The sequence below is a fragment of the Montipora foliosa genome, chromosome 9, assembly GCF_036669935.1.
Source record: "Montipora foliosa isolate CH-2021 chromosome 9, ASM3666993v2, whole genome shotgun sequence".
NCBI classification, from domain to species: domain Eukaryota; kingdom Metazoa; phylum Cnidaria; class Anthozoa; order Scleractinia; family Acroporidae; genus Montipora; species Montipora foliosa.
In genome coordinates, this window is record NC_090877.1 from 14,963,734 (window position 1) to 15,035,673 (window position 71,940).

Genomic DNA, 71,940 nt, shown 5'->3' on the forward strand with positions numbered 1-71,940 from the left:
AAGAACCAGTTTTGTTACCTTTGAACTGAATTTGTTACCGAAGCTTAAAAAAGAAAAAGACCTCAATACGGGACAGGACATTACAAAATACGTCAACGTGTAAACGTGTGGACCAAAGGGCCACTGCCGGCACGACGTCTGGGTGACCCCTCAAATAGTCTACATGACCCTCCACTTGAAAAAAATTAACTGGAACGCCGCAGTTCAATACTACCAAACTCAGTACCTTTTGTTTTTGTGTAACACGTACCACAGGTAACCCAGTTTACGCTCATGGAGCGTCTAGTTGAAAGTCATAGTCAAACTGCACGTAACTTTATAAGGCGTATATTCTTCCCCATTTCGATTATTGTTGTCCACTCCTCATTATACTCTTTTTAAGTTACCAAGTCTATCACTTACGAGGACTGGGAACGAGGTTGCCAAACACCATATTCTGCATCAACTTTCCAAGTAAATTCTAGCCTGTGTGCCAAGCTGATGAGATAAATTGGGAGTTTCTGAGCCAAGGATGGAAACCGGAAGTAAACATTTTGCACCAAAGGAAAGTAGTCTCTTCTAATCGTCTTTAGTATCACCAAACTAGTGGACTAATGCAAATCCTGCATTTTAATTGCCTACCCTACTAGAGGACTATTAGTAATAGTCCTCGAGTAGCGAAAGCGTGATGCTTTCTTTCGTTTTATTCCCAAATAAATATTTCTTTAACTTGCATTTGCTAACTTTATTATTGCCTTTTCTGTCCGACTAGTTGGGCGATACTAAGACAATTAGACCCTTCGCCCTCAAGGGCCAATAGCCCATTCGGCTTCGCCTCATCGGCTTCGGCTTCGGCCTCACCTGATTGGCTTCGCAGCCAAATACAACAAATCTCGTGCGTTGAAATCCTAGCTGCATTAACCAGCGATCAGCCTCTATTTTAGTTTCGCGTGGTACATACTGTGGAGTTGGCGAAACGTTTGGCGGGCTACCACATAAGAGAACATATAAGCGATGCTGAAAATGGGCGTGATCGCAGGTTATATCTGCATAGGCTACGCACACACCAAAAAGTAATCACAGCCTTTGAAAGTAGTAGTAACTGGATTTTTATGTTTTCTTTAGGACAAATTTTGATGACATCGTGATATTCTTACATGTGTTTCATTTTAACAATAAGAGGTATCTAGAGACACTAAAACGAAGCAAACAATCGGGATTAAATTGAATAAGATCACTATCTAATAGTAGTAGAATAGGCCATTTCCGAGTTCATGTCTGTCTCCTCTTCAAAGCGAGTCTAAGTGCGAAGTTTTTGTGATGGTAATTATGCACTAGTCAGTGGAAAGCCCCGCACCCCCATACCCGGGGAATAGCGGGGCATTAGACCAGGCCTGCCTTCTAAATGAAGCAAATTCCCCGCTATGCGGGGCAATTTCGTACGTCAAAACCAAACTTTTCTCCCCCGCACCCATGTTGACCAAAATTAATGTACTTTAAGAATTTTTACCTCAAATTAAACTTTGACAAACATAAAAATCAACAATGCAGTCCATTTCTCATAAAGCCCGAATAAATCTACCTTGAGTTACAGATTTGGCGTTCGAAACTTTACAATCACTGGGTTTAGCACAGCCATGAAAATGGGAATAAAAATACCAGTTTCCTTGGTGTCAAAACCATTAAGATAACAACGACATAAGTCCAAACATGCATTTGACGAGCAGCTTAATCTGACAATATTCCAGTTATTTGCCCTCTATGCGTAAGCATACCCAATCTAAAGTACACTCAACTGACTACAACGGTTCACTATCACAACAATTCTCAAAGAGCTATACAAATTTCACTAAGAAAATGGCTAATTACCAAAATTTTATGGGCTCATGATCGAGCTACATTTTGCAAATAACCAAGAAATTACCAAGGTAAGAGAGTAAATCCCCTATATGGAACGTTTTCACTCACTCTTACATGGTGCCCAGTTCTTCCGAGGATGTTACTCGCGCGATGCGTGGACTGTCCAAGCGATTTTCTCGAAAACTACCTGAGAGAAATTTTTTCTGCACTCTCAGCTGTCTTTTTGTTCGGCTGGGCCTTCGTTTACTTTGGGCTCTTAGGCTGTTCGTTATTTTGCCCTTTATTCGGTTTTAGGGAATTTAATACGCAAACCTCAACGGCAACGGCAACGAGTACAACGGCTGTGTAGGCGAGGGTTATAATTCTGTTCATTTCATTGCCGTTCTTTACAAAACAACAACGCGAAATGACCACATTTTGCATATTCGAGAACTATAACCAACTTTAAGAATTTCTTTTCGAATTTTGATGCTCACATATTCTGTTTGGGATATTTCTGACAGTGCTAGATAAACTGAATGCATCTAGATTCGTAGCTTGAATATACATGTAAAGTCGTTTTTTAATCGACGTTGCCTCTGGCGTTGTTGCCATTTTTCCTTTAACTGCTTTTTGCCGCCTTAGCGGCGAGCGTCTATCTGCACTTTCGACCATCTGGTTGCGTTGTGTTTCGGCGAATGTTCGCTTAGCACTCGTGTTTCTACTCATTTCTCTGCCGTTCATTCAGTTGTTATTGTTTGTGCAGGGCAAATGTGTCTCTTAATTAAACTCCTATTAAATTTTCGAAATGTATTAAAACATAGCGAGAGCCGAAGCTACTTTGCTTGTAATTAAAATATCAAAGAAGAAATCCTCACAGCGTTGAAGGTTTTCCTTCGATTTGAAACTAAAAGAAACAAAACATAAACAAATCCTCCTCGAAAACATCCACGCAACGCGCGAGTAACATCCGTGGAAAAAATGGGGACCATGTCTAAAAATAACTTAAGAGGGATTACCTTTAGTAGAAAGCCTATACGGGGTATTCTCTCTCTTACCTTGATAATCTCTTGAAATAACCCTTCATCGGTAACAAATTTTGAAACTACTCTGAAAACTATAGCAAAGAAAATAAAAAAAAATCTAGTGAACTACAGTAGACCTTTCAAAGAGTCCTTGGTAGGAACTTGCATGTTCCACCATTACGCAGACTGTGGTAATGTAGAAACTCAAAAAGACGAAACCCATCGGAAATAACATTTTCAAGGTTCATCTCACAAAATCATAAAGTAGTGTCACTGTCACCCTCTATGCGTACGTTCGCGTTGCATTCCAATGGAAATACTGAGACAAAAGGTCAACGCTATAAATAAATCGCTAATCAAGCATAACTATAATTTTTGTCTAATTCTACTACAAGAAATGATAATATTTACAGATTGAACCCAGAATTTAACTGAGAGCCCATTACGAACATGAAAAGAATGGATTTTAACTTGACTCAGCCGCCATTTTGAGACCCAGTGATCTCTGCGTGCCTATTCAAGTTGGCGTGAAAATGCAAAACCCCGTCTAAGCCCCGCTCAAGGTCCCCGTTCGCCGATACTTGCGCCAAATGCTGTCGAAAACCCTGCGTACCGTGGCAAAAGTGTCAGTCCAAAACCGCTGAAATCCCCCGCTATTGCCCCGTATTCCCCGAGTATGGGGGTGCGGGGCTTTCCACTGACTAGTGCATTAGTTCTACTTTACATATGAATGAAAACTAATTTTCACAACAAAAACTTCGCACTCAGACTCGCTTTGAGACGGAGGCAGACATGAACTCGGAAATGGCCTATTGGATATACATTTCAATAAGGAAATTAACGATAAAAGCGAAGTTACATAACGTTTCGACGTCTTCATGTCATCATTACCAAATTTCAGCCTCGTTTCCAGGGTCTCTCTTCTCTTCTTCCAACGACCAAGGGAGGAAGAGAAGGGAGACCCTGGGAACGAGGTTGATCAAATATGAACTGTGGAGAAATTAAAATAAGTATTTATACAGAAATAGAAGTGTGAAAAATACATAATGTAATGGAGCATGATGGGCGTGAATTTAAACAAAAAGTTTCGCGCGAATGGAGTTCCCTTGAGTGTTCAGTTTCGGTCCTTTCTTTTGGATGAAAAACATTTCAAAGATTAAACACTCAAGCTTGCTTCGGCATTTCTTAAAATCATGTTCGTCCTTAAGACATTTTCCGATTGCGGAAAAGAAACGCCTATCATAACATTATGTATTTTTCACACTTCTATTTCTTTATATACCTCTTACTAACCTCGTTTTCTCGGTCCGTACTGTAAGTTACGGACCGAGTTTTTTCCCGTCGGTTCGCGCTTGGGCCATAAATCGACGGGAAAAAACTCGGTCCGTAACTTACAGTACGGACCGAGTAAACGAGGTTAGTAAGATATTTATTATACCTCTGAGGTTAACCGGCGCGCGGGCAAGGAAACTAGTCAAAGTGAAGCGGAAGGTTCAACTGCCACAAAGAATGCCGTGCCAAAATCCCAAAAACTAAATCTTCCTGGCTGTTAAGTTTGAAATAGTTGCTTGCAAGATTCAAACAGTTTTCAGTACAAGTTTATGCAACAGAAATGACATGAAAAACTCGCTAGATGATGTTTTGTCGAAATTCTAAATTTAGCGGGCTGTACAGCGGGCCGTACTGTAGAATACGGCCCGCTAATTTAGCCAATTACAGCGCGCGTACTATCTGAGAGATATAATAAAAATAATTATGTTAATTTCTTCACATTTCACATTTGATAATGATGACCTGAAGTCGTCGAAACCTCATGAAACTTCGCTTTTATCGTTTATTTTCTTAAGTCACTATCCAGAGCATAAAGTAAATCTCACGTCGAACGTTGGCTAAGGATTTCGCACACTCCCTTACCTCGACTGCTTAAAGTACCCCTGCGACCAAAGACTCAATTCTTATTTTTCTATGGATTTCAAAACTGCGTTAACTAAACACTAAGCGACCATAGTTTTCAGCCTTGATTTCAAATACACCTGTTTATTTTAACCGGAATTTACCTATTTAATGCCGGTCCGCCATTACTAACTTAACGATCTTGAGAGGGCTGGATCGAGGAGAAAATGACGTCAAAGACTCACAAGCTTAAGAATGCAATGCGTGTGTACGCCGCAGAATTGATATGCATCACGGGAGTTTTGCATTTTCAGACTTAAAAACTCGTGTTTTGCATATATAGTAAGTTGTATTCACACGCTGAAATTTTAAGTTGGTGAGTCGGTTTTGAACGTGAGTAATGGCAAACCGTGAAATCCAAAACTTACACTCAAAATAAACGGCCTTCGGACTTTCAAAATCTGAAGAAAAAAAGGAACTGATTTTTTTATTTTATTTTATCACCGGGGCACTTTAACAATCGCTGTGCTCAGATAAGAGTATGCATATTCATCGTTACATGAACAATTACTGACATCTTTGCACAGACTGAAACTATCGGATGGTGACTTCTCCACTGGATAAAGTTATCCGGCCATTGAGCAACTGGGACAAGATGTCTGCCGTGACCTAGTTACAAAACAGGAATCTGGGTAGAGTTATTAAGAGGCGTTTACATTCTGTCATTTAAACCTTTAAGACAAGACCCTCCCTTTAAATGACAAAGTTTGCTGGACTAATTCTGGTTTTTATCTAGTAATTGCCGGTTGTGTATTTTGACCGACACAAACTACGAACAGCGTTCAATTTAACTTCGTCAGTTAAGTCTACTCTCCCTCGAGGACAAGAGAGAGAAAGCCTGGATACGAGAGTGAGTTCCGTTTTTTTTTTTTAAATCACCGCACCCCTCCTTAGAAGTGGTTTGCGGGTCCTTAGTGGTAGGGGGCTGAAAGAACCTAGCAACGTGGTTGGTTTGGGAAAGCAACATGGCTGCACTTCTTTCTTTAGCCATGACGTGATGTAAAAACGACGGATTCTTCAGTACGGCCCACAGAGTTTCATGGTTTTTTCCTCTCTCAATTCCGCAATATCAAAGATAATGTAAAGACTTGATACTTAGTTTATCCACTTATGCAGTTTCACTTATGATTTGAGGGTAAAGTTCGACGCGGGTTGTAACTTACTGTTAGGCCCTCCAACCATTAATAAAGTGAAGTGCAAAATTTTTGTGACGGTAATTACTTATAATACTGTCCTATTTTGAAAATGACGCTAAATAGGAAAAGTCCCTGGCTTTGGAGTAATCATTGCTTTTTCCGGCTCAAGACACCCGCAACGGCGGAAAGCGTAAAAGAAGGGACTGTACTTTCAGTTCATCATGCCATTTCCTAGTCCACCTAACCTCAGCCTTCCTAAAAACTAAAAGGCCCCTCGACAGCAAGAGATATAAAAAGCGGTACAGTCTGTCCTATTTTTTATCCATTCTCTTACTGCCGTGTTACTACAATTAGAAAAAAGGGCTAAAAAAGGCAAGGAGGTTAGCATTTCAGCCAGCCATTTGAAAAGCACCCTGTGTCACGCATCAAGTTGTTTCGCTTGTGTTTCAAAACCTCGTCGTATCTCCAAAGTACGCTCGATGCACTTCCTCGATCTTTTTCACCCATTCCATGGCATACCCTGTATGATCCTCCAAGTAATAAACACGTTTTGGCTGAGGAAAAAATTGAGAACAGAAAAGTTACTTTTGACGGGGAATGCGTATTTACACCTTAAGGACGTTCGCCCCCATTGCTACTGCGCATTTTTTTCGCGCATGTCACGCACACGTCATGCATCGCAGACCACGAAGGTAAACGCGATGCTAAAGGCGCAAACATTTTCCACAAGAATGGAGCGTGAAAGCGTGTGGTATCATGGGATAGCTGTGGACCCAGGTCTTCTCGGAAATGTCACGAAATGACGTGACAGTGCGAATATACCATCGTTTTGAGAACTTCGCTGCGAGTTTACTCTCTTGAATGCTCGGTGACCCCTATTTTTCTTTCCGTAGATCACTTCCTTTTCTGATGTTGTCCATTTTAACAAAAAAAAAATCTGTGGGTGAGAAGTTACAAATATTTCGCATTTTATGTTCTCACGCGACCGAAGTTTTCTTTCTCAGACTAATATGCATCGTTTTTCAAGGTCTATTTCACCTTACAAAAAGACATCAGCTGCAAAGGTTAATTTAGTTGTATTAGTCATGTTGAATTGAGTACGTTTACTTGATCTAAATTCCACTAATGTAGGTTTTTTATTGCTAACAGTTGTAAACTAAGATCGCCTTAAAATAATGCAATCTTCTAAAAGTGCACCTCATGATCTCGAAAACGAGCACGGTGACCCCCATTTTTTTCGCCTTTTTGGCAAAAGTAGATCATTAACTTTCTGCGTGGTAAGTTTTAAAAGATCTGTACATGGGAACGTTTTGGGCGCGAACGTCCTTAATTGGAAGCTTACTGAAGCACGCGACATGCGCGAAGTGCTGAAAAAATCTCTCACGAGTGAGCGAAGCGAACGAGTGAGAGATACTTTCAGCACTCGAAGATAAAATTCGCATCCCCGCGCGGCCATGTAATATCCTCTTTATGTCATGATGACATAAAGATGATACACATGATTATAGTTACCTTAGGACCCACTAAAAATTGTTTTCTAAAAAACTGTCTGTTAGTGGAACTCGAGACTCCTTGCAAAGTGGTACGAACCTTATGCTGCGGTCAAACGAAAAATGTTTGGTAACCAAACTTTCCCCGTGTTTGATGACGTGGCCAAACGCTATCAAACACGCTCCCAACAGCTGAATTGGAAGAAGATTTCGGGCATCTTGGATGCCCTGCCTCGTAATACCCTTGCGCGCGTCAAACATGTTTGGTGATGCCGGCCAAACGAACCAAACACCACACATCAAACACGAGAACAACAGCGATGTTTGATGGTGTTTGATTGGATGTTTGATGGATTTCAAACTGTATCAAACAAGATCAAACAGCATCACACAAAGTAGCCAAACGACAACATGTTTGGTCATTAAACATTTTATGTTTGACTGGAGCTTCAGCACTAAGCCAGTCGGGCAATGAATGTACATGTAACTAACCGTGTGAACGAAGAAAACTTCAAAGTTCTTAGCTTCTGGTCTAAGATCTTTGGTCCTAAAGCAAAAGAAAGAAGTTAAAACCACTAAGTAGGGAAGCCTGCATATCTGCTTGGACAATGTTCACTAAAAGGAACTGATTTGACCATGCGTGAGGAGTGTATGTACGCATGCAGGGACAGGAGATCATATACGACGCCATGAAATGTCCTCGGCACATGAAAAATCGCCAATGATGATGACATGTACTCAGGACATTTTATGGTTTCATACATGAATGAGGAGAGTCATGTGCTCGGGACGCAATGGGGTCACTCTTTTGATCAGGACAATGGGCCCTTTGCAGGTTTCGTGATTGCATGGTACAAAAACCGCCATACTGGGACGCAAATTGCTCACTGGGACATCTAAAACAAAGAAAATTTTGATTAGCTTGCGTTGTTTCCGATGCCCCAGTGCGCAATTTGCGTTCCAGTATGGTGGTTTTTGTACCACGTGATCACTAACCTGCAAAGGGTCCATTTATGGGGTCATACACAAACTCTGTAAGTCGACCTTCCACGTGCAATAGGGCAGTCTCAATTTTATCGCACAGTCAAAACAGAACTCATTACTTTGGCAGGCCACGAAAAGCGCGGCGTAGGTCATTTCAGTCCAATAGGCCATTTCCGAGTTCATGTCTGCCTCCTCTTCAAAGCGAGTCTAAGTGCGAGGTTTTTGTGATGGTAATTAGTTCTACTTTACATATGAATGAAAACTAATTTTCATAACAAAACCTTCGCACTTAGACTAGCTTTGAAGAGGAGGCAGACATGAAACTCGGAAATGGCCTATTGGATAAGGGAAGTAGCGAAATACGTTTTGACCAATTGCAATCTAGTGCAGAACCAAAGCGATCATCCAATAGCACGAATATTGGAACACTTACGAGCTTCATGTATATTGCTACGACGATTTTGGAGAAAAAAGAACCAAACATATCGTATTATGAGGGTCAGATCCCACACGTATCCCAATTAAAGTGAAAACAGAGGTTGGTTTTACATGCACCCAAATTCAAATATTCAATGTTGTTAAGGCAAATCCCTTCTCCAGTTTCCGGTAAACCTATTTTTATTCATTTTCTCCTCGAATATTTAACAGACAAGCGAGTAGATGCGCTTGTGCGGTTCATTAAAATCTCGAGGACGACGGTGTTATGCTTTAGAATAAAAATTTTCGCTAAAGCAAAAAGGTACGCTAAAGGATTTTCATCCCATGATGAATGTAAGTCTATTTTCCTGATAGGGCGATTAAGCATTTTTGAGACGCGGACCACAACCGGAAGAGAGCTGTTTGCCTTTTTAACTTGTCTTCACACAACCACATTTGCATTGCTAAGCATCTTTTCTCTATTAAAGATGATAAATATAAAAATAAGCACGCATTGCGTACGTGTGGTAGTGCAGTAATACAGCGCTGTATTCCAAAATTGTCAACTGAGCTGCGTTTTGTCTTCCAGGAGATTCAAGTTATCTTTGTGTAATACTATGTAGCTCTAATAGTACACGATATTGTTTTGGTACCGTATATTTTTATAATGCCATGATAGATGTCTTAGATAAATAGCCCCCTGAGAAGACATGTGGTTACTAAAATATTAAATGCAGAAAGATTGAAGAAAATAAAAGGCAATTGAGAAATATTGGCTTCGACGCTGACATGTTGATCATTTTCAAGTTCCCTTACCACTTGTTTTGCACCTCAAGTTTAAGCGTGCACACTGAGCGTCTAACAGCTTTCTAAGACAAAAGTTCACTGACGTTAAGCCCAGTCCGGCGGGGTTAGTATTTGGATGGGAGACGTCAAAACATACGACTTGGCGTCAGAGACATAGGACCGAAAATTATATTTTAACGCTCAAAAATGCGAACTAAGCAAGGCACAGATTTTGTTAGCCTGCTTTATGCAAAACAAGTATTGATGCAAAAGTAAATAAATATTGATACAGTTTTTAAGAAGAGCAGAAGAAAGTTTTCAGGAAGTGTCGATCGAGAATAAAATATTTTGCCATTAGCAACAAAATTTGCGACATGAAAAGAACTTAAATTTTGAACCGAGGATATAAGTTACCATCAGCGAAACACATTTTGGGAGATATTTGCTGTGTTCAATTTTTCTATTGTACTTTTGGCTGCACAAGCAACTCGCAAAATCGAAAGTGACATCGAATTCAGCGGGCGCCGTGATCAAGTTACCTTGCATGTTTACTCGTGAAACAAAGGATATATCTGTGTAAAATGATGGCAAGACACCGGGTTTTTGTTTTTGTTAGTTTTTTTTTCTTTCAAATGCTTTAAAGATTGACAAGAAATGTGCGAATTCAACACGAAGATTGCAATCGCCCAACTCTTGAGGTAGAACCATTGTTTCTGCAAAGTAAAAAAAATTACTTTCTTAGACGAGGTTATTTATCACCAGGTAATTCCACCGTTTTGGAAATAGCAACTGCCTTATTATTCATCACCGTCACAAATTCTTACCGATTTTTGGGGCTCATTTTGTTGAAACTCAAGCACGCTTCCAACAAGACCTGTTTATTTTCGTGATTTATGCACGCGTTGCGGGCCTATTGGCACCGCAAACTTACACTTTTACAACCCGGTGACATAGTTTGTAGTACAGCGCACTACCACAAAAATCGGAGAGACACCACTGTCCCGCCACGTGAAATGTTCTCTTCCGGTTGCCGTCCGCATCTCAAAAACGAGCGTACTTAAGCTCCCTAATGGCAAGTTTATGGCAGACTGCGTAGTTTCAGTACTTTGTGGGGAATAACGGTATGTTCGGCGCCTCGTATGAAATTACAATTTTGTCCGTTTGCCCCCACAGAGGACTGGAACGACCCAGGATTCATTAGGAACACACTATTAGAGAAATGAATGAATTGAATGTATTGAATCTGAACCGACCTTCTGAAACAGTTAATAAAAACGTCACGTGAACCAACTATTAAATTTCAGAAACGTTCAAATACTACTAAACAATACCAAGGAATCTCTCCCTTGAGAACCATCGCCGACGCATCAACGTAGTATAAGTGAGGGCCTTCCGTCAGAATAAGCTGCCTTCTGCGAGGAAACAAACCCTGTTGATAGCATATATGACCGTCATTTTCATTAGAGGCTGGTCCTCACTAGCGAGGGAACCTTAAGCACAAGTGGCAACTTGCGCAGACGCGTTTACTCTTTGTTAATTAGCGTCTATTGTTCTATTAAGCTCAATAATGCAAGCATTTTGATTGGTTCTCACCTATGATGGTAATGGTAATAGTAGTGAATTTATAAAGCGCATTTTCTATTCACATATTCAAATGCGCTTTACAAGCAAGTGATCTATGGGTGAGATCGGACATCAGCATATACATGATCTATGAGAGGACAGACGCATACCAACCTGACGTCATCATCAAAAACTCTTAATTCAGCTTCATTTTGGTGCATAGTATAAAACCAAATTTTCTCGCATCGATGGGTTACCAGTATTTTCTTAGCTATGGTGCTCCGCGCGCGCGCGCGGAGCTCCGCTAAAACAGTGGAGAGCGTTGAAGGTGCGCTCTAATTGTCAACTCAAACTCCGAATATCCTTTGCTATTCACCTCCGAGCAACTCGCGCGGGATTCGCGACCGAAAATATTGCAATCGTTGCAGGAATAAATGAGTTAAAACTATCTTTTTGTGCTACATTCTCTCACTGTTTAAGAGAGTGACATCAGTTTGCGGTAGCACGCGAACCAATCAGCCGACCAACCCCTCTTACAAGATACAGTTGTCTTGATACGAGGCAAATAGGCCATTTCCGAGTTCTGGCCTGCCTCATCTGCAAAGCGAGTCTAAGTGCGAAGTTTTTGTTATGAAAATTAGTTTTCATTCATATGTAAAGTAGAACTAATTACCATCACAAAAACTTCGCACTTAGACTCGCTTTGAAGAGGAGGCAGACTTGAACTCGGAAATGGCCTATTCTGACTGCGGCATATGATGGTTTCTCGCTTCGCGGCTCGGTAAATATTCTACCTCCACTTCGGTGAATAGTTGTTAAATATAAAACAAATAGATCAGTTTCATGTTGCTGTGCGTCTGTTCAGTAATACATCACAGAATTCTGTAAAATGGGGGTAAGAACATTAGTGACACACTCGGCTTCCGCCTCGTGTGCCGCGTTTTGTTCTTACCTCATTTTGATCAAGACGCTACAGGTTTTACGTATGTTGCTCCTGGTTATGATGGGATCGCGAGTGAAAACGACAATCTTGGACAAAACTCTTCGGAAAAATTATAGCTTCAACACGAAGACGCTTAAAAGGGGTCCCTTCACACACTGCCTTTGTTCGAATTCATTCAAGAACTACTGATCAATTATCCAAGACGGTGAGCAACAAACTGCAACACAGAGACGTAGGCTCTGAAAGATATTTCTAGCGAGAGAAAAAGGAACTGGGGACTAAAAACGGCCATAAGGGTTTTTTTTTTATTGCACAAATTATCACAGAGCTCGGTTGCGTCCACGGTTGATTGACAAATCATTCGCATGTGCCTAAAGTACCATGCCTTTTATAGTGCATCTTCGTGTTTAAGCATCATTTGACATAGACACACAAAGTATATTGTTCCTTTCCCCCCTCCCCTCCCCCCCCCAACCAATACCACTGTTGATAATGTGATGCAAAATACTGTGCAAGCTTTTGGCCGTTTTTTTTTTTTAACGAACATTGGAATGGGGGAGCCGTTTTTTAACCAACATTGGAATAGGGGGAGAGGGGAAAGTAGGAAGAATTTAATCTTCATCACACAGACAAATAAGAGTAACACATTTTCCCAACGAGTTTTGTCCAAGATTGTACGCTCAGGGACTTTAAGATCTACGACGGCGATGTTGACGAAAGATAACTTTGCACTATTATTCTATCTCGTTCACGTCGAGCTATGTGGGAGAAGTAACCTAAAAAGAAATTGGTACGAGCGGGTTTTAAATTCTTTGATAGACTATTTTCCCCATCCCATAATGCAGGATTCGAACTCGCGGGACCGCATGCAAGTCCAATCGAAAACTGGTACCTTGACCGCAGGTACCACTTTAAGTAACCCAGAGGCAAATATCACTGACCTTTCGTTTGTCGACTACGCCTGTCTTGAGAATGAGATTATTTTCAACGAACTGATGCCTAAACAAAGGGAAAAAAGACTGAGGCTATTCTTTATGGAAGTTACAATAATAATAATAATAATAATAATAATAATAATAATAATAATAATAATAATAATAATAATAATGATTATTATTATTATTATTATTATTATTATTATTATTATTATAGTGTGTGATAGTTTGTCTGAATATGTAGTTGATTGCGGTTATATTTTAACCGACAACAGATGATGTACGCGATGTTAACGATCGAGCTATTTGTTGTTTTCGCAAAAAGATCGAACGAGACTTTGCGTACAAGTTAGTTTTGTTAAATAAACAAGTGCGTGAATATCGTGCAAAAGCACTGTTTCTGATGAGGTTTGGTCCTAATTCCTGACTGACATAGAAAGCGTGGTGTATAAAATCAGAAGAAACGTTTTTTCCACTTCCGAGAAAGCCATTGTGTGGCACATTCCTCGAAGTGATTTTGCAAGTAGGGAAAAAGGTGTCAAGTTGTACCTATCTGAAGGAATGTTAACGATTGGCTGTGACAATAATGGAAGAAAAACAGACAAGAATAGATTATGCATAAAAACAAGTTGTAACACGACACTATAATAAAAGGAGGGTTTCATGTCTGCGCATGGGCAAACTGTCACGTCAGCCATCGAAAGCACTGAGGCAGGAAATGGAAACAATGCCATAGAAGTGGAATTACTCATTGGAACTGATTGGAATTACTTTTGCAATCATTTCCCTTGTGTTGTGAACTACTGCATGCGAATAGATAACTCGTGCCTTGCGACAACTCGTGCGTAGAATAAAAAGTTCGACCCGGACAATAAATTCGATGGTCAAAATTCAATTTGATATTTTCTGTGTAAGCCCGCAGTATCTTCCACCAAATTTGGGCCTCAGTCATTCAGTGTATTTGCTTTAACACTCTTTGTGATTGATGAACGTCATCTGGTTCAGTAAGAAACCATAAAATTGACTACTGCCAGCGCCAAAGCTTGGACATGCGCAAAACCGTGAAATTGTCCCCTTTAAAGAACTTTTATTAAAGCCAGTGAAATATAGTGGGACTGTACTGGAGGTTGGGGTCAAAAATTGCGTTTATCTCAACATGTTTATATTAAAACGTAACATATCCAAAGGACATTTTAAAGACGAAAAACCCCTTACCATTGCGACTCTCGTTCCTGTTTGGATAGTCTGTTTTCCCTTTCGCTATCTGTGAGTGGCAAAATATTTTTTCTGCCCGTTGGTTTAGTGTCGTCATCAGTTAGGCCGACTTTTTTTAGTAGTTGTTCATCAAAGTCGTCGAACTCTTCCTCACTGTCGTGAAGGCTGACCTAAAATGACCAAAATGACAGTCCCTGAACTGTTACGGCGCAAACATTGCGATTTAGTTGCTCACAAGCATTCAAGGGACAATTTAAGTGAACTACTACTAACTTAAGGCAAGTAAGCGATAAACACCGATACTGCATGCATGTGTCGTTTCTTGATGTTAAGTGGACGCATAAGGGCGTAGAGTCGCGGCAGTTTTAACGTTTATCAGTCAATGCTGACTTTAACCCAAGACTTAGCCCGGCTGTAGCTCACAATATAACGATATTTCTGACAGACCAAGGGGAACACGTGATTTTGAAAAGGATGATCCACACATATTAAAGTGATGGCTATTTTTGGAAACCACCGAGTGCACATTTAAGAGAAATTTGTCAATTTTTTTTTCAAATTTCCATCTTTATCATCGTTAGCTACATACGACAAATATCCCTGGAATGCATTTGTTTGACTCTTGGCAATGTGAACTGTAGCATTATTTTTTGATCTCTTTTGATACGAATCTTTTTTTTTTTACTTTTACTTTGCAACAGCGTCACATTGCCCTCTTTAAAACAAGAACTGCAGTGTTATTAGATGATCCTCATTCTTGGCTGTCCCTGTAAACAGCCTTTAAGAGTCTTTGCTTGTGTCGGTCGCTTCGCCCACAAGTTAATTCGCCAGCAATGAAGTTAATTATTCCACAAGCGTAGGTGAGTTAACGTCGATGTAGGCGAATTATACGATGGGCAAGTTAACTTGTGGGCTACTAAGCATCAGGTTATATGCTTGGTTGTTTGTTTATCAGTTTGTTTTTTTCTGTTTTTACCCTGTATATACTGCGCAATCCTTCTTGGTCGGTGCACGTAGACGGCAGATAAGGTAGCAGATCGGGAGGTGTTGTGTTTGGAAGATTCTCCCAATCAGTTCCTAGAAAAGGAAAAACTGTTTTTGATTCAACTATTATAATCTTAAGTTGAGATAGAGTTTAACTCCCAAAAAAAAAACTTTCCATAACTGAAGCTGGCCTCTTTAGATACGTACATGTAGTTCGCGTGACATATCAAGTGAATGTTTTCTAGGTGTCCGTGCGTAGAGTTTTCTAGTGGACTTACACAAATGTGGAAGGGGATAGGCGGATAGGCTAAGCTGGGGTTTCCCTACTAACCGACCAGTATCATCCTCCCTGAATTTGTTCGAACCCTCAAATGAAAGGACCTGCCCATCAACACAAAGCGTGCTGCTATGTCAAGCTGAAAAGTATCGCTTTACTTAATTACTACAACATAATTATTTTCTATCCTTTCCTTGTTAAGACTTATCTTATTTCAATTCCTATACTTCTTTCAATTCAGAACCGTCATTTTTAGCGACGTAGATCTCCGTATTTTATTACATAATTTACAAAAGTAAGGCCCAGGTGGTATAAGCTTCATAGTTACTTTGGCTTCCTCGCCATTTCCTAATAGACCACTTTCGATATATTAAAATTCAGCCTCAAGATGATATCTTGTTTAGGACTGAATTTTAATACAGTGTATATATTGCTCAAAGTATATACTGTAGCTATGCAAACTCGATTTGCATTAGCAATTAATACCCTGGGGTATACGGTTACATGTGCCCGCCCCCATCACTCTACTCAAGGCTGCAAAAGGGACGAGTTTAGCAAACCCCCCACCCCCACCCAATAGAGTAAGTTGGGATTATCCCCATAGCTCCCATCTTTGCCTGGTCTTGGGATTGTCCCAGGCCAGAGCGATTCTCCATATCTTATTACCATTAATAACAACACCCAGGGTAGAATAATTTATTACACTATGTTAGACATGGCAAAAAAATACCTTCATAGAAATTATGGCTCTTCAAAGATGAAAATCCTCCACATTCATCACAGCCAAGTCTCTTTGTTGGATCAAGCACCTTAAAAATACAAATTAAAAATTATAATGGAAAAAAAGGGAAATGTTATTATAATGCTACTCACGTGTTCTTCATATGTCAGAGTGGTAGTGATAACAGCGGAGCACGCACAGAGCACCATGGGTAAGAAAATATGGTAACCCATCTTTGCGAGAAAATTTGGTTTTGGTCAATGTACGACCGTCCACCCCTCCATGTATGCCAATGTGACCAGTATCAAGTGACCATATCATGGGCTCAAGTTTTGGGCTCATCGAGGTCAGGTGTGTTTTTAAAATTGACTGCTGACCAGGTACAGGGTTTCTATTGGATCACAGGCTCAAGCCAGGCTAACTTATTGTAAGAATAAATAACCCAGGAGCTATAATTTTAGGCTTGGCTACATCTATATACTATTGGCAAAGTATCTTCTACTACACCTATACATGTACTGTATCCCAAACGCACCATATCTGGGACTTTGTCGTGACTCACATGGCTGCCATAATAGTTATTTTTACCATCTAGTCGATGTGTTCTGTCAGTTATTTCACGTAATGCACCTAGTTTAAAATCACCTCAACCTTAATCCACAAGTAACCATGGATTTTTAGTAAAACAGAAGTTTTTAGACCTAATATCAAACTTAATCTTCACTGCAGACCATACCTGGTCATTAAGTTGTCCTGAGGTTTAGGCTGAAGGTTTGGGTCCAGGTTGTTTTTAAGGCTAGCACCTTTCAAATAGCCCCGGAAGGACCTTTTTCTTACATGAAATAAATTCTTGAAAAAAGAGTAAGTTTGGTTGGGTTACGGATGGCACTTGGTACTGTAGTGTGTAATCTAAGAATGCTCACCAATAACTTCTGGACCAGATCTTTCGGAACCTCTGGAAAGCCATTGGGGAATTCAAAGTCTAAGGCAATTATCTTTTTAAATATCTGATATTCATTACTGTTGAAGAAAACAAACAAGCAAGCAAATTAATTTGTGGAGATTTGTATATCCAAAAAGAGGGTATACGTCATTGAGATTTTTCAAAAGATTTTCTTTCTTTCCACCTACAACACATTTTCAACACATAGCATATTTGATTTGTGAGGGGTTGCAATCATTTCCATCATGTCTTAGAGATGCAAGAGAGGGCACATGTGAGTGCTGGGAGCAAAAAGGAAAATTAATGTGACAATTTGTGAGAGGCTTAAAAACAAACATTGTTTTGATCACCAACATTGTTTCACAGCAGGCACATAGCAGTTATGAATGTGCTAGACCACAATCCAATTTCTACAGTGCTTTCACTGGTTCAGTTATGCCTTGGTACCAGATGGCCACTCAATCTAAGAAACAACAGTTACTCTGAGCAGTTTTTCTCACATTTGTAGCAGAAACCACAGCTTACTGGGTATGGTACAAGGGAAAATGCAAAGCAATACTCACCTCGCTCTAAATGGGGGAAGGCCGGAGAGAAGTTGATAAATAATACAACCTAATGCCCAAAGATCTGAGCTGCATTAAAGATAGACAAGGAGAGAGAAAAATATTAACTTCTTTTGTTAACTCAAAGCAACTCAAAGCAATACACTTTTCAGGTCATACCATAATCTTAAAAATCAAGCAGGAGGGGGGAGGGGGGGGGGGGGGTGGGGGGCAGGTTGATCACGTACTCCAAACAGTTGGAAATTATTATTATTTTTAACAAATCAGTGATGTTAACTTAGAATAACTGTTACCTTTTATTTGCTCTTTTGTCTGTTAGAAGCTCTGGTGACACATACTGAGCTGTTCCTACAAATGAATTTCTTCCTGCAAAGGTAAAATTTTCAGTACCAATGAATAATGATGATATAGTATTCAAGACTGCAAGATGAAAGAACTTGCTTTCAAATTTGAATCTGCTTCAATCTACTTACCTTGATAATACATCATTTTTATCTTCAAGTTCTGTTTGGTTTATTACTGTCTGCATTAGAAAGTACTTCCTAAAGGTTTTGTTTTATGAAACCAGCAGCTTGTTTCTCGATTGTGCCAAAACTTTTCAGGTGAGACAAAACCCGCGGCAAACCTTTAGAACAAAGAGCTTTTAAGGCATCAAACTTCAAAATCATTTTGGTTTTTGTTTTCCTTGAAAACATGTCAAAAGACTAGTTATTCAAATTAAGTGGATAGCACCTTCACAAAGAGCTTTTCAGGCCTGAAAAGTTTTCTGAACTTTTGAGAAATAAGCCAAAGATCAGTGTGAAAGAAAGTTCATGGGCAATGGAAATTCTAATGTTTGCAGATTTGGCTATTTTTTATGTTTTTCACCTTTCATGTCATTAGCAAAATAAGAGGGAAAAGTTCCCTTTATCCAGCATTTGGTTTCTCAGGTTTTCTTTCTATCCCAGACATTGAGTGCTATTTAATGCTCAGAATTCAGCCACAATTTGAGACATTATAAAATAACAAGATAATGGTAATGAATTCATCAGATCCCAGCCAACACATTGACCAATGCATTGGCCAACCGTTGGTCGACAAATTATCTCCATGAACAACAAGTGTTGAAAGAGACTAGTTATGTTAAGTTGTGCCAACCACTTGAAATTATTCCATTATGAGTTCGCTTGAGACTCCATACATGTACAAATCTAACTGAGTGGAGGCTAGAAACTGCTAAAAAGGATTTCATTAGGGCTGTCAGTGATTGCAAAAAAGAAACATTCAATTTGAAAAAAAAAAGCTTTCAAGATGCTGCTTTGTTTACAGCAAAGGTGTCACATGTCAGCTGATGCACTGACCACAAGTTGTTTGGATCGAATTCACTACAATACCCACTAACAAAGAAGTTGCTAACTGATGACAACGCACATAGGTTTGAAAAGAAAAGCTTACTTTATAATGGTGTTTCTTTTTATGAGTTACCTTTCTGGTCGACATCAGTTCCACTGAGGATTTTTGCTGTACCAAAGTCAGTTATTTTTATGTGCATGTCTCCATCCAAGAGAATATTTTCTGGTTTCAAGTCTCTAAAATAAAATTGCATGAGGAAAAAACCCTTTTTTTTACATGTAGTATGCTGCTTTAGAAATAATAAAATTATCCAACAAATCAGGGGGGCAGGGATTCAAATATTCAATGGCTGTTAAGACTGTTGAATCACTCGTTTTTTTTAAAGAGTTTGGAATGGTGTTGATAGTCGTACTGGTGGTGGTGATGGTAGTAGAAGTAGTTCATGTAGTAGTAGTAATAGTAGTAGTGTAATACTCTTGATTATTGCCTGTGGTTCAGGGTTCAGCTCCTACAAAGATTTTGCTCTGTCTAACACCAGTCAATTTTACTTGTCAATGGCTTAAGGAAGTATGGTATGTGTGAAAGAGATTATAATTCTGTAATTTTCATATTATTTGAACAGCAGTTACAGTGCAATGCGCGTAACTGTGGCCACCCAACAAACTTTCACATTTGACAACTACGCGAAAATACATCAATTCAACATGTAACGGTGTTCAACTTACAACTATGCCAACTTTGCAAGGAGGTGTGACTGTCAATCAAACTTGCATATCCTAACTGGCGGACAATTTGTAAAAAAACTTTGTTAGGCGGCCACGGTAATGCGCGTCGCACTGTAAGTGAAAGTGATCATCGCAATCAATGAAGCAACTTGAACCCTTGCAAAAAAGCCTTATGGCCAGAAGATAAATTAAAATAAATTAATGCACCTATGGTAATTACATTTTTAGATGAAGGCCCCATTTTGACATCCAACACAAAGCGTTGCTACCAATTTCCTTTTTACTCTGTCTAACGCCAGACGATTTTAACTCACCAAATGGGGGTGTCGTAGGGCACATGAGGGGTCAATACAGCTGTAGGTTTAAGGCACTTATTACTATGCAGACTATTAAGTTCAAGTCAACCAACAGGGTTCCATTTTTACTACCAACGGTTACGTTTGAAGCAACAGTTGGCAGACAGTTAAAAACAGAAAATGGCCAAAGTAGATCAAACATAGTCATTAATAATAAATTATTTACATATTACCTGTGAATAATTCCTAATCCATGAAGATGTTCTAAGGCTGACACAACTTCAGCTGAATAAAATCTTGTGCAATTTAGATCAAAAGACCCAAGCTAGTGACAAAAAAACACTTGAATGAGTGTTGCAATACTTAATGAGCTCATTCAACTTCTTATTTTTTAATGTGTAACCTTAGCAAGAATCCCAAAGGGTTCAGCACAGGAATAAAAAAGCTTTTATCATGCATTGCTTCATTTTAGGTCACACAGCAAGTAATGTTATGAGAGCACAAAAATGTACTTTGAGGCACAAACCGTGTCACTGACTTGAGATAGCACATGTTATACTAACATACATGGTTTAAGTTTGGTGCTTTGAGATGCTACAGGTGCATAACTTTAGGCTTATTACAGCACTTGTTACAATCCGACTTTATTGTAAAATGTCATAAAAACAGAGCAGTTAACTTGCTACAGTATCTTTATTGTCTAGAACCTTAATAATGTAGGGAAGCAGCTCTCCTTTCTTGGCGTAGCTTAATCCAAAATCTGTACAAAAAAAATGCTAAGGAAAACAGTTCTTAAAAGGAAAATTCAATCCAGAAAGTCTGAAAAAAGGTATTATGTACCATCTTACTACAACTTTAAAAAAATTAATTAATAATGTAAGTGTTTTTTTATGTTGAGCACTTTCCACATGAATAGAGTGAAATGAATAGTGAAATGCACATTACAGCAATGAGCTGTGAAAGACATATTTCAAGTCAGCAACCCCTACTTACATGAACAGGAGCCTACCAGTTAATCTTAAATCTCCCATTAAGAAGCTTGAGGAAAACCTCTAGTCAGGTTGAGACTGAATGGAACTGAGTCCACACACAATTGCAGAGGAGAGAAGTGTGGTTGGTGACCACTATGCCATCCTAGCTGACTCCCATACAAAGAGTGGTTGGATTCAAATTCAGTACAAACCAGTAGCCAACACCAGAGTGAAACCAGCAGCATGTGTGAATGCAAAGCTAGCTTCACTGTTCTGCACTGTCTCCTTATAATTTAGATCAAACATTCAAATTCCAATGAACATACATGTAAGTGGTAAATTCAATCACTGATATCAGGAACAGTACACCATGGAAACCAGAAGCAAAAGTAAGTACAACATATTTAAGAGCAAAGAATTTGCATGAAGATGTAAATTTCCAAAAAAAACTAGAGATAATGACCATTATTTACTATTTTTTATTTTGCTGATAAAGACCAGAGTGATACATCCTAAATATATTACTTTCGAATCTCTTACACATTATTTTTTACTGATGAAAGGATACAAAGCTTCTCTTTATCTTGGAATGTAAAATAGAGCCTAACAAAAAATGGATGGTTAAGTTTGCTCAGTACTTCCTTTTCGCGAGTGACGTACTGTGTTTTCTTCTCCCGTATCATGTGCCTTTTTTCCAACACCTTCACTGTGGAAAAACAGAAATTCAGTCACTAGAAACCTAAATCAAGTTACATGTACCAGTAAGTGAAATAATTTACTGTATTTTACATTTAGTTTAGAAGGGAGCTAGAATTCAGAAGGATATGCTTTTCTTTTTCTTCCCCACCTGCCCTTACCCTTCTCCTGCAAAAAGGCAGCATAACAAGTGCCTTGATGACAATGCTTGGGGCTTTAATATGGCTCAATTGAGGACGTAGCTCCTGTGATGTTTTTCCATCAGAGTCACTTAATACCAAAAGTTCAGTGTACACCCTAGAACTCATGTCAACCTAAGCAGAGGTTACTAAGAAACTTTTTCAATACCAGCTTTCCATTTTATGGTGTTTTTAATTTAAAAATTGTCTCAATTTGGTCACTTTTTTTCAGATTCCAACTCCTTTTTATCTTTTCTGTGCCTAGCTCTAGGGGCTAGGGGGAACGAAATAATACCATCAGTGAACTTGATTCTTGTTAACATAACCACAATTGTCATAATTATTTATTTTTTCCAGTCTCTGTAGACACAAAGACATACATGTATCTTCCATGTAATCTTTTACCCTGCCCATTAAATTAAACAAAAAAAACACCCCAGATTTTTTTTCCTGGGAAATGGATATATGAACATCAGTAAATCATTCATTTAGACATGAGCTGGTATATTGTACCATTTTCAAACAGGGAGATCATGAGACCAGATGCTGTGATTAAATTATTATCATTGATAAAGGTGGCACTGTCAAGTGGTTAGTGCATGGGATTTGCAGGGCAATGCAGGCATTTTGAACGTCTTAACGTCAACTCGACCCATAACAGTTGCAAATAGCCTTCTGCTAGTTGAGGTTCTTAAAACATCTCGCTTGATTTGTTTCTTTCAGGTTATTAACCCATTGACTCCCAGGGGTTCCCCATTGACGAGTAAAATCTTCTGGCGTTAGACAGAGTAAAATACTCTGGCGTTAGACAGAGTAAAATACTAAGTCTGGCCGGTTTAGGCCGGTTTGGACGTCAAAGGGTAACAATGGGAACATAGTTTTTCCGGGGCAACACTAATTTCCATCCATCAAATCTGACATTGGACATTTCATAACAATTGCACGACGCAATATCCCATGTTAATATTGACAAGCTTGCCGCTTTAAAAAGAATGAAGACAGGCAGAATTACAGCTTTAGTTCAACAAGAAATAGCGTTTCTAAGCTATGCCGCGCTGATCTACAGTATTTAGGTCTAAAAACCCCGTTGAAGACAGTTAACTTTCAATATTGTTTTGCTGGGAACTACTATTTCAATTGGCCCATATCACTCAATGTCCAAACTAAAGATTTTGCCTGTTGAACCTCTCATTCAGTGTGAGGCTGGACGGGCAAAGACAATGCAAAGACAAAGCCTTTATTCCCTACGGACTCCAAAATGGCTGCCAAGTGATAAAGGTGAATACTCTAAACAATTTGATATTCCGGGAGGTTGTCTCGTTAGTCTAGTGGATATCGGAAACTGCAAGGTGAAGCCATCGATCCGGGTTTGAACAACTCTTTGCCTCGCCTATTGTGAATCTTCTCAGCTTGTTTAAAATCTTTGTTTCGTTGAAGTAGATTTGAAGTCTAAAGTAGACTGTACGTCGTATAAGTTGAATAAAAAGGGAAATGTCAGTTTGATGGATGGAAAGAAGTGATGACCGTTTTTTCAGTGAGTGATTAACCCATTGACTCCTTAGCAGATATGTCCAGGATTGACCTTAATTAGATGCAGGCAGATTTCAATAAGCGCCACAAAGTGCCCCATTTCTCTTCTCCCCAACTTCAACATCACTCATGTCTCGAAATACAGACAATATTTGTGTCACCATTTGTTTTCCAAATGCTGTTCATCCAGTAAAGATAAACACTTGCATACAAATAACGCTAACCTTCACCGTTGTAACGTTCTTGTTGGAAATAGGTAGCAATTATGTTCAGACTTTGGACAATTTGTGTTGGATGTCAACATTGAGTATGCATCTACATGTAATTAGGGTTATTTCTGGACATAAGTGCTCCTGACAGGCATCCTAGGATGCCCCCAGCTGATGAGTAAAGTTATCTGGTGTTAGACAGAGCAAAATCTGTTGTAAACCGGTAAGTCTCACTCCTAGCACTCGTGCAATGGGTTCAAGTGAAGAGCTTCTAAACTGGTTTAAGAGCTGAGTGCACTTCCACTACGTTCTTATTCAGACTCAAACTTGATCTCCAAATATTAAAGAAGCCATAATCCAGTCTCAGCCATGGATATAATAGACCCAAAACCCAACAGAGATTTACGATGTAAAAAGGCTTTACTGCTAAACAATAAAAAATGACACTTACTGGCATATTCCTTTCCAGTGCTTATTTCACGAACGACATAAACCTTTTGGAAAAGAAATTGTATCCTTGTAATAAAACTTTTTGATGCATCAACAAAGTACTCATGAGGGAAATTGTGGGATTTGTTCTGAGAACATGTGCATGAGAAAGTGGAAGACCCAGAAAAGGTTTGTTTATGTGCAGCTGCGATAAGGCATATACTTGCCTATTCCTTAACCACACTTCTCTTCTCTTAAGTCCACAATGAAGAGTAGAGTCATTATGGAATTCATAGCATTGGGTGGCTCAAACCAGTTTCAGCACTTGAAAGAAACGTTCTTATTAGAAGGATTGACACTACAACACTTTATCACTTAACAGGAATGTTATGATACCATATCAAACACCAATATTATTATCGCTGGAAAAGACTTGGTCATTTTTGTGGCTTAAAAAGTTACTGTGGCAATGGGAAAGCCTTGCAAAAACACTCCATATTTTAGCTTTAGCTGCTCATATCTCAAAAAAAAAAAAACCCAATGACCCCCATTTTTTATTTCTGAAATGTAATCAGCATGTCAGAATGAAACTTTCTGCAAAGTTTAAAAAAATTCTGTGGAGCAGATTTAGAGCCACCTTAAGGAGCAGAGAGTTTTATCTTGGCCTGCTGATCACTTTTGCGCAATAAGAATTTGGGTCACTGAGTTTGTTTTTCAATTATGAGCAACTAAAGCCAAAATATGGGCTGTTTTTGCAAGGTTCTCCTGTTGCCTTGGTAATTTGTTACGTCACAAAAATGACTGCATCATACATGTAACATTGCTGTTACGTGATAAAGTGTTGTACGTAGTGTCTTGAAATCCTTCCTGCCAATGACAAGGTCTCTTGAAAGTGTTGAAACTGGTTTGAGCCACCTTATGGTTTTAAGCTTAGAAAGCTGTCTTTGTTTAATGAGAGGCTTCTGTTGTAAATAGCTTCTCAATACGTGTATGCATTACATGTATCCAGGCAACTCACACTGTACTCTCATGTCATATGGAACCATTACAGCTGTATCAACTCATTTGTTACAGTTACTAGTACACGTTTATAGCATTTTGCCATCACGGTGGCTTCCTCTCTTACTCCTGCACACATTCTCAGGACTGATTCTCGGAGTATCTCTCAGGAAAGAGGTTTCTCGAAGACAAAATTTTAGAACCTGTTGCATGCATACAAGAATATTTTGAGTTCCACCAAATATTTTGTCCAACATGTGACAACATTGAAAGCATTGAATTTACATTGTATAAAGATCAAGCCTTTACTTGTAAACTTACTGTTGAAAATGATCCTTCGCCTAAAATTTTTCCAAACCTGAAATCTTCAGGTTTTTTCTTCTTCAATGGTTGTGATGACGAAGTAGTTGAAGGTGACTGGGGTGAGGATGACGTCGAGTTGGAAGTTGGCTATTTTAAAAATGCAATCAAAGACACTCTTTTACAGTCCAATAGAGAAATAATGAAAGAATTAACTTTACAAAATAACTTAGGAATACTAGCAGGTTACTTTCTTGGTTCATCTAGATTCCAGAGTTTCTTCATTTTATTACTGTTTTTGATCCATATATCATTATGAAAGCAAGTAATAAAAATTATGGCACATCACTACACAATAATGTAAAAATATACAGTATAAAGGGGACATTTTCAGTTGATGAGTGAAATTGTCTGGTCTTTGACTGAGAAAAATCTATAAGTCTTGTTCTCAGGTGGGGAAGGCTTAAAGCGTGTGTTGTGGCAAAAAAAAAAATTTAAATTGAACTGGTTCAAAATGCAAAGTAACCAAATTGGCAAATTATTTCTAGGTTGGTCACTCCCACCTAGACATTGTGTATAGGGAAAGGCAGTAAAACAGAATGTGACTACTATCACATTGTGACACAAAAACAATACAACACTTGACTTGCACAGTAATGACAGATCAAGGATTATCCCAACTAATGGAAGAATATACTCTTTTACAATTCCAAAAATTATTACATTAGTCACTTCAATATTATTAATTCCTCAGTTAGATACTTCAAAACTTATTCAAGAATTTGAAATTGACTATTATGCAGAAGTAACTGTCCGGGAACTGGTGTTTGTATTTTTCAGAGTCTTCATTTGTCAGTTTTCAATCAATCAATCAATCAATCCACTTTTGATCCAGGTTTATCCCCGTAAACGAGGGTGGCGGGATTTACCCCACTTTTTCAGCAATCTTTCTAACTCCCACTCCATCTTGCTCGATTCATGGCGTCCTTTTTCTCCAAATCAACGCTCTTGCTCTCCTTCTCCACTTACATCTTCCACGTCTTCTTTGGTCGTCCTCACTTTCTCTTGCCCTTCACTTCAAACTCCCAACGCTTTTCTCAGAACATGCCCATCATCCCTCCTCAACACATGCCCGTACCATCTCACTCCATTTGCCTTTGCCATCTGAACCACTGTTTCCTTCAATCCCAACATCTCCATCAGGTCCTCTGTCCTCTTTTTCTCCATCAGTTTTGCACGACACATTGCTCTGACCATTGCTCTCTCAGTCCTTCTCAAAATTGCTATCTCATTTTCCCTCAGACACCATGTCTCACTCCTATATAACATCGCCACTCTTACACTACTCCGATAAACCATTCCTTTCACCTTCAGCAAGAACCTTTTTGAGTTAAGCAACTCTCCACATTCCCTGAACTTCACCCAGCCAATTCTTGCTCTTGCTGTCACAGCTGCCTCACAGCCACCACCTGCATTCACCCTATCCCCAAAATAACAGAAACCTCTCACCGTTTCCACCTCTTCACACAACTCTTCCACCGGTTCCACCGGCTGTCAGTTTTGAAGGTAACTTTTAGCCTATTACTAACCAAGCCCTTGGTTGTTTTTTGTACTGTACAAAAACGATCGAGGTGATGAGGCTAGTTGTTTATTATATGGCATTGTTTCTTTGGGTGAATGTTCGTACATGTGATCTTCGTCTTCCATCAGCTAACTTTGAGCGCTAACCTCTTACATGTAAACCTAAATTCTGCTGCTATAATTGTACTGTTCTGATAAAAAAAATTAAATTCTGCTTTTTAAAAACCTTTTGCGTTTCACTCAACTTGAATTTCCCAGAAGATAAAAAAAATTACAGAAACAGACCATTTCTATGGTCAGACCTCTCAAGTCTCACGATTTTGTCGTGAGACTTACAGTTTTCAGTTTAATCTCACGGTCTCACAACGACACAGACAAATCTCACGATAAATAGAGGCGCAAGCTGAAAGAATAATTTTTTTTGATTAATTTCATTTTTGGCTTGCTTAGGTGAGTTTCTTGCATCAATTCTGTGCAAATTCATAGTTAAACAAACCAAGCTGTTCATTTCTTTATCAGTCTGTTCGTTGGAAACACAGTCCATGACAGACTGTTGTCCATAATCATAATATAGAACACCTGTTCCAAATTAGGTCATCATAACCAGTCTCCCACATTTTGATCGCATTTTCAAAATGGCAGAAATTGCTGATGAACCTGACGAACTTTTGGATAGTTCCAAAAAGGCAGCTACTACACATAATGCTAAGCAATGAGTTCAGTTCAGTGCTCACACAATGGCTGAACTTACCTAAGCTGTGAGTATTGAAGCTGTGAAACTAATTAAAAGTTTATTTCTGTGTTGTTGTCGTCCACACATGTTTTAAGTAAATTATCAGCAGGAAAAAAACACTTTCTCTTAGTTAGAACCTGTGTTTACTTGGTTTTGTTTGCCTGTCAATCAATCTCCAGATTTTTGGTGTTTTGAGGTTGAGAGATCTGTATGGTAATGGTCCATGCTGTACATACACGTAAGATCCCAACTGAAAACCAGCCAATCAGAATACTCTCTTTTGCCTGAGTAGTCTCAAAATTCATTGAAAAAGTCGTGGCTGTGCGCTCACATGAGTACTTGCTAAGTAACCACCTTCACGAGCCACTACAGTCGGCCTACAAGCCTTTCCATAGCTGTGAAACTGCTCTTGTACGTGTGCATAATGATGTCATGCGTGCTATTGATAATCGTCAGTGTGTTATACTTCTTCTTCTTGATCTGTCTGCTGCCTTCGACACCGTCGCCCACGAAATCCTGCTTAATAGATTAAACTCTAAATTTGAAATCAGCGGAACTGCTCTCAACTGGTTTCAATCTTACCTTACTGATCCCACTCATCCTGTTCTGATTAATGGGAATAAATCACAACCTCGTAACCTCAGATGTGGAGTACCCCAAGGCTCTGTGCTTGGACCTATCCTCTATTTAGTGTATACTGCACCATTAGCTGACTTATTTTGACACCATAACTTGCAATTTCACCTCTATGCTGATGATACGCAACCTTACGTTTTCTTTTCAACAAATAATGACCACGAACTGACTGAAGCTGTTGAATGTATCGAGCTATGCCTGACTGATTTGGACAAATGGATGAGTATCAACAAACTAAAATTGAATAAAGAAAAAATTGAGTTCCTCTTTATTCACTCAAAATTTAGACTACAGCATTGCTTGCTGTCAATCTGCTTTGGTCAAGACACCGTCCAGCCTTCTCAAACTGCCAGGAATATTGGTGTCACTTTTGACAGTACCATGTCAATGCTGCCTCATATTAATACTGTATGTAAATCTGCATTCTATCACCTTCATAATCTATCACGTATCAGAAAATTTATATCAACGGAAACTGCCGAAACACTTGTGCATGCCTTTATCTCATCCAAACTTGACCACTGCAACTCCCTTCTGTACAATCTTCCGAAATATGCTGTTTAAAATCTACAGTATGTACAAAATGCCGCCGCACGCTTAATAACATTTTCCTTGAAATTCAACCATATTACGCCCATCTTGAAAGATCTACACTGGTTACCAATTAATGAACGCATAAACTTTAAGATTTTAATTCTCACTTTCAAGGCTTTGCATGATTTGTCTCCCTCGTACATACAAGAACTGATAAGTCTCTACCGTCCTTCAAGAACCCTCCGCTCATCTACATCGCTCCGTCTTAACCCTACCAGCTATAATTTGAAGTCTTATGGATCTAGAGCTTTTGCTGTCGCCTCGCCACAACTTTGGAACGATCTACCAGAACACATAAAAAACTCTGATAATCTCCAGACTTTCAAAACACGACTTAAAACTTATTTATTCAAGGAAATTTTTTTATAACTTTTTCGTTTATGGATTAATTTTTAATTTTAATTTTCATGACTTGTAAAGCGCTTAGATCACGTCTGGATAGGTGCTATATAAGAATTATTATTATTATTATTATTATTAATTGCTTGCCATATCAATTAAAATGGTGAACATTTAAGCAAAGAATAATGTTTCTCTCTGAGTAAACAATATTCTGCTCAAATTTAAACTTAAAATCCCCACACCCTGATTTTCAACAAATATTGTTTCCAAATGTAAAGAAGAAATGAGAACTTTTTTTTCAAATAGGAGTTTTTGAACTATATAAACTAGCTGTACAACTGCATTCTTCGTAGTCCCCAGTAGAGTTTTCCTCAGGTTGTGACAAATTAAAAAAAATGAAAGGACGAAATAAAAATCCAAGCACTCCTCCTTTCAAAGAAAAACATGATAGGAGAAGACCTAAGGTTATTCGTAACAAAAAATCATTACTATAGATATAGGACAGGCCAGAGGATTGAGTTTCACTTGAATTCGAAACTTAACACATTTACTTTCGAAACTGGGTTATTCCACGAACGTCTTCCCATCGTGCAAATTAAGGTAGAAGTGTCTAATATAAAGCTGTTAAAATATGCACAACTTTGAAAACCTCAAAGGTCTACAGAAAAAGGTTTTCGATATCATAATAAAGGTTTAGGTTTTTATCACAATCTAACGAATAAAATAAACTTACTTTAGCTTTCTCCCCGTTTTGCGCCATCTCAGTATTATCTAAACAAGCCAGAGACTAAATATTAACCAACATACTGTATTAATTGTTGTCAGAAGGAAGAGTCGCCGAAGGTGGATACGTCATATATGATACTTTATGTTTTACCCGACGTAGCCTGAGGCCTAAATTTTCCTGCGCGTGCGCACGCTAGCGCGGGAACGTGGTCACGTGACCTGATGTTAAGGAAAAGTCGAAGTTTGACGGAAATTTGTATGATTGTTAATAGGGTTTGAAAAGTGGGGAGATCTTTGCTGAGTTTGCGAGAAATTAGAATTTGAAAAGTGGTAGTGTGTTCTGTTATGTCTGGCATTGCTTTGGGCCGATTGACTGAGGAGAGGAAAGCTTGGCGCAAAGATCATCCGTTCGTAAGTTTCGTCACTTGATTGTATTTTCACTTCCCCTAGCCCTCAAATCGCCTTTCAATGAAATCTGTTGTACCCATCGCAGGGATTTGTGGCAAAACCTGTAAAAAATGCCGATGGTACGTTGAACCTGATGAACTGGGAATGTGGTAAGTGTTGATCTCTTTGTTGAAAAATTCAAGGCGTTTCATTTGCGAGGTTTGCCTGACTATGTAACGTGTTAATTCAAGTCTTCTGATTGATAATCGCTGTGAAGTAGTTCTTTATCAACAGTCCTCAAAACGCATTATCTTTATTATTATTCTTACTTACAGCCATCCCTGGAAAGAAAGCGGTACGTATAATACAATATTTTGCAGTACATAATGCTATCAGTGATAAGACGAAGTGTTCTGTTTTTTCGGACTTTTGATTATGGATGGAGGTTTGTTTCATAATCACAATTACATGTAAGTGGTTATAAAATCAAAGAAATTATCTTAAAACCAATTAAGTCCAATTGCTTCTACTTGAATTGGTTGTCATTTTTAGCATCCTAGATTTTGTTTACGGAAATCATTTTGGCTTAAATTAATATTCATGTTAGGATTGCGGAAACGCAACTCAGTTTTGAAACATTTTCATGATGTTTTATTGGATATTTTTGCAGACACCGTGGGAAGGAGGATCCTTTAAACTGAGGATGATTTTTAAGGATGATTATCCCTCATCTCCACCAAAATGTGAGGACTTGATTTTTGTTAAGTTATTTAGTGTCAAATTATTGCACGTTTTAAAATGCTACTACGACCAACAAAACAATTCTTATTTGTAATTGGGTTTCAAAACTATGTTAATTAAACACTAAATGACCCGAGTTTTAAGTTCTGATTTTACAAAAGACACCTGTTTATTTTAACTGGAATTTTCTTATTTATTGGTCGGCCATTACAAAGTTTAAAATCTTGAGAGAGCTGGATTGAGGAGAAAATGACGTCAAAGACTCACTAGTCTTCCCTAGATCCAACCCTCTCAGGTGCAATCTGTCAGATTTGAACATGAGTAATGGCGGACCACGAAATCCAAAACTTACACTCAAAATAAACAGCCTTTGGATGAAACTCAAAGCTCAAAATTTTGCAAGTGAGGTGTTAAGTGAACACGCTGTCAAAATCTGAAGAAAAAAAAGGAAATCATTTTTTGATCATAGTAGCACTTAAATGAAAATATTAAGCATACCCAGTAATTTAGTGCTTTTCCCCTTTATGCATCTGCTTAATTAAGCAGACAAGGAAAGAACTTACTGGGGACTTTGATATTTGAAAAAAATATGTCAAAGTCACCTGTTTGATAAATTTGCCTTTGTTCATACCACTTTTAGTAATATGTACGTGTAATTGCATGCACCCAAGGGTAAGTAAGGATTAATTTCATGTGTTATGATGAGGGAAATTTGGAAAACTTTGAAAATACAAATGAAATTAATCCTTAATTTTACATTGTGATTACAAGTTTATCACATAAAGTGTAACGTTATTGTGGGAAGCCTGTTCAATGCCTCATCAAATGAAAATCAACTTACTTAAACTGACCAACTGGTTCAATGAAAACTTTAATCTTAAAGTTATAGCAAACATGCTTTCATTTGGTTAAAGTTCACTTCAATATATTGTTCTTCTCAACATAATATTCGGCGGGGTAGACTATATGGAAGCCTTGGCTGGCCTGGAGTCTCTTAGTGTCAGGAGAGTAGGGGCTTGTGAGCATTTTATGGATGGTGCACGCCAGATGCCCCCCCCCCCCCCCCCTAAGAACATCATTCCTTCCCCTGACACCACAGAGTTTCATTACAGTCGAAGGGTCCAACTTCCACAATGTCAACAAGGACATACCAGAAGAATTAAAGACTTTGTAACCTATAAATTTCAGTGAATGTATGTTAATGTTTATTTGTATGTCTCCCTGACCTTCCTCATCAATTCAGTTGAACTACAAGTGGGTGAAATAAACAGACCATCTATCTATCTGTCTGTCTGTCTGTCTATCTATCTATCTATCTATAAATAACACTCAAAATGTATTTGATATGTGGACAAAGAGCAGTTTAATCAGAGTTGGAATCTGGGAGAAAGATTCTTTTGAATCCTTGCTTACTCTGGCCAAGCAACTGCTGTTAACCAATCAGGATAAAGTTATGCACTGAAAGTGTCTTCTGATTAAGAAAAAAAATGCCCTTTGTCTCAGCCAATAAGCATTCAGTCATTTTGGCCTATATGCAATAAAGCTGTTTACCATAGAGAGATTTTCATGAAAGGTGCATGTAAAAGCCTGTTTTGAAACTGATTGGATATAGGAATACATAGTTGGATTAAGCTATTTTTATTGCAACTTTTTTTGTTTTTTCTGGATGATCTGCAATTAAGGTTCATCGAAAAAACAAATTTCATCAAGGTAAAGAGAATATTGCATTCTAGTTATTAACTCAGAATACGGACATCATAAGGTGCTCAAATAAACAAAACTATGATCAACTACACTGGAAAAAATGTTCAAAGTCAAGGCAAAAATTTCATGCAAGTCAATACCGTCGCTTGCAACTACCTGTCCACACGCTTGACAAAAACATGTTCTGCCGGCCAGTCAAAATTCACAGTTTTGACAATCAAACTTCAAAGGTTATCCGCCCACTTTGCAACGTTTTTGCACCACTCCGCAAACACTTCACTGGAGGCAAAGTCAGCAATGCGTTTGGGCATTTTGTCTTTTGCAGTTTTGAATACCTTGCTTGAAATTCCTACCTAGTTTATTTATTGTAAACGCCATGTCTTGTCAAACGGCAAATAAATCAGCTACGATCATTTGTGTAACTGGTGCCAAAACATTCCCAAGTGGGCGGGTAAACTTTGAAGTTTGAGTGTCAAAACGTTGAATTTTGATTGGCCGGCAGAACTTGTTTTTGTCATGCATGTGGACAGGTAGTTGCAAGTGACAGTATCACCAGCTATTGAAATAAACAGTACGCTAACAATAGTAGTTGATAGTGGTTTGTGCTCTATAAAAATAATGGGCTAGTGTGAAGTATAATTATACCAAAGTGGATGTTAGTAAATTAATGATGATTCAGTGGTGGTCAAAGGTGATGAAGGGTTTCATCTATCATGCACCGTTTTCCCAGGGCTTAAGAAACCAAAGTTCTTGCATTCTCTGGGCAAGAAAATTGTCTTTCACTAGAGGAGTAGAATTATTGTGATGCTTGCATTTTGACTGTGGTATGACAAATCTTGTGTTTCTAGGTAAATTTGAACCTCCAATTTTTCACCCAAATGTGTACCCTTCAGGAACAGTTTGTTTGTCTCTTCTGGATGAAGAGAAAGACTGGAGACCTGCTGTAACTATAAAACAGGTATGAATTCTTTGATTAACGCATTGACTCCTTGGAGTGAGACTTCAAAGTACGATTTTACTGTGTCTGACACCCGACGATTTTACTTGTCAATGGGCGGCAGTTCAGGAATCAATGGGATAAGATCCTCTACATCCACTCGGAAACTACGCTGTGTATGATATCCCCACGAAGGCTGGTGTTTTCTCTATCATAGTTACGGGATGATTATTCTCTGATTAAGATACAAAATACTAATAAAGGGTAAAGATCTGACCCGAATACTGTGTCTTTGATAGCTGTCGCTCTAAATAATACTAATAATAATGATAGTAATAAATTTATCAAGAATGCAGTTTCTTATCAATTAATCACGAAAACTGTTCCAGACAAAACCTCGCCAAAGGAAGTAGTGTGGAAAACGAAAGTGGACCAGCTGATCGTACATGTAGTTGATTAAATGTTATTATTAGCACTGAGCATCATTTTTAATCTGGGTTTTTGATGTATTGCAGATTTTATTGGGAATACAAGACTTACTCAATGATCCAAATATTAAAGACCCTGCTCAGGCAGAAGCTTACACTATATATAGGTAAGTTATTATGCTATGTTCATAAGTCATAGTTCTCCTCGTCCTGCTGTAGCAACAAACAATAATTATTGGAAGATAGCAATAATAATGATAAGTATAATTACAAAGGTGATTAGTACTCGATAATCACCTAAGTGGTTTTTCAAAATGGCCGCAAGCCGTTTAGTCGAAGTGACAGACAAAGAAATTAATTGTTTTAGAGTAAATGCACATTTTTCAAATAATCATTTATGTAATTATAGCAAAACAATTATTATTCACCTCATGGCTTGGTGAGTATCGGTGAATAAAAACCTGAGAACAGTGTCCTCAAGGAGTAGCAAAAAAATCAGTAAAAATCTATTACCAGTTTTTTGGCAATTTCATAAAATTGTACGGTAGGAGCCATTATGAGTCGGACAGCCCACACTCAAGTTAAATCCATTTTGGAGTGTTAAGTACTCACAAAGGCATTCAAATAATTTTTCAGGTATGTACGTGAATTAACCATAGAATGACACCAGGCTCTGCGTTATATCATTGATTACATTTATAAAATTGAGCTAAATTTCTCAAACATTGGGGATGTGCAGCAATTTTTAAAGTGCCTTGAATGGCGTTATTTGTCAGTGTCATACCATGGAAACGAGCATGGTGACCCACCTTTTTATTACATTTTGATCATGTCCTTAACATGTTACAACAGTGTGCAAAGTTTCATCGGAAATCAATGACAATTTCTATTTCTAGGGAATCACCTTAAAATACATGTTTGCCCCAAGAGCTCATTAAAGAGCTCATCTTGGGGATTTACACTAAACATACAACATTCATAACACATGATGAGTAAATTACGCTATTGGGATAAAAAACATAGGTGTTTAGCATACTAGACTCTCTCCTTTATGTTGCAATGAATGGCCGTGATTGGTTTTGTTTCTTCTTTTGTTCAGCACAAATAGGGCAGAATATGAAAAGAGAGTCAAAAGTCAAGCATTGAAGTTTGCTCCCACGGGGTGAATGTTTTTAGTTATGGACCAAAATTCAAGCCAAAGGACTATTTTATTCTGGATTCCTCATGAGACAACTGAAACAGGAAAAAGAAAAACAGACAGCAAAGAATTTGCCCCTCTTGGTTGTTTAGCTTTTGTAATGAAAGCTTGAAGCATTTGCAGATAATGCATTGATGTACCTTTGTGAAGGGTTTGGATAATGTGCTCATTTTGTGATGGATTCAACTTTTGCATCAAAACTAACAACACTGTCAGAAAACTGTTGTAATAATTGGCCCTGTTTGGGGGCAGGGAGGCCTGAGAATGGATGGTGCGCACTCCCAATTTCTACTAAAAGGGTGCTGTGGGAAATACATGTACTGTATGTTGAAATTCACCATTTGACCTCAAAATCCATCAGCCTGTCCAATTAACAATGGTTGATGCTGATACGTTTTGTACATTATATAGTATAAGCTGTATCATTAATAACTTGGAAGCTCCTCAAATCTCTTTTAACTCATTGACTGCTTGACTGCTAAATTGTCTGGTGTTGGACAGAGTAAAATCTATCATGGCTCAGTCCTAGGAGTCCATGGGTTAGAGTATTCTCAACGTTTGCATTCTGATCTCACTTCATTTGCTTTTAAACACGAACATACTCTATGAAAGGCGTGGTGCCTTGGACACATGCACATGTTTTTTCAATCAACTGTGGTTGCATACAGAGGTCTGTGATAGTTTGTGCAATAAAAAGGCCGCTGATGGCATTGTGTCCGTAATATGTTATGAGATGTTATCCCCCAACCCTTTTTCTCACGTTGGACGTATCTCTTAAGTCCCGGCCAAATGAGAAATGTTGGACAATCCAACCTGTTTGGTGAACCAACATTTTATCATTTGGTCACTGCGTTTGATGGCCATTCAACATGTTGGAACATGTTTGATACAGCATCAAACATTCGATCCAACGTTGACCAACATTTCTTTTGTTCTCATGTTGGATGGATGGTTGATATCATTTGGCCACCCTCCTAATTTTCAATAGGTTGGATCATCCAACATTTATCGTTTGGCCTGGCCCTTAGGGTTTTTGTTTCTTGGATGAATTCAAACAAAAGCAGAGCATGAGGCGACCCCTTTTATAGTGTGTCTTCGTGTTTAAGGAGGCTCAAACCAGTTTCCACAAACTGTACCGTTTGGAAGGATTGAATCTCAGTGCTGGAAATAACAGTCGGTCATCGGACATTGTCCAACCAAATTTTGAAAATATCCGGCCAATTTCACATTATGATCGGACACAATGACCGAACATCTCACCAGCACATCTTGAGTTATCTTCTTCAAGGTGTTGTCAGTCAATAAATTATGTCCGGTCCAATTTGTCAAATGTCCGACCAAAATGAAGATTTGAAAGGACATATGTCCTGTGAATAAAGAAAAATTATTTTCAGCACTGGAATCCACCCACCTGTTTCTGGTATTGGCAAAGTTATGAGGTAAAGAAGAAGCTCAATGTTTTCAATCAGATGAACACACCAGTAATGCTCAACAAGATACCTTCATTTATGTGACGTGATAGGTCACCATGGCAACAAAGGAGACATGTAAAAATTCCCTATTATTTGTCTTTAAACATTTAGATCTCAAAAATGAACTAAGTGACCACAATTTTTATTTCTGGAAAGTGATCAACAGGTTCAAATCAAACTCTCTGTGAAGTTAAAAAAAATTATCTGAAGCAGATTCATAGCCACTTAAAGGATTGAACATTTTTTAGATGGCTCTGAACCTGCTCCAGAGAATTTTTAAACTTTGCGGAGAGTTTAATCTAAGCCCGCTAATTACTTTACAGAAATATAAATTGGGGGTCACTGAGTTTGTTGTTAAGATATTTATAAGCGTTTAAAGACAAAATATGGGGCGTTTTTAGATGGCTCTTTTGTTGCCACGGTGACCTATTACGTTACATCAAGGAGTGCATCTTGTTAAGAAATTATTGCCATTTCATTTTGTGCCATAACATTGCAGTTTTGTTTTACAGTGTTGCAGAGTTCATCCTTCTAAAAGACATTACCCCCAAATTGTTGAAAATGGTGTGAGCCTCCTTAACTCAAAAGAGGGCAAATCTAAGGTTCTTACCATGAACTTGCAAGTACAAAAGTTTTTGTTCAGAAAGTCACGATTTCATTTGGAAATTATGGGACATTGATCTTGTCAGTGCACATTTGCTGGTCTTCTTAAGTTAACCTGTAAGCTGATAATAATATAAAGATATTTTACTGCCAAATTTATATCCTTGTTTTTTTCCAGCAATCCCCTCAGTTTTCTATTGGTAGGAACACTACTAGGGTTTGTATGAGTGCAGCCTCTAGGATTCTGCAAGTGACTTTTCTTTGTGCAATAGTGCAATAATAGCTTAGCATTAAATATTACAAATTGGTGATCTCATATTTCCTGTTTCACGTTTCACTTATTTAAAACAAATTCAAAAGATTGTTACCTGCTCTGTTAATGAAATACCCTCGCAGTGCTTTTCCTTCAGGCGATTAGCCGTTTTGGGTAGTGGTGACCAAATTACATGCAATAATGAGGGCTTCAGAGGTAATAGACCCTTTTACAGCTGTAGCTAGGTTACCTGGCCCAAGAATGGAAGCGAGGCTACCGGTGACCCTGCTTTGATACACACCTTTGCGCTTTTCTAATGTTAATGTAGACTAATTAGAATTAAAACAACACAACTTACATGATAGAGCGGTTTTCAAATGAGTGTCGTAAAACCAAAACCAAAGTAATTACTTTGGCCAATCAAAAAGGACGGAGACAATCCAGTAAACCAATCAAAACTCGAAGTAATTACACGTAGCCGACACAAAGCGCGGGAAAACGTGCACGCGTGAGCCACGATTGGTTTTGCTTTCACTTCTGATTGGTTGAAAAAGTGGCCAGAGAACTTTGAACCAATCACAGAGTGAGGTAGATGCAAAACCAAAGTAATTCGCTAATTACTTTCGACACTCAATTGAAAACTGCTCTAAAAGCACTGAGGTAGGTATCAATACAAGGTCGCTGGCAGCCTTAGCTTGCAGCCATTCATAGACCAGGTCACTGAGCAAACAATTGCAAAAAGGCATATTCCAAGTTAGCCAACTACAAATTCTATCAATTTTTGCATTTTGCGAAAAAGATTTGACACAAAAATTTTACCGATAGTTAGGGTGCGTTCGATTGACCGTATTCCAGAATGGGAATACATGAAATAGAAGTTAGAAATCCTTCACTTTTACGGAGATTCATATTACAATTGTCAAACACCTGCTAAAATGCCATTTTAAACATATCTTTATTATCCTTGTTTCTTCAAAACGCCAGGCATGCCGTTTTAAATCATTACTTCGTGTATTCTTATTCCGGAGCAGAGGCAATCGAACGCACTCTTAGTTGGTAGAAAATGGTCACAATTTTGCAAAATGACTATCAAACTGAAAGTTAAAAAAAACGGTATCTTGAGTATCTTTGTTGCTGGGAACCCACTCAGTGTTGTCGGTTTTTACGGTAACTATTGTTTAGGGAAATAACTGGATACGATAGATATTTAAGTTGAAAGGCATGGCACACTTATTAGGACATTTCAACTTAAAGTCACTATAGTTATCGGTAAGCTCCTTTAAGTTCATTTTTCGGTCGTTTTCAAACTTGATTGTGTAGAGCTAACTTTGCCTGTATTCTTCAGGAATTATAAGCTATGATTGTTCTGTTGTTTTAGTCGGGAGAAAATAGCGCTTCATGTCGCAGAAATAAAGCATTGTAAATAATCTGTACCAAAGATTCTTGTCATTATTTTGTAAAAAAAGATCGCTGTCTTGGTGAGCTTGGTTTTCTTTGGAACTGACTTCAAAGACGCTGCCGTCTGATATTTTGACAACCTGGGAAACGTTACGACAATTCTAATTGTAATTTTTGGCTCCTATGGTTCGAAAAATGAGAGACAGCACTTCTGCAGAACTGTTTCCTACAAGAACTTCACCTTACAAATAACTCATAACAGAAATTAATGAACAATCTGGCAGTCCTATTTTTATGGGATGGAAGCGGATTCTTTTAAAAAAAATTCACAGGCTTTTACGGCTTATAGCATCATGTGTTATCTCATCAACGACCAAAAACATCACGGCTCTACTCTGTTTGTCCAGAATTCTCGGTTTTCACATGACGTCACGGCCGCCATGTTGGAGCCCCTAAACAAAGAAACGGCGGCCATGTTGGAGCCCCCGTCCAAATCCTCCGGGAATTTAACTCTATTATTATGCAAAAGTTTTCTTTTGTTTTCGTTGAAAAACATGGCTGTTGATCACGTGAGTGAAAACCAACAATACCTGTACGATTCACTGACTTCAATGTAGTCAGATCAATGAATCTCCTTTGACCATGACTTTCGCCAGCCACGGCTCCTGCTTTCGCTCGAGTCGTCAGCAAGGATCCTCAGCGGACTACATTCAACCGTGTGATTGTACTCATCTAGTGAAGAATTTGAGCCCTTCTATTGTGGTTTCGATGTTTCCAATCCATGGTTATTTTTCTTTCTTCCCCCTGGATGTCTTTGTCTTTGGAATCCGGTTGTTACGCCCACTCCGGTATGACTATTCCAAGGGTGACGGGTGCAGATACGCAAACCATCGCCAAACCGTTTGGGAAATTCAAAGCATTTGAATCGATCGTGAATTTCCTTGGGGTGCTATAAACGAAATTGGGTTCCGCATTGAACGAAGAGAGTTGGCTCTTAAGAGTCTTGTGTATGAAATTCTCAAAACTTATGCCATATCAACCTCGAGCTTGTTTTCATTTACCGTAGCAGTTACATTTAAGTCTGCTTGTATTCATTTAGGTTAGAACATGTTTTGGCAAATCGGGAAGAGGCAAGTATTCTCGCTCTTTACGCTTGCCCTCTTCTCCTTCACTTCAGGCTCTTTTTACTTCGGTGCAGGTTTTCGCGCGGCCATTACGTTCAAACGATCTCTTGAAAGTCAACCCCGGTGGAAAGGGTCTAAAATTCACCAAACCGCCTGCTGAAGCAGGCTAGCCCCATCTTCTTTTCCTTTCGACTGTTCCCTTTTAGGGGTTGCAATGGTGAATCATCTGCCTCCATCCAACCCTATCCTCTGCATCCTCTTCCCTCACACCAACCAACCTACCTTTATGTCCCCTTTCACTACATCCATAAATATCCTCTTTGGTCTTCCTCTTGGTCTCCTGCCTGGCAGTTCCAACCTTAGCATCCTTCTTCCGATATATTCACTATCCCTCTCTGTACATGATAAAACCATGTCAGTCTGGTCTCTCTGACTTAATCATCAAAACTTGATCATCAAAACATCTAACATCTATATGCAGCTCCTTTTCTGTGATCTTCTCTGTACTTCTCTATCAACATCCTTAAAGCAAATGCTGCACCTGTAGTGCTCTTTCTTGGAATGAAACCATAATGCTGCTCACAAATGCTCATGCACTTCTGTCCTTAGACTAGCTTCCACTACTCTTTCCCATAACTTCACTGTATGGCTCGTCAACTTTATTCCTCTGTAGTTGCCACAACTCTGCACGTCTCCCTTGTTCTTAATAATCCGCACCAGCACACTTCTCCTTCATTCCTCAGGCTTCCTCTCACTTTCTAAGATCGTGTTGAATGACCTAGTCAAAAACTATATTACCACCTCTACAAGAAACTGCCATACCTCCACAGGTATATATATCATCAGGATCAACCGCTTTTCACTCTTCATCCTCTTCAACGCCGTCCTCACTTCAGCATTAGGGACCTTAAGATCTACGGCGGCGACGTCGACGAAAACGTCACCTCAAAATAGAACTTCGCTCTAGTAAAAGTCTTTCGCGATTATTCCACCTGGTTCACTTCGTACAATGTGGGCGAAGTATCCGAAAAATAAATTGGTACGAGCGGTTTCAGACTGAAAATAGAGAATGAAAGATTCTCTGTTGCATGCTCACGTTGTCGTCAAAACCTAAAATTTAGTGATTTCACGTCGTCGTCATGCAGGGAACCGCAAAAATATGAGCTAAAATCCGTGCTGCACGTGCAGCACGATTATTTATGCTCTTTTAACCAATGATATCATTGTTTTGTGGCGTTTTCGTCGACGTCGTCGTCGTAGATCTTAAGCTCCCTATTAGGGAGCTTACGAAACGACAACGACGACGTCGACGGCAACGACGACGCTACAAAACGATAGGTTTAGTGAGCAAAAACAATGGCTCTGCACACTCTGCACGTGCGTTTTACAGTTTGGTACATTTCTTTGCTCTCATCTCCTAAATGGCGACGTGAAATGACCAAATTCAAGGTTCTGTGAAGGACGTTAGCACATGACGATGAATTTTCAGTTCTCTCTCTACGCTTCCAACCCACTCATACCGGTTTAATTCCTCAACAGTTACTACACATTTTTAACGCGAAACGACATGAAATAGTTTCGTAGTGATATGAATAACGCGAACTCGTATTTTTAAATGAAGTCATCATAGCCGTCGTCGTCCTCGTTTCGTAAGCTCCCTATTACTAATCTTTGCTACTTCCTGGTCCACAACAGTCACCTCTTCTACTCTTCCTTCTCTTTCATTTTCCTCATTCAAGTCTTAAAAGTATTCTTTCCATCCTCCCATCACACTCCTGGCACCTGCCAATACATTTCCATCTCTATCCCTTATCACCCTAACCAGCTGCACGTCATTCCCATCATCTCTATCTCTCTGCCTCGCCAGTTTGTATAGGTCAGTCTACCACGGTTTCGACCGTTGATAACGAACTGAGCCTTACGGGGGTGGCAGACCGTAGTTTAGTCAACCGCAAATTTCTTGAGAATTTTTTCATATAATTATCTTCTTAAGCTTTTTATCGGGATCCCCATTCAAATCCTTATATTTTTGTCGGCCATGCTCACACTGAGCAAAAGCTTAAGAAGATAATTATATGAAAAAAATCTCAAGAAATTTTCCGTTGCAAAACTACGGTCTGCCACCCCCGTAAGACTCAGTTCGTTATCAACGGTCGAAGCCGTGGCCATAATTGTTGTGTGGAAGCGTACGTTTAGAAAGCCGTTTTCCTGCAATATAGGCCTTATCACGGTTTTCGACGCCATCTTGACGGGTAGGCAAAGCGGTCAGAAATTACAGTGTTTGTATGGGAATCCGATAGCAAATAACTTCTTCCGAAATTGAATTTTTCACAATTTCTGAATCGCAACGTTAAAATACTAGGTAGAAGATTGTATTCAGCAAGTTTGAAGGACGTAGCTTTCCTATAGGTCGCTGAGCTAATTTTTTTTAATTTTCCATACATTTGTCTTTAAATTTTTTTCCCGCGAACCGCGTCTAGACGTTTGTCTACCCAGCCAAATTTACAGACAAATGTGTGGAAAATTCAAAAAATCAACTGAGCGTCTTCTAGCCAAGCTACATCCTTCAAACTTGGTGAATACAATCTTCTACCTAGTATTTTAACGTTGCGATTTAGAAATTGTGAAAAATTCAATCTTGGAAGAAGTTATTTGCAATCGGATTCCCATACAAACACTGTAATTTCTGACCGCTTTGCCTGCCCGTCAAGATGGCGTCGAAAACCGTGATAAGGCCTATTACCGCCGCTCGCAGGACTTGTATTGCGTTGATAGTGGGTTGGAATGAAAGTTCAATCTTTGCCAATTGATTGTGATGTGGAATTGTGACCGTGGGAACATTTCATCTATGAATATTTGACTCATATTGGTGGCACCTGATAATTTAGTTTCCAGCCTTGGGATTTTATTATGGTAACTAGTCATCTCGCCACCAGGAAGACTCGCCACCAGCAAACTCGCCACCAATATGCAATCACCTTTTAGCTACTAACTATGTTCTACTTGAGAAATGATTGTAGCAAGTTCAGTTTCTTCAAGTACTTTGCCTTACGTCTGCTGTAATAAATCATTACAAGGACATTATTTAGTGGAAGGCGAAGCTGTGTTGATTTTTATAAGGAGAAGACTCGCCTTGAGTATACATTTCCGCGATCCGTTAATAGTTTTCATAATCCAAGCCTAATATGATATTTTCCGAGGCGTAATTTTTATTTCGATCGATCAGTTGGCGCATTTCCCGGTTTTCAAAACTTTTCGAAACTCCGCACTATAAAACCTTCGTTCTCCCTTAGTGATTCCAACATTCATACACTCTTCGGTGATGCAATTTTCCCTTTCGTAAACAAGCGATGCCATTTGGACGAGAAAATTTCACTGTTAAGTTTGTCATTTGCAATTGAGGAAAAAATACTTAATCTAGGACTAGAAAAAAAAATTTAAAAAGTTGATGTGACCCTTGGTGGCGAGTTTACTGGTGGCGAGTCTTCCTGGTGGCGAGGTGACTATAAACCTTTATTATAACCGTTGAGAACCATGAAATTGAGAAATGGCTCAAATCGCGTCGGATCTGGAAAATAACCACACAGGAAGGAAGTTACCCAGGTTGGCAATAAGGTTAGGCTTTTTAATTGAGAATTTTTTCATGTAATTATCTTCTTAAGCTTTTTATCAGGATTCCCATACAAACTCTTATATTTTTGTCGGCCGCGCTCATACTGAGCGTGGGGTGCCTGTGGACCGGGTGACGTCAGAGTGCACAGGTCTTCCACCGTCATGGCTGAAAAGGATAGAAAAATTGCATCATCGAGTCGAAACCAGTTCCATTTAAAAGTATCTGCAAATCTTTCCTAAGATAAATATCATAACAACTGTCAATTTGAGTTCATAGCTGTTTCAAGACTATGGAGGAGTGCTTTTCCGAAGATCGAAAAATGGAGGTCGAAGCCCTGCAATCGATCTATGGAGAATTGTTTACAACATTCGAAGGAGGAGATCATGATGAAATATTCCACTATGAAGTGAATCTTATGCAAAGCGATATCAAAATAATTTTCACAATTCCAGGTAACAGTGCTTTTTCCGCTAAAAATACCTCACAAAACGGAAATCAGACATTTTCGTCCTTTTTGAGGTCTGGATGAAAATACCGTACCAAAATCTCTCGATCTTGAATAAATTCTAGTCCACTGGTTACAAGAAGTCCATGAAACTAAGTAGTGACAGGATTATGTTTTGGATGGAGTTTGTGGCGTGGGTGATATCAGTTTACCCGCTTTTGTCTCAACATTTTCAGAGGCATGGCAGCTTGCTTGCTAATGTTTTGGTGAAGCGTCAGTCTGGATCCTTTTTTATAATTCCATTCATTTTCTGATCAGATTCATTGGAGGCACAGTGGGGTAAAGGGAACCAACGTATCAGCATTGAGGAAACGTGCAATGCAAGGATACAGTTGTATGTTTAGCATCTTTGTGTTATTGAATTATGCAGAGTATTGTCTAACAGTTTGCCCCCAAAACCTCTTGAGACAATGTCAGCCTCAAAAATGAAAGCAAGCCATTTCAAACTCTAATGCAACCATCTCAAATATCAATGCTTTTACCTAGTAAATCTCTCCAGGTAAAAAATCAGTTCGTTGGACATGATCAGACATGATCGTGACTGCAGGTTGGGGGCAAGTAAGACTGGGCTAAGTGGACACATTAAATCACGACGTCTTTTCATTTCTAAACATTGTTTCTTGTTTAGAAAAATACCCAGAAATTCCTCCTGCTATCAATGTTATGGCACAGAATAACCAACCTGCCTATACAGAACTGGAATCGCTACTGTACAGCAAGGCACATGAAAGCTGTGGACAAGTGATGATATGTGATCTGGTGGAAGAAGCTAAGTGTTGGTTTATAGATAAACTTAACTTTGTCAATCCAGTCTCTTTACCAGGAGAAAAAGAAGCAGTGGAAGTTGCATCCACTGTTTGTAAATTCTTCCTGGATGGAAATTGTAAATTTGGAAAAAAGTGCCGCAATCAGCACATAGAGTTGGGAAGTGCTAGAAGCGGCAATGACGCAGAGTCATTGCACACTAATAAAAATGTTAAGGAACACATCACCCCAAAAGGAAAGCAAAAGTTTGTGAAACAAGATAACAATGTCTCTACGAAGAAACCATCCATGAAAACAGCGAGTGATGTCATATCAAGAATCAAATGGGATGCAGAGTTGTCACCAAAGGATTTCACTGTTGGTTACCTAGATCGCTTTGTTGGAATTATAGAGAAGCATTTTGAAGATTTTTCGTGGGATGACCTTGCTTCAGTTGATCATTTTGTTGACCTGGCTATTCCTCGGCACAGAATACAGTATTTCAAGTACCTTGAGGAAATAGTTTGGGACAAAAGGGAAAGGATTGACAAGGTCTTTGGTTCAACTGGAAGCCAAGAAACTATATTGGATGTAAAACAGAGAATTAATTGTGCATCAAATGAAGAGAATGATGCAGATTGCAGTGATTCAAAGCAAGTGTCAGTTGTAGATGAAATGAACTGCGCAACAAATTATATCCCTGAAGAACTCCAAGAGAGGAGAGTCCCGAATTACTTCATTGCTGTGCAGATTTCCGATGAGGAAGTAATTGACAACATTCGTAAGGTTCGTTTTCAAAAACATTTTTAATATCTTGATGTATATCATTCAGAACTATGTGTTGTAGTTCTGCTACCTGGCCCCCTCCCTCCCCCCCCCCCTTCCTTACACCATTTACTGGGATGACCTGTTTCCAGTCAATCCATCCACACTTTGCAGCACATTTTGTTAGCTATGATAAAAGACATGATTGCGGCTAGTGTTCACACGAGATCATTGCTTTAATATGTTAGCCATCACTGCATCTCGGACGCTATAAGCTGAGGGATGTAGAGCATCTTTTTTAGCCTGAAAAGAGATATTTTAAAGTCAATAGGCACATGAAGTGAAGTGGATATTGCTTGCTGACCACATCCCAATGGTGCTCTCACTTGTTTCAAATCCTAGCATGTGTGCTCTAAAGTCCACTAAGCTTTCCCTCCATTTGAGGCTGGTAAAATGAGTAGAGCACCAGTTATGTAGTATGGAGACAAGTTGTGTATGCAACAGAATTGGAATGCCCAACCCCCCCCCCCCCCCCCCCCCACCTTGCCGTACTAATCTTTAGTAATTATAGAAGCCTTGAAGAAGGAGATATTGGGTTCTGACTGCAGTTGGGGTCTTGTCTACTCTTGTCCTGAGGAATTGAGCCCTTTCATTGTCTGAACCATACCAGTTTAAAATGCATTGAATTCAAGAGTAGTCACTGCCATTTTCTTAGTGGCCTTTAAGGTGGGAATTGCATCGTTAGAAGCTCTCCAGTGTCCGGCTGTCAGGATAATTTGCCAAGGAAGCATGCAAATATTGGTTAAAATAACATTATCCAGTTGTAAACATTTAGTTATGGAAATTATTTTTCATGGCAGATTCAAAATGATATTTATGCAGAGCTGAGTCCAGAAGCAGAGCTTGAACTGATTGCAAGCCAAAGACTTCACATCACCCTTCTTATGTTAAGTCTATGTGATGAAGATCAAGTGACCATGGCTAAGAGCATCCTTAGGTCTGTTCAACCAATGTTGATTTCCATTCTTCCAATCAGCCACAAACTTTGCTTTAGTGGTATTGGCCAGTTTCACAACAAGATCTTATATGCCCGTATCAAAGATGACACAGGACTTTCCAAACTTCTTGAGATTTTAAAATTTAAGTTTGGTAAAGCTGGAATCAATTTGGAAGCAAACCCGGATAAATTTGTACCCCATGTGACCATCAGCAAAGGAACTTCAAAGGATTTTGCCACCAACCAAAGTGTTACAAGAAATGTGTCAAATTTGGTTAACCGGGCCTGCTATGAAATTGGTGAACAAAGTGTTTATTCCCTAGCTCTGTTCTCAAGATTCCATCCAAAAGATATTGATGGCACTTACCACAAGATTTCAACAGTAGAAAATTCCGTGAAAGCTTTGTCGTCATCCTTGCCCAGAAAACTCCTTCAGCGAGTGGATCATTTGTATGACCAAGGAGAACTTGAGGAAGATAACAGAGATGAACTTGAAGGTTTCTTTCAATCTGGTGATGCTGTTAAACTTGACAAAGGAGTGACAATTTTGAGCGATCTTAGAATGATCTCTGATGATAAAATTTTGCTCATATTGAGAGGTGTATCTGGCAGCGGCAAAACTTACCTGGTTGAGAATTCGATGGAGGCCATCGAACAAAAAGGTTATGTTTATTGTAGTGCCAAGCAATTATTTCATAAGCCAGGGTGTTCTGTGACACCAGACATCACTGAGCAGAATATTGCCGAAGCTTACTGTTTCTCCCTCGTGTTAGATGCCTTAGCAAGTGAACAATGCTTTGTGGTCGTGGATGGAGTGCATAACAACTGCTGGGAATATGCTATTTACAAGTTTCTTGGTCCCGCATTCGGTTACAAGTGTCATGTTCTTGAAATAAAAGTTGAAAAGCGGGAGGACATTCAGTCATGCCTGCAGAATAACAAAACCGGAACACAGCTTGAAGAAATTCTTGAAGCTGTGCAGAACTGGGAAGATGATCCAGAGGCCATTGTAATTGAACCGTGGTTTAATAAACCAGCTTCCACAGCCTCGAATCAGAGGAGAATTGCACTCAAGGAGTTGCTATTGAGACACGCATCTCAATAATTGCAATGTTATATTAATAACGTGTGGTACTAGTCACCCTTTCTTGCGGATAAACCACTCATGATGAGTAAATTGTATGTCATCACCTATGTTATGGTATCAATGGAACATTTTATTCATTTTGATTGGTTAGGAGAAATGCAGTTTCCAGAGTTGCACAATACAGAAAAGATCTAAATCACTACAAAAACAGGTAACACACGAAGCGCACTGATTGGTCAATGATCAAAAAAGTCTCAAAGTGCCAATCAAATGCGAGCCCCGGATGGCGCGACTTCTGAGTGATTGTGTGATACGCGTGCGTTTCTTCTGATTAGTTACGATAATCTAATATCTAGACTTTTTTCATGTGTATTAGTAGTAAGTAATCATATGATTTTTCTCGTGTAATTTGGAATAAGTAAGCACTCGTAAATTTTTTTTTAAGACTACAAATCGCACTCGCCCTACGGGCTCATACCTTTTGCTCGTCTTTGAAAAAATTTACTTGTGGTTATTTATTCCAAATTGCACTCGAAATCATGCGATTACTATACAAACCGCCAAAAAATTAATGATTGAATAAGTAGTTAAAAAGGTTTTAAACCAAACACAGGGAATGAGAAGGATTTTCTGTTGTATTCGCACGTTTTCGTCAAAACCTTAAATGTGTCTATTTTCTTAATGTCTGGCAATGTCTGGCACAGTTCGTGCACTGAACTCGACTCCTTTTTCACGTTAGACCAATAATATCAGGGAGTTTAAAAGCAAGAATATTATTGGTTAGAAGAGTAAAAATAATCGTGCTGCACATGCAGCACGAATTTCCGTGCATTTCGTTGTTGCACTCCACAAAATAAAACCGTGAAATCACCAAATTTTAGGTTTTGACGACAACGTGAGCATGATAATAATGAACCACTCATTTTCTATTTTTCGTTTAAACCGTTCGTATCCATCCAGTTATAAGATAGTTCGCCCGTATTGTACAACGTGAACAAGACGTCAGCATTGCGTTTACGTGAAACGTGAAACGTGAAACGGGAAACGAAAGGATGCAATAACCCTAACCAAGGCCTAACCTCCCCTCACCCCCCACCCCCAGCCCCCAGAATAGTCATGCCGTTTGTTGCTCGATATCTGGAGCTAAGAGACAAAAGATGAGCTACTATCAAACTTGTTTCTTTCATTTTTGGCAAAACAACAATGGCCATGAGCGGTTTTTTCAGGTCGCTTAGCGAGTGACAACCAAAAATTCCATGAGAACAGTTCCTTTCCCAACTCGCTTAAAGTTAAGCGAGTCGGCAAATTTCAATAGAATTCTCATTGGTAGCCTAAGCGAGTTGGCAATTACTTTCGGCCAATGAGGAGTCGCTTTCGGTTATTCAAATCGGAAATACAACAGGCGTGCTATTTTCATTATTCTACCCGTAAAAATACGTATCATTTTTAAGTCGCTCAAGGGCCCACTGACGTATTTTTTGGGCTGCGTTGCTAAAGATGTAATGGTTAAGTAATTTGAGAGAATTTGGCGTTATTTTGGTCAGTTTCCAACTTTTGTAAGCCAATGACCCTAAATATGACGTCATCATGCCACGCCCATGGTCATGTGACCAATAAAATAAAACTCTAAATTTGTCTCCGTGCTACGCAATTTGGGTATTTAATCGATGGTTTGATAATTTGTATTCGTTTTTGCATCCAGCCAAGCATGGTTTTCTTTCTATTTTGAAAAATGTTCTTTTCAAAGACATAAACGATACTGAAATACCGATAACTTTTTCAAAAAAGATGATTTGAAAAAATCAATGCTTTGCTACATTCTGTATTTGGGGGTGAAACGTGCCATGTAAAAAAAAATTAATTCAATTTAAAGACTGCCGGAAATTTAGCTTTTTCTCAAACCGGAAGTCAGTTCGTTTACGCATGCTCAGTTGTTCTGAGATCGAGCGCAAGGAAGGGCAAGGAAAAACCTTCGATGGAAACAACAGTTTGTGCGGTGACTTTTGCTAGTGAGTGGGTTTTCTTGTCAGCTCATGATATGATGACGTCACTTACCGGAAGTAACATTTCACTTCCTTAGCAACGCGCGAAAAATCCGTCTGTGGGCCCTTAACGAAGTCTGCAAACAAAACACTTTCAGGAATGTTAAGCCAGACAACGGCTATTGTGTACATTTTGTTTCCCATTTCAGACCAGGTGATGCTCTCAAGGGAGTTTTCCTTTTGTTTTTCGTAAGTTATTCGCACATAAGCATGTGCATAAGACGGCATTTCAAAGAAACTGTTCTCTAGAGTAACATCACGTGGTCCGAAATGGGAAAACAAAACACAAGCTAAAGAGGTCTATAGGGACTTTATGATCTACAAAAACATCGACAAAAAAACACATCACCTCAAAATATAACTCAGTTTGCACTATCGTAAGCGTTTCGCGATAATTCCACCTCGTAAAATGTTAGCGAGGTGTGAAAATAAATTGGGACGAGGTGGTTTCAGACTGAAAATAAGCATGCTCACGTTGTCGTCAAAACCTCAAATTTAGAGATTTCACGTCCTTATTTTGTAGAGGACCGCACAAATACGTTTTTTATTTTTCCTTTTATAACCAAGAACATTAAGTAGTTTAAGAAACCCCGACGGCTACGACTACGACAAAAACAATAATATCATTGGTTAAAAGAGCATAAATAATCGTGCTGCACGTGCAGGGTGTTTGCGGTCCTCTGCATAACGACGACGTGAAATCACCAAATTTGAGGACAACGTAAGCGTGCAACAGAGAATCTTTCATTCTCTCTTTTCACTCGCGGATCAAGTACATTCGCAAAATCCGAGAAAATTAAACCCCGCGAAATAAAAGTGCTGCACCGTAACTCCCGGCTTTTGCGATACCATTTGGTGCAAACGTAAACCAAAAAAAGACTTGACCTGTCATCAGATTAAACCAGAAACCCATGGGTTTCTGATTAAACTGAAAAGAAGAGAAATTATGAAGCGGAAACAACATGTTCAGTGTGCAACTCTAGACATGTATGACATGCAGGAAAACGTCCGTCAGAGTAATTCGCAGTTAGTCTTTTTGCAGACTATTTCACTTAAGTTAATTCCCTTAAAATTGTTCTTCTATCAAACTTTTTTAGAAACTTGGCATAATTAACATTCGTGATATGAAAATTAAAAAATGCAATCAAAAAATGGGGTCACCGTGCTTGTTTACGCGTCAACAGGCTCTTGGGGTATTTTTACTGTTTTCGCGTTAAAAATTCGTATCACCTTCATACAGAATTAACTCTTGGTTACTTCAAAGACACAAAATTTTATTTTGAAAATAGAGCTTCTTTTATTTACATAAGCAGTAATGCGTCATTTTCGCCGACTTTGATTCCCTGGTTGTAGGAATAGTGCACTTTTTGGGACAGTTCCGTGGTTAGCTTGAAGTCCTCGCCTTGGGTAAAATACACCCAGTTCGCAACTGTTTTCCAAAAACATTCATGTCCTACTATCAAACTTTTTTTGTTCTTCAAATGTGTTCTTTGTTAGACTGTTCTTAGCAAATACCTGGAAAAAAATTCGGGGATCACCGTGCTCGTTTGAGAGAAAAGGAGCATTTATTTCGCTATCGGGTTTAGTTTGAGCGAAATCTCTTACGTTTTGTATGCGCACGTACTCATGTGCGCGCGCTAATGATGCAAAAATCGTGCGCAGTAGGGATGCGCAATGCAATACTAAGGAATTACCTTAAAGGGGCTATGACACGTTATTTTAGGGTGTTTCGGGAAAATCTTTCGGTAATCACGAGTTTAAAACTCGAAAATGCTAATGTCAAATTCCCTCACCGATAAAAGCATGGTTACATCACAAACGAAATGATTCTGAGAAAAAAACGAACTTTATCGAGGCGATTTGCCATAATTTTGAAAAACGTCGGGTTGACTTTTCTCAAGATTACCCAAATGTAATCCGTTTCAATCTTGTACATTTATGTCCATCCATGCTTCTCTTGCAGTATTTCTTTCATGTTTTTCAACAGTCTTAAGTGGTTATTGCAATGTTTCATTCTACGTTTTGGGGATTTTGGGGAAAAAAGGAAAGTCGTTCTAGCGCTGGAGCACTAATTGGGGACACTGTAAACTGAAATTAACAATTAACGCAAATTAAGGCAAATGTTTAGGAGATGGGAAAACAGGAGTACCCGTAGAAAGGCCTCTCGGTGCAGAGTAGAGAACTAAGAAACTTAACCCACATATGACACCGAGTCTGGGAATCGAGCCATCCCTGCACCCCAAATCATGGAATTATATCATTTTCAGTGACATAGCCCCTTTAAAGAAGAAACGAGTGAGTTTCACTCAAGAGCGTGTTTTGTTATCTTTGAGCTGAATTTATTACCAAAGCTTAAAAAAGTGAAAGACCTCAAAACGGGACACGACATTACAAAATAATTCAACGTGTGACGTCTGGGTGACCCCTCAAATAGTCTACATCACCCCCTCCCCCTCCCCCTCCCCCTCCCCCCACCACTTAAAAAAAATACTGGAACGCTACAGTTCAATACCACCCAACTCAGTACCTTCTTCTTTTGTGTAACACGTACCACAGGCAACCCATGTTACGCTCACGGAGAGTCTAGTTACAGAAAAAACGTGTGTACAGGGGAATCTTTGGTTACACTTTTTGGTGCATTAGCATAAAGCTAACATTTTCTAATCAGTCAGCCGAGAATAATATACCGAAAATTGAAAGTGCATCGCATAATGAGCTCCTTTGAACCCGATATACCAGATAATCCGACTCTGAGCAATGATGCTTTGAAAATTCGAAATTTTACAAAGAATGTAGGAGACAATTGGCGCTTTTGCCACCCAAGAATTTTAATAACTGGCTTGTTGTCAAAGCTAAAAGGCTTTAAATTAGAAATTTATCAAAGGTTAACAAATTCTTATACCTTTTGAAGTTGATTTCTAAATAGCATGACGCCATCTGTGAGCTATTGAATATAAACAATGACGTCAGCAAAGATTCCCTTATACGTAATAAACTTAGCCTGGGAAGTATGTTGTGTCGACGTTCATACGAAACATGTGAACATTAACAGCTTTAACTGTGACATTATCTTCTTTACTTCTGTTATCTTGCGGGGCTATCATTATCAACCTTCCAATGGGTCACAGATCAGTGAGCTTCGATATTCGTGCAACTGCAACGCGTTGCGCAAACCGTCACAATTGCGATTTGGACATCGACACTCACGACGGTTCGGTCAACGCGTCATTTGAAATATTAGAGAGCTTAAGCACGCGCGTTTTTAAGACGCGGACGTCCAACTTCATTCCCAGTGTTACGTCAGTGGGTGGTCACCGTGTCATTCCCAAAATCGAAACGTTCATTCTCCTAACAAGCACCATGGATTTCTTTGTTGGGTAGTCATGTTATATCAAGATCACACCCTTTAAGCTGATAATATTCTTCATTCTCAATACCTATCTGTTTGACATTTCAATGAAATTGTGAGGAGAACTTACGTACTGATCACTCCTGGAATTCAAAGGGGTTAAGAAAAGTTCTCCATTAATGGTAGGCTCAAAACTCCAAATTTAATCCGAATAAATAAACCGGAAAAAATGGCAAACAAAATACGGTGAATAGAAAACTAATAAAAGTTCTTCCCAAAGAAACTAAACTTTGTGCGCGTCAATAAATCGTACGCACCATAATTATTTGAAATATCACACGCTTGTCACGTGGTCACGCGCGCGCATAGTTTTCCGCAAGGAGGGTAGACCAGTGGGACCCATTAACGCTCTGTTGTGTAAGTGGATCGTTATAACACCCCTAGAATGCAGCAGGATGTAGACCCCTTGTGTAGTGAACATGTTAGCATGATTGGTGAAGATAATGGAGGAAAAGACTGGCGGAAAGACGACCTCGGGGGAAAGAGCAGGTAGTCCTAAACAGATTTGAAGGAAGCAGTCAGCAATCCAGGTAGCGCAGTTAGTGGATATTATTGACTGCGGCTACCTGGCTTGCTGATTATAACTTTCTGTACTGATTCCACTAGCTCCAGGTATAAATGTTTGTAGTAAAGGAGGCAGTGTGGTTCTGACCACTCGTTGAATTTGATCCTGGTGGTCCCTGGTTCAACCTTTCGGCAACTGTTGTAAATAGCAAACTGGTTTGCCTCCAGCCAGTTGGAATTCTTAACAGTTGTTGTTGTTGTTGCTCAGTTCTTTCATTTCGTTGATTGTGTTTCATAGGCCCTGAAAAGCCTCTATGGGGAGTGATCAATTAAGTACATATGTTTGTAAAAACTTCTAAAAGTTCATAACGAAAATGCGCCGGTGTTTAAAATAAACGAGACGTTTCGAGGATTCTCCCTCTTCTTCAGTGGTTTCAAAAGTAGCTGAAAGCGCGTGTCATAACGTTCAAATAAATACAAATATGTAAGGTCATAGCTCGCTCTGACTTTAAAAGTGTCAAAGAAAATTGAAGTCGGTATTTTAAACCGCCTGAGTGCAGAGACCGGTGCTTAAATATCTGCTTAACCTAAAAAACACGTTTGTCTAAGGCACTGCTGAAGCCCGCGGAGCGGGGTAACATAGTGATGTTTTCGGAGTCTGTCACCTAGTCTTCTGCCAGTTTCACCGATATAAATCTTGTGACAGCAGCGGCATTGGATTAAATAAACAACGTTCTCACTAACACAGGGATATCTGGCGTGGATTGTGATGCCCCCACCGGGAGTGTCAATTACGGGTGATGCATTCGTGTTCAAACAGGTGTTGCATCGAGCGCGGCCACAAGGATAGGTACCATGGCCCCCATTAGCAGCTGTCGTTTCATTCAGGGTACTTCTGACCAGGGAATCACGTAAGTTGGTGTCACGAGGGTAGGCGAATAAAACGCGCAAGGGTTGAAAAATGGCTCCCGTGTCAGGGTCTTTCTTTAACAAACGGACGTTTTTCGTGATGATGTTCTTGACCGTCATGTTGGTCGGATGATATGTCAATACCAAGGGAATAGTAGGTTTGTCGGAAGTAGCATTCTCTTGATTTGAAATGTCTGCTTCGCAGGGAGTGGCTGAAAGCTGCTGTCGGGCTTGATTTACGATCTTCGGTGGATAGCCGCGGTCTCTGAAGAAACTGATCATTTATGTACATGATCTACAACAGCTCTGAACTTCGAGTGGAAATAACGAATGAAGGCACTCACTTTACAGTCTCCCAGCCCTTTTTCCCCCCCCCCCCCCCCCCCCCGAGTTGGAGGTCGTATTTAGATTTTTCTGACCGGCATCAGTGTTGGTCGTTAACATCCCGATGCCGCACCTTCACACTCTCGTATTTTGCCTTTTAAAACGACCAAGTAGGAGAGTACAAAGGTACTGTTACAACTGTAAGGTGGCTCAAACCAGTTTCAACACTTTCAAGAGAAATGGGAAACACCAATTATTGCTGAACAAGATGCAGTCATTTGTGACGCAACAAGTAACCATGGTAATATTTTGCTTTTAGCTGCTCATATCTCAAAAACGAACTTGCACAAAAGTTGCACAAAAGTGATCACCAGGCCAAGATGGAACTCTCTGCAAAGTTTAAGAAAAATCTGTGGAGCAGATTTAGAGCTATCTTAAATTTTCAATTATTTAGGGTGACTCTGAATCTGCTCCACAGAATTTTTTTTTAACTTTGCAGAAAGTTTCATTCTGCCATGTTGATTACATTTCAGAAATGAAAATGGCGATCACCGAGTTCGTTTTTGAGATATGAGCAACTAAAGCCAAAATATGGGGTGTTTTTGAAGGGATTTCCTGTTGCCACGGTAACGTTTTACGTCACAAAAATGACCAAATCTTTTTCAGCAATAATTGGTGTTTGATATGGTACCCTAACATTGCTGTTAAGTGATGAAGTGTTCTAGTGTCAATCCTTCCAATAAGAACGTTTCGTTCAAGTGTTGAAACTGGTTTGAGCCACCTTAAAACAGTTCATGATCCTTGGTGACCTTGACTATGTACCAGGCCTTGTTTTACCATGTTCAGTTCACTTTCTCAGCTAACCCTTCCGCTTATGTCAGCAATTGTTTGGTAATTTCCGTAAATTTCTCTACATCCACCACAACCCAAATCCATGAACGTTGCTATTTAACAATTAGACCCGTAGCCCGCAAAGGCTACGGGTCAATAGCCCATGAGGCGAAGCCGAATGGGCTATTTACCCGTGGCCCTTGAGGGCGAAGGGTCTAATTGTTTTAATGTTTTATTATTTTAATGCAGCATTTGCATTAGTCCACTAGTTGGGTGATACTAACATCCACCTACGCTCGGTTCATAAACTTTGTCTGATGGTGGCCTGTTGTTGGCTAATTAGTTGAGTAAGTTGGTCCTTGATCATAGGAAGAGAATTGTTTTCCATTTTTGATCCAAGAAACTACATTAGAGTAACTACGGAAATTTAAACTCGGCAACGAAAAGTAACCGTCAGGATGAAAGTAACACATCTCTTATTCCCCGGCTTTATAAGTTCCTCTCGCGACTTGCCTCTCTCAATTTTGTGTTGACAAACCTTCTCAGCTGCAAAACCTGTGTTACCCTGGGCAACGTTTCTTGCGATATTTCTCGCTCTCGATGATCAAACGAAGTCAGAGGAATATTTACATTGCCTTATGGCAAAGAAATTGTTCCACAAAGTTGTAGGAGAGATGTTACTGGACCCTGCCGCGATGTTTGGAAAGTTTATGTGGCGTGTCAAAAAGCGACGCGGAAAGGAAAACGCACTTCTATTTCTCGCAACGATTGCGGCTAAAAAAAAAGACGAGAAATATCTGTTTGCACTATTCGTCATCTACATCATGAAATTGAGGAAGGTGGAACGTGCGCCATTGAAAAACATTTAAAAGGATGCCATGGGGTCGCAAATCTAGAGCTATCGAAAAAGTTCTCCCTTTTGTCACGGTGTCGTGATGGACATAACCGTCAGGTGTTTATCAGTTTTGTCTGTCACGGATGTTTGACCTTCACGGGTTTTACCAACGCCCCGCGCCCACACGGCCGGAGTGTATCCCGGTTTCGTCCTGGCAACTGGGAAAATTATGACTCCCCCTGGATGAGATGCTCGTCCATCGCAGGGTTACCCCAAGCAGTATATCACCGGTACCCATTTATACACCTGGGTGAAGAGAGACAGTGTGAAGTTAGGTCTCTTGTCTAAGAAAGCAACACGATGGCAGAGCTACAATCATCGACAAAAATGTTTGGACACTTGATTCAGAGGGTCACGTCACACTCACAAAATGCCCAATAAATATGAACTAGACGCTCCATGAGGGGTACACTGGGTTGCCTATGGTACGTGTTACTCAAAAACAGAAGGGACTGAGCTGGGTGGTATTAAACTGCAGCGTTTCAGGACAATTTTTTCAAGTCGGGGGTCATTAAGACCATTTAAGGGGTCACCCAGAAGTCGTACCAGCAGAGGCCCTTTGGTTCACACGTTCATACGACGAAACAGATATTTTTTCTGAGGTTAAAAACCCGGCTACCGGCCTATTAATCATTTGTCAGAGAGAAGAAATTCTTGTCATCTTTAGAAAAAATAGACACGCATTGCGTGTGGTAGTGCAGTAATACAGCGCTTTGTTCCGTATTGTCAACTGAGCTGCGTTTTGACTTCCACGAGATTCAAGTTGTCTTTGCGTAATATGTAGCTCTAACAGTACACAATATCGTTTTGGTATTGTATATTATTGTAGCGCCATGGTAGTCTTAGGTAAATAGCCCCTGAGAAGACATGTGGTTACTAGCAAAGTACTGAACCCAAAAAGATTGAAGAAAATAAACGGGAATCGAGAAACATTGGTTTCTGGGCTGACATGTTGATCATTTTCAGGTTCCCTGACCACTTCGTTTCAACACAAGTTCAAGCGTGCACTCTAAGCATCTGACAGTTTTGTAATACAAAAGTTGACTAAAGTTAAGCCCTGACCGGTAAAAAATATACCAGTTTGTAAAAGTAGCATAGGCACAGATTTTGTTAGCTTGCTTCATGCAAAACAAATGTTGATGCAAAAGTAAATAAATATTGATATACAGTTTTTAGGAAGAGCAGAAGGAAGTTTTCAGGACGGTCGATCGAGAATAAAATATTTTACCAACAGCAACAAAATTTACGACATGAAAACAACATTAATTTTGAACCGTGAATATAAAAAGTTACGATCAGCGACAAACATTTTGGGAGATTTTTGCTAGGTTCAAAAAGTGACAACGAATTCAGCGAGCGCCGTCATCAAGTTACGCGGCGTGTTTACTCGCGAAACAGTGAAGCATCTGTGTCAAATGATGGTAAGATACAAGGTTTTTGTTTTTTGTTAGTTTTCTTTTTCTTTCAAGTGTTATAAAGTTTGACAAGAAATGTGCGAATTCAACACACAGATCACAATCGCCCAACTCTTGAGGTTGACCATTGTTTCTGCAAAGTCAAAAATTTACTCTCCAAGACGAGGTTATTTATCAGGTAATTCCATCGTTTTGGAAATAGCAGCTACTTTATTATTCATCAGCGTCACAATTTTTTGCTGATTTTGGGGCTCATTTTGTTGAAACTCCGCACGCTTCCAACAGACCTGTTTATTTTCGTGAACCCTTCCTGCTTACAGAGCACTACCACAACAATCCTCCCGTATCACATTTCAACCCATGTATGCAAATTTGCTAAGCTCGAAAATTACACAACATGATATTAAAATTCACAAAGGCTGGAAATATCACAAAAACCTTTTCCAGCGAAAAATTTGTTGAAACAAACAACATATTTGCTATTCGAGGCAAAAAACCCTTCCTATTTCAATTGCGAGTGTGCAAACAAAACGCAATCGGTGTCACAAAGCATATGCAATTAAATAAATTTCTGACAGTTCACATCCAACCCTTTTCGAAAGAACCTTGACCGTAAATAATGAAGCACAAAAGAGACAACAAGCTTTCATTCAAATAATTCACTGTCACATTTCCAATTGTTTTTTGCCTTTGCAGAGTTGAGTGCAGAATATTTGTAAATTGCCAGACAATTTAGATGCGACTTCAGTAAACACTGTCATGCATTCAAGGCGTTCGATTTCTTCAATGCATCCATAAAAAAAAAGCCATTTGATTTCGGTGTTGTATATAATACCAAGTTAGTAAAATATTAGAAACAAAGCTCACTTGATATCCAATGGCGAAAAATGAAATTGTTGTCGAAGACCATTACTCGTCGCTTTAAAGATTCCAGATATTTATTTTTCACCTGTCTTGTACATCCAATTAACGTTCCATTCTTGAGCTCCATGAGGGTATATTTTGTTTAAAGATTCACTAAAACGCCATTCGCGTTACAATGACTTTCGACGCCATTGCAGGTTAATTAAATGTTCTCCTGTCACCAGAGAAATCTACGCATTTCCCCAGCCCCCTCGAACCTAACAAAATACGCATAGAAGACTCTATGAACAAAGACACCACTAAACAGGGGAGTGACAGGCAAAAACGGAGAAATGAAACGCAGATTCCGACTGGGTTTGGCAACCCAGTAACAACCGAGTTCACCTTCATTATTTTCCTTTCCCCCCCCCCTTCCACCCATTCAATGTTGGTACACAAACCAAGTGCCACATCGCCCAATAAAGCAACATTGTAAGTGGGAAGGCTAGTGTTTATGAAGTTTTTGTTTTCTATTGTGAAAAAGGGGTCGGTGTCCCAAACAAATGACCCTTGGAATCGGGAAACCGGCGCACTGACTACTACGCCACCGTCCTTCTTACCAGGGCAAAAGCTGTCGATAAGTGTTTCCGGCCGCTTTAGGGGGAACTGATCCAATTGAATTTTAACTCACTTTCACTCCATTTCATTTCAGGTTATTTTCGTTGTCGAGCCCAAAATACGAAGGAACAAACAATGAGAACTGTTCTGCAGATTTCAGTTGTTGATGCTCCTACGGAGATCTGAACCTTTGTGATTGCACGTACCTCTTTCTAGACAAATATCGAAATCTACGATACTTTTAAAGCTAACCTCTCCGGTGTGGTATTTGCTTTTTGTCGAAGTCAGAAGACAAGACTGTCAAATTAAGTTGAATTTGTGGGTGCTCTATCGGAAGTTTTAATTTACTCTCCTGACAAAGCCAGGGGTGGGAATATTAATCATTCCCGAGACCAAGAAATCTTCAATAAACGTATTACCCTTCATGAAAATCCCTCATGCGTCTTTCAAGTCTCCAAATTGACAAAGACAGTGCTTTGGTTTTAAAGTCGTCAGACAGCCAAAAGTTATTTTTTTGTAAAATCCATGTTCCTCAGAGAAGAAATGGAGTTTTCCAATTATTTCACGATTCAGTTTTTTAATGATCGAGGGCGGTCGAGGGTTATCACTTTAACAGATTCGAGCAAATTTTAATTTCACCATGCCCAATAGAATAAAACTGATTTTTTGATTTTTATTTTCCAGCTGCATAGCTGATAGAAATAAAAAACAGTTACACCGGTGACAAATACAAAACTGAATTGTCAGTGTCTTTTTCACAAAAGTGAAATTCAGCCAAAAAGCGTTTCCTGATATTGAATTCATTTTAAGGAGAGAAATGATTGCAGTTAGCCTAAATCAACTTTGGTAGGCTTAAAACACGCAGCATTTGCGAATAATTCTCAGTTTAATTTTGTTTTTGTGTACAGGATTTGTTATGAAAAACAGAAGAAAAAAGTATAAATAAATAAGTACGGCAGAGAGAAATAAACTGGCGTGCTTATTGGTCCACAGGGCGTTATTGTAATCTCTGTACGTGATTTCTGTTATCTGCATTTTCATTCTAACCTAGAAAAGCAAATGGTTTTCTTTTCCGCAAAAATTGTATCACTTATCTGTGAAAACTAAGATTTTATTAAAAAAGAAAACCTTCAAGGTGGTTGTGGAGAACAGGGTAACTGACCTCATTTGTAATCCTTAGCGTTAACGATAAAATTTTTTGACAAAGAAAGGTCTTTTCAAAACACATTATTTTTTTGTGCTAACTAATTCACTCGGTTTTGCGAAGCCGACAGCGCAATAAGAGCGGCGATTGTGAACCATTCAATCTCAGCGCAGATGTTTGAGGAGCATTAATTTTTACGTCAGCTTTGAGACAATTTAAATATGAGTAGCTGCCTCTTCGTGAGGTCACAGTGTATGAACTGACCCAACAGATGATGAACTGTGAAAGCCAACAGCCTTGAATGGTGCACACACGTATACGTAGCCTCTTGATTTTTTTCACTGCGCAAAGCGGAGAAAACTAGTCGCCAAAACAAGGGTCTTTTTGTTTCATTCTCACGAAATTCAGGTTTCGCTCATGTTTCGATCAAGCCAAAACGTCACGGCGCTACCTTCCATAGCAAACTTTAGCATTTCTAAAGAAGAATTTGACCGACTCGCCATTGTCCAGCTTATGTGTTTTCCCATTATTACGGCAGCGGGATTGGTGGGAAATATCCTCATTTGCTTCGCTGTCTGTAAAAGACAGCGCCTTCGTATAACTGACATCTTTATTCTCAACCTAGCTGCAACCGATTTGGGTACGTGCGTTATAAGCATCCCTTTCGACTTTGTGGAAATCCTCACCAAGCAGTGGCCGTTTGGAAATGTGCTGTGCAAGATTGTGTATCCTCTGCAAACAATTCTGATGGCTGTGTCGGTTTATACGCTGCTCTTTATGAGCTGGGAGAGACATCGCTCTGTCATGCCTCCGTTTAAACCAAAATGGAAAACGACAAGAGCAATGGCGATCGTCCTGTTCCTCTGGATGGCATCTATCTGCCTCGTTGGACCTTACATCGCGATTCTCCGGGTGGAGACCGACACCAACGGGAAAGCGCATTGCAACGAAAAGTGGCCGAAAACGTACCACCCGAAAGTCTTCACCCTTGTTGTTTTCATAGCGCTCTATGTGCTACCGTTGTTCGTGATAACAGCAAACTACATCAAAATAAGTCAAAAGCTTTGGAGAGACATTCAAAGGATGAAAAAAGCCATTGAGGGCGACAATAAAGGAATTGTTAAGAAGCCACTCACTCAGGCAAGAGCGCAAAGAAACATGAGAATTGTAAAGATATTCGTCATAGTAGTGATCGTATTTGCCTTGTGTATGCTTCCCATTCATGTTATGTGGATTTGGTACGATTTCGGATCTGGTTCAGATTTCCAGACCTCCTTCGATACCATCATTATTTTTTGCAATATTCTGGTGTACACAAACTCCGCGATTAACCCTTTCATATTCGTCTTTCTTCACCGCCACTACTGCAAGGATATTCTTAGCTCGTGTGACCCATTGAAAGTTTTGGCTTCTTGCTTTCAGGATAATAGCACGAATGGGACATTGAAGCGCGAAAAGTCCAGATTGCAGCGAAAACAAGCGCATCGCACAAAGAAACGAGCAACCGCCGGCGTTTCACCCTTGAACCATTCCGCCATCAGAAGAGAGTTTTGGAACGACTACTGGCGAAAGGAAATCATGCCAAAACACGAAGCGAGGCGTTTCCATCGCGTCTTTGAACTTTCGAGGCTTGGACAAGTCGCAAATTCGCGCCTGTACCAAGAACCAGAAGACGATTATAACAAAAACAATAATGACGAAAAATCAGCGGCCACGCAAGCTGCTGGCCATGGAACGCGAAGACTACGCGTCAATTTCGGCGAAATTGTTCACATCGACGAGCAAAGAATTTTACAGCCCGAGGGAGAGGAGTGTGAAATGTAAATAGCATGTGCAATTGAATCAACCAAATGAAACCCTATATTCATTTTCCATATCAAAGTAAGGAACTTACACCCATTTCTTGTTAGAATTCTCAATGAAGTTAAAAGATATTAGTGAGAAGCGGGAATACATTAAGGTGTAAGCACAATGAAGCCGTACATTCGACAGATGGGATAACGTCAGTAAAAAAGACATTTGCCCGCTTAGCTAAATTGCCGGAATCGGAAACTAGACATGCGTGGGCCCCGACATTAAGTTTGACTTTTTTCCTGAAAAACATTATTATTTTTTATGTTATTTTATTTTTTGCTTTTTATTCTGCTGCGAAAAGAGGTGATGATTGATTACAAGATTGACTGATTTGTTCAAACCTTATACATACGAAAGAAAATGGGAGAAAGAAATTTGACTGGAACCCAAGCGACACGAAGACAAATACATTTATTAATGATGGAATCGAGAAAAGTAATTTATCACTATCACGTCCATTTCCCGCATAAAAGTGACACGGAAAGAAAACAAAGGAAAAAATTCTAATATAAATTTTGTTTACAAATTTCGTTGTGTACACATATTACGCTATATACCTCAAGGTAAAAAAACTGTCATTAAATTTTGCCAACATTCAAATCGACCAGTTTGTTCAGGTTTTGTTTAAGTAAGGATTATTTGAGCAGAAAAAGCAACCGCGCTGAAGATCGGAAGATTGTTCACTCCTCGTTTCATGGCTTCACCGCGCGGCGCCTGCAATATTACAGGTCAGCTTTTACAAGAGTACAAACATCAGCAAAGAAAATTTCAATGTTCTCCATTGTGTCAGTTTAGACTATTTGTTGTACCTTTATCACGTAGCAATCAATTTTAAGCCGGAAACAAATAGCGAGTGAATGAAGAAAAAAACCCTGTCTCCTTTTTGCGGGAAACCAGTCACTTGTGTACGTACTTATCGACGATCACCGAAATTCGTATTTAACCAGAAAAATATAGAAAACGATCTCGATGTCTTTTAGTATCAGCATTTTTACTAATTGATTTAGGAAAAGACGAATGCATTGCATGATAACAATTGATCGAGAATCTTAAGCGAAACACAACTGCAAGGCTTTTATCACACTCCGGAATTAAAAGAAATTGGTAGTGACTTAAAACAAACCAAAAGTGAAATTTCGGGCTTTATTTTGGCCTCTTGCTTTAATAAATAAATCATCGATCAATAAATTTAAAATAAAATTAAGAGCTTTTAACACAGCAGAAACACTCTTGTTTAAAAGCAAATGAACAAATTCCAAGTAAAGTTTACTATAAGAGCTTTAATTGAGAGCAAAAGACATTTCACGTACACTTAGGGTAAATTCTGTTTACTTATCATCGTGCCTTCGGCAGTTTACTTTTTGATATGATATTCTGTCTCTTGTATAACCGGTACGAATCTAAAATCGTTTTTGTAGCTGTACTTAGTAAACGAATTTTCAACCTTGTAAGAATTTTGCGATCAAGCCTTGGTTTCTTGTGTAATAACTGTGCTGTGAATCAATCACAAGTTTAGTTTATGATAGAGATATATCAGTAATAGTTTTTTTTAAAACAAGTTACCGTAAAACATCTGAACGACGTTTGGACCACTCTTCGGTCATTATCAAGTCTGACTCAATGTTCAATTAATTTTTGCATGCTTTTTTGTTTTCAATCCCCCCTTTTTTAGCATTTTCATCTTTTTTACATAATTTTCTCTGGTAGCAGAGCTAAGTATACATAAGTTGAAGGATGAAAGAGGACGCATCGATACTCTGTGACTCTAAGTTTCGCGCCTACGCGCTCGTCAGTTCTGTCTGACGAGCGCCGCTTAGGCGCCGCTTAGGCGCGAAACTCAACTTATGCATATTATATACATATGTATATTTTCATTTTTCATTCTCACTATTGAACTTGATAATGACCGAAGAGCGGCCGAACCGTCGTTCAGATCTTTTACCGTTGATTTTTACTATAAATTTGATGTAGATGCAAAAAGTGATAAAAATCACAGTTTCCAACAAAACAAGAGTTAAGTACTATGACATCTTCCATTAAAAAAAGTTATTCACGTGTATATTAATAAAGCAGTAAGAAGGATCTCCGAAAATTTGCAAGATATCGAATCTAATGTAAAAATTTTGTCAAGCCTAAAAGCTGAGCACCGTGTTATTCTTACCATACGTTAACCTGGCTTGAGCCTGCGATCAAATTAAAAACAAGTACCTGGTCAGCGGTCAAGTAAAAAACAGCTGACCTCGATGAGCTTTAAACTTGACTCCGCGATATGGTCACGTGATACCAGTCAGCGGATACAGGGATGTTCAATATCAAATATATTCCAGCCAAAAAAAACGAGGGTTGCACCATAGAGTTTCACATTGGCATACAGCTGTTTCGAGAAAGGTTGTCCAAAAGAAGCATAAGAGCGAACCCAACAATGCCGAAAGGCAATATGGTAAACTGTCAGTTTGAGTCAATGAAAACATGACGACAATGCTATCGAAAACGTCACCTAGAAATACATGCTCACGTTACGTTACTGACATTGAGATACGAGTGAGTTTCAAAATTCAGTCAAATGATCCAGGCCATGAATTAGTAACAAAGGGTTAGGATTCATAGAGAAATGTCATGTTTTGCAGAGAAAGTCGGAGAAATGTACCAAAAATCGTGCAGAGGCATCGGTTTTCCAAATGAACCCTTTTGTTTTTGGACGTGTTTTGGCAGCGTGATGGCGGGAGAGAGCTTCAACATAAGTCTACGCGTACTGCTACTTCATCAGCGCTATATCCTAAGAACTCTTTCATCCAAATAGCTCGCCACCGTAGGTCTTCACTGGACGGTCGTGGCATCCTCGATTCTGGGCGTTCACTACAAGTTGAATTTATCCTATTGAATGACCCCCATACTACCTTTCGGCATTGTCGCGAACGCCTTTACGCTTCTTTTGGACAACCTTTCTCGAAACAGCTGTACATGGATGGGTGGACGGTCGTACGGTGGTTTCCTCGCACAGATGGGTTACATGTACCATATTTCCTTACCCATACTGCTCCGTGCTATAGTTACCGCTGGTCCCCAAGCTCCTCCGTGTTTGCTTCGAACTCTTGGAAATTTATTGCCACTTTACGAAAAACTTGACCCAGTTTAACTTAGAAACTCGTGACGAACTATTAGATAAATTAAGAAGGCCAAATGTATTCTTTTGCGACTCCCAGATTTCGCAAAGTGATAGATTTGTTGCCCCTGTTGTTTGGTTAATAGATGGCGGTCGTTGTTCGACGTGGTCTGGTCTTCGCAATAGTTTTACTTTCGACGTTTTTGCGCAGACGCTGTTGGTAACGCTCCAAAAGGAACACCTACCAATCTTCGTCTCTGATTTCCTCCACAGACGACCGAGGCAAGTTGTTAAAGATAACTTTCTAAAAATCAAGCCATCTACAACAAAGAAGTCTTCCTTTTCAAAAGGAAAGTTATGGATTACCAAAGTCTATTTCGCAGCAACGCAAACGATTTTTTAAAGCCAACGGGTCTTCATTTTCTTTTCGCTATTTTGCCAGTAAACCGGCCAAACGTAGCGGTTACCGACAACTAAACTTTTCGTACGTGGAAACGCATTTCCCAACACTATCAGTTGACGATTCAGTTAAGTTGTCTACTGGAAAAAGTAATTAAGGACAGTGCCTACTAATTCAAAGGTATTTTTGCGCGGTTTACTGATTATGTGGGAAAAGTAGATCTTCACGAGTGTTCTTGAAATCCAAAAAGAAAACTGGGGGTAACAATCAGTAATATTTGTAAAAAGCTTTAGAATACAAAGCAATGTATGTCAATCTTTTCCAAATTGAAGCTTTGCTATCTCTGAAAAATGCGTGGTTACCAAGATAACTTGCTAAGTTCTGCTTTCTCCGCATGCTTTTGAAACTGCGCAAAAATATCTCTGTATTAATAAGCACCATCTGTAGGAAATTCGGGTATCTCGAGATGCGCAGAACGCATGCGTAATAACAATAGTAGGCACCGTCCTTAATTCACACTCGCATAATAGCCCTTCTATGCCTTACTGAAGATAAGTCATGGGTGAAAATTTTGTGTAAGGCGTAGAGTAAACTGAGGTACTGTGTTTACTTGATTAAACGCCGGGGCGTTAATAAAAATTTAAGCGTGTGCGATACGGAGTTTATTATAAAATCACACTTCTTAAATCGCTGACAACAATTACGGTAGATCATTTGTAGATATTATCTAAAACAGAAACATGTTTAAAGTTCTAATGTCCCGCTTTTTTTGTTGAGATAGAATAGTTATTATCTGGCTTGTGATCAAACCTCAGAAAATTTAACGTATATTTGTTTTTTTTCTTAAAATCCTCAAATAAACGCCACATTCTATTGATTGCGTGCGGCGTTTATTGGTACTTTTCATTCCATGTGCGGCGTTCAATCGAGGGCGGCCTTTAATCAAGTAAACACGGTAGTTGTGTTTGCTAGCGTCGCTGAAGGGGAGTTGGGAGGGAAAAAACCTTAACGTGAGGGTGAATGGGCCTTTAATATTCGCGCTGTGGCCATATTGTGACCATAGACAATAGATTTCATACCCAGAGCCTCGAGTTGAAATGTTTGGAAACGAGCTCCAGTGGGACAAAACAAACGTTTTTAATCCCTCGGGATTCAACACGGCCGCCGCTGTGTGATTATAGCCTACAAAGTCACGCAGGGCACATAAAGGCCCTGCGAACTTCCAAGGGGACATTCACGACCAGTACGGGGTGAGGGCGTCGGTACGAGGTTATCTGAAAAGGTGAAAAAGGAACTCGGCGGTTTTTTAATTAAGCGAGAGAGAATAGTCCTCGATAACAACTTGGCTCGGCTTGTCTGTGGAGGCTCCGAGAGTCTCTGAGCAAGAAGCTGGATGAAAGACGATTATCCAAATGAACGATTTTCCAAACATCCCTTTGCTTCACCAGCGATTATCCGAGTGCAAGCCAATAAAAAGGACCACAAGATAAAACTCGTAAACACTTTAAATAAGCCCGGCCTTCCCACTGGACCATGTATATACGAACAAACTTTCACTAATGACTTGTTGTCTCGAATAACACTGACAAGACCAGTAAGTTATCGGGTCTTGAATTTTTATCTTATGCAATGTGCTGCTTCAAATTTTTGTGGCTCACTTTTGTTTACTTCTAGTTGTTTGGTCTCTGTCAACGAATCTCTGCGGGAACATATTTCGTCTTCGCTTTCGCAGTAGCATTCGCACCCTGTGTTTGTTTTTCGTGGACGTTACACCAGTTCGTTTTTTGCGCCATCCACCTGATAAGTGAAAGAAAAAAACAATCCAAGTACCTCCTAGACACCAAGTGGAATGCTTCTTACCTCTCTCCATAATAGTGGTAAAGACACAAGGAATCTGGTAAGACGTTCGTAACATTGTGCCGCCCAAATCTGTGACTTACGTTTAATAAACTACTGATCCATTAATTAACACCTCCTTCTTTCTTCTCGGAAGGTAAAAAAAAGACGGGTGGATTACTATGTAGATGGATGGGTGAATGGCTTAATAGAAGTGTCAAAATTGACCATATTTGTGTTCTCAGTATTGGACTTGAACTAAATTGCAATGGAGGCTAATGCGGGGGAATATATTAAAAAGTATTTGCATTTGAAAAGATTCCCCCGTATTAGCCTCCATTGCAAACTAGTTCCAGTCCAACACTGAATATATGAATATGGTCTATTACGAAATAATAAAAGCGGAGGTTTATAAGGGTGCTGTTGAAGGTTATGTTTTGTTGGAACTCATCATGAATTGATGGATGTATGGAGAGAAGGAGGGATAAATGAATCGACTTATAGAGAAGATTTCGACGATGAAATGATACATGAAATGGATCATATAGGGACTGCGGATATGAAATCAAGCGAAGCTATGATCCTCGCAGTTACGAACGCAATTTTTGCAATTGCGTAAAGAAGCCTGAAAAATTCAGGACTTCAACGGGGTTTGAACCCGTGACCTCGCGATACCGGTGCGACGCTCTAACCAACTGAGCTATGAAGCCACTGACGTTGGGAGCTGGTCATTTGTGGGTTCCAATGTCCCTCGCGTTCATAAATGCGAGAATAATAGCTTCACTTGAGAGAAGATTTCGTTGACGTCACTTATTAGGGAGCTTTAGCAACGACAACGGCGACAGCATTGAGAACGCCATCAATTTGTATATTTAGTGGGCACAAACAATAGCTTTGCACCCCCTGCACGTGCGTTTTTCATTTTTGTTCATTTCTTTGCTGTCGTCAGCAAAACAACAATGTGAAATAACCAAATTTGAGGTTTTATGGAGGAAGTCAGCACTTGAGGATAAATTTTCATTTTCTCTCCTAAATTAAGTGCCGCTCATAACGGTTTCATTCCTGAGGGGCTGCCACACCATTGCCATAGTGATTACAATAACGTGAATTTATGTTTTGACATGACATTGTCGTTGTCGTTAGGGAGCTTACGAAACGACGACGCCGACGGCAACGACGACGCTACAACTGAAACAATAGGTTAAGTGAGCAAAAACAATGGCTCTGCACGCTCTGCACGTGCGTTTTACATTTTGGTACATTTCTTTGCCGTCATCTCCTAAATGACGACGTGAAATGACCAAATTCAAGGTTCTGCGGAGGACGTTAGCACAAGACGATGAATTTTCAGTTCTCTCTCTACGCTTTCAACCCACTCATACCAGTTTAATTCCTCGATAGTTACTACACATTTTTAACGCGACACGACATGAAATAGTTTCGTAGTGATACGAATAACGCGAACTCGTATTTTTAAATGAAGTCCTCGTAGCCGTTGTCGTCCTCGTTTCGTAAGCTCCCTGTTGTCGCGACGGGAACGGCAACGAGAAGGCTGTGGTTAAATGTGAATTCGCGTTATTGTAATCGCTTTGCGACTATTCCAAGAATTTTAACGTGACAAAGATGTGGCAAACCCTCAAGAACGAAACTAGTATGAACTGTGATCAATTTAGGGGAGAAAATGAAAATTTATCCTCAAGTCCTGACGTTCTCCCTAAAACCTCAAATTTGGTCATTTCACGTTGTTGTTTTGCAGACGACGGCAAAGAAATAGACAAAAATGAAAAGAAGCACGTGCAGAGCGTCCAAAGCTATTGTTTTTGCTCACTAAATAGGCAAATTTGTGACGTCTTCTTTGCCGCCGCTGTTGTTTTTGCTAAAACTCCCTATTTTCATTAATGTGTTAGCCAGAGCCTCACTGGTTGTCGAAACAAATGGTCTTTTGTTTCTGTTGAATAACTAAAGCAATGTTTGAAAACAGATATTTTCCCTATTATTAGCATTCTCATCTTATGTCCATTGAACGGCTTTCAATTGAGTGTCGAAAGTAATTAGCGAATTGCTTTGGTTTTGCATTACTTCACTCAGTGATTGGTTCAAAGTTCTCGCGCCATTTTATCAACCAGTCAGAAGAAAGTCAGAAGTGATACCAAAACCAATCGTGTCTCGCGCCCGCACATTTTCCCGCGCTTTGTGTGGGCTACGTGTAATTACTTCGAGTTTTGATTGGTTTACTGGATTGTCTCCGTCCTTTTTGATTGGCCAAACTAATTACCTTGGTTTTTATTTTACGACCCTCATTTGAAAACCGCTCTAAATGTAAGTAATGAGTTGCAAGCTCAAGTTTGACATCCCAACGCGAAGAGTCCCATGAAGTCTAAGCATAAGGGAAATGAAGCTATTTCCAGGTTATCCTTATCATCAGTAACAGTTAATGGAGAGATTTAGAATCGTGAGACAGCAAACACCATGCTGAAATTTTCGTTTTGTCAAAAATCAAAGTTAATTTCTTGCCTTTGAGAGCGGTTTTCAATAGGCCACTTCGGAAAATACCATAATACCATTGTAATACCATTGTAAGTCCCAAGAGAAACTGGACACGACGCTTATGCAAAATTTGGGGGGACAAACAAAGAGTATTATGGTATTTTCCGAAGTGGCCTATTGAGTGTCGAAAGTAATTAGCGAATTGCTTTGGTTTATGATTACTTCACTCAGTGATTGGTTCAAGTTCTCGCACCACTTTTTCAACCAATCAGAAGTGAAGCCAAAACCAAATCGTGGCTCGCGCGTGCACATTTTCCCGCGCTTTGCGTACTTCGAGTTTTGATTGGGTTACCAAATTGTCTCCGTCCTTTTTGATTGGCCAAAGTAATTACTTTGGTTTTGGTTTTACCACACTCGATTGAAACTCGCTCTATCTACTGATGATACCAAGCAACTTCTCAAAATTGAAAACCGAACAACTTAGAACAAGAGCATTTTCATCTTCAGAGCAAGTAGCAACCTGCCGTTTCACGCAATGGACCACAAATCGGCTGACTAATGTTGTATATAATTCAAACCCATTGGGAATAAAACGTTTTGTTTTAGTTATTTCCATATCATTTAAATGTGAACGTTATGATGAAGATTTGAATTGGGCACAACATTTAATCAATGATAAATTTCTCTATATGAAAGAACTTCAGCAGTTGGGAAAAGCCCAAAAAAAGAGAGTGTGCGAATACGCTGTAAATTGCTGTTTTAACTAACTAAGCCATGCATTGAGTCATTGGGATGTCAATTCCCTTTTCAGCGCTTGTAAAATGCATAAAGCTACACACTTTTTTTGAGGTAGACTCGTATTAGGGTGCACTCGATTGACTGTATTCCGAAATAGGAATACATGGAATAGAAGTTTAAAATCCTTCGTTTTTACAGAGATGCACATTAAGATTGTCAAACAGCTGCTAAAATGCTATTTTAAATATATCTTTATTATCTTTGTCTCTTCAAAACGCCAGACATGCCACCTTAAGTCATCACTCCATGTCATATTCGTATTCTGGAATAGGGTCAATCGAACGCACCCTTAAAATGTATTTACCGACCTGGCTTGATATGGTAAATTGACCACTGCAGAGAAATTTGAAAGCTGACCTTTCGAGCGTTAACCCTTCGTGAATTCGCTTTGACGAAGGGTTAATTCTAGAAACATCAGTTTTCAAAATTTTATACGGTGGTCAATTCACCATATCAACCCAGTTAATAAATTCATTTTTGTTTCTTACTTCCCCACCAATGCAACACCACAGTTTCTTTACACACTAAACCCCTTTATCCG

The 71,940-nt window shown here is 39.3% G+C and overlaps 4 protein-coding genes and 2 pseudogenes across 4 annotated transcripts; 4 read left to right on the plus strand and 2 right to left on the minus strand.

The window, feature by feature from the left end:
- Positions 1–5,215: 5,215 nt before the first annotated feature.
- On the minus strand, positions 5,216–30,160 carry LOC137970096 (3-phosphoinositide-dependent protein kinase 1-like). Its single transcript, XM_068816577.1, has 17 exons — positions 30,039–30,160; positions 25,441–25,569; positions 24,143–24,185; positions 21,646–21,783; positions 20,814–20,866; positions 20,340–20,431; positions 19,218–19,321; positions 18,047–18,119; positions 17,754–17,822; positions 17,171–17,267; positions 16,257–16,335; positions 15,242–15,342; positions 14,266–14,435; positions 13,057–13,114; positions 10,941–11,038; positions 7,915–7,969; positions 5,216–6,486 (listed from the first exon to the last, which is right to left on the minus strand). The coding sequence occupies exons 1-17, from the start codon at positions 30,063–30,065 to the stop codon at positions 6,379–6,381; spliced, it is 1,494 nt and encodes a 497-aa protein (XP_068672678.1). The 5' UTR covers positions 30,066–30,160; the 3' UTR covers positions 5,216–6,378.
- LOC137970344 (uncharacterized) lies at positions 28,589–29,332 on the plus strand (annotated as a pseudogene).
- Positions 30,161–30,240: 80 nt separating the features above from the next.
- On the plus strand, positions 30,241–39,192 carry LOC137970105 (SUMO-conjugating enzyme UBC9). Its single transcript, XM_068816585.1, has 7 exons — positions 30,241–30,442; positions 30,525–30,588; positions 30,754–30,773; positions 31,089–31,161; positions 33,712–33,821; positions 34,316–34,395; positions 35,328–39,192. The coding sequence occupies exons 1-7, from the start codon at positions 30,377–30,379 to the stop codon at positions 35,392–35,394; spliced, it is 480 nt and encodes a 159-aa protein (XP_068672686.1). The 5' UTR covers positions 30,241–30,376; the 3' UTR covers positions 35,395–39,192.
- Positions 39,193–44,064: 4,872 nt separating this feature from the next.
- LOC137970087 (uncharacterized) lies at positions 44,065–51,173 on the plus strand. The gene is made up of 3 exons (XM_068816562.1): positions 44,065–44,341; positions 45,023–45,924; positions 46,764–51,173. Exons 1-3 carry the CDS (start codon positions 44,179–44,181, stop codon positions 48,003–48,005), a joined length of 2,307 nt encoding a protein of 768 aa, XP_068672663.1. The 5' UTR covers positions 44,065–44,178; the 3' UTR covers positions 48,006–51,173.
- A 9,332-nt stretch (positions 51,174–60,505) lies between these two features.
- On the plus strand, positions 60,506–66,921 carry LOC137970097 (galanin receptor type 1-like). The gene has a single exon (XM_068816578.1). It carries the CDS (start codon positions 61,339–61,341, stop codon positions 62,743–62,745), a length of 1,407 nt encoding a protein of 468 aa, XP_068672679.1. The 5' UTR covers positions 60,506–61,338; the 3' UTR covers positions 62,746–66,921.
- Positions 66,922–67,011: 90 nt separating this feature from the next.
- LOC137970098 (high choriolytic enzyme 2-like) overlaps positions 67,012–71,940 on the minus strand; it is a 44,130-nt pseudogene continuing 39,201 nt past the window's right edge.

Coding starts and splice junctions, on each gene's coding strand:
- LOC137970096 (XM_068816577.1), bottom strand. CDS start 30,065: ATGGCGCAAAACGGGGAGAAAGCTAAA. Junction 20,867..21,645: donor CCAAGATAAAGAGAAGCTTT/GTATCCTTTCAT, acceptor TTTTTTGTACAG/ATTTTGGATTAAGCTACGCC. Junction 17,823..18,046: donor GACAAAAGAGCAAATAAAAG/GTAACAGTTATT, acceptor TCTTTAATGCAG/CTCAGATCTTTGGGCATTAG.
- LOC137970105 (XM_068816585.1), top strand. CDS start 30,377: ATGTCTGGCATTGCTTTGGGCCGATTGACTGAGGAGAGGAAAGCTTGG. Junction 31,162..33,711: donor TCCCTCATCTCCACCAAAAT/GTGAGGACTTGA, acceptor TTGTGTTTCTAG/GTAAATTTGAACCTCCAATT. Junction 33,822..34,315: donor CTGCTGTAACTATAAAACAG/GTATGAATTCTT, acceptor GATGTATTGCAG/ATTTTATTGGGAATACAAGA.
- LOC137970087 (XM_068816562.1), top strand. CDS start 44,179: ATGGAGGAGTGCTTTTCCGAAGATCGAAAAATGGAGGTCGAAGCCCTG. Junction 44,342..45,022: donor AATAATTTTCACAATTCCAG/GTAACAGTGCTT, acceptor TTTCTTGTTTAG/AAAAATACCCAGAAATTCCT. Junction 45,925..46,763: donor TAATTGACAACATTCGTAAG/GTTCGTTTTCAA, acceptor TTTTCATGGCAG/ATTCAAAATGATATTTATGC.
- LOC137970097 (XM_068816578.1), top strand. CDS start 61,339: ATGTTTCGATCAAGCCAAAACGTCACGGCGCTACCTTCCATAGCAAAC.